General features: G+C 37.8%; 3 protein-coding genes across 3 annotated transcripts; all 3 read right to left on the bottom strand.

Moving 5' to 3' along the window:
• Window positions 1-28618: 28618 nt before the first annotated feature.
• On the bottom strand, window positions 28619-42121 carry LOC101440301 (olfactory receptor 51V1). Its single transcript, XM_012519296.3, has 2 exons — window positions 41959-42121; window positions 28619-29646 (listed from the first exon to the last, which is right to left on the bottom strand). The coding sequence occupies exons 1-2, from the start codon at window positions 42119-42121 to the stop codon at window positions 28619-28621; spliced, it is 1191 nt and encodes a 396-aa protein (XP_012374750.2).
• A 3072-nt stretch (window positions 42122-45193) lies between these two features.
• LOC101435598 (hemoglobin subunit beta) lies at window positions 45194-46571 on the bottom strand. The gene is made up of 3 exons (XM_004477617.5): window positions 46415-46571; window positions 46067-46289; window positions 45194-45454 (listed from the first exon to the last, which is right to left on the bottom strand). Exons 1-3 carry the CDS (start codon window positions 46504-46506, stop codon window positions 45326-45328), a joined length of 444 nt encoding a protein of 147 aa, XP_004477674.1. The 5' UTR covers window positions 46507-46571; the 3' UTR covers window positions 45194-45325.
• A 1758-nt stretch (window positions 46572-48329) lies between these two features.
• Window positions 48330-50581, bottom strand: LOC101435168 (hemoglobin subunit beta-like). Its single transcript, XM_012519297.2, has 3 exons — window positions 50361-50581; window positions 49959-50184; window positions 48330-49265 (listed from the first exon to the last, which is right to left on the bottom strand). Exons 1-3 carry the CDS (start codon window positions 50579-50581, stop codon window positions 49137-49139), a joined length of 576 nt encoding a protein of 191 aa, XP_012374751.2. The 3' UTR covers window positions 48330-49136.
• Window positions 50582-72089: the final 21508 nt, after the last annotated feature.

The following is a 72089-nucleotide window of genomic DNA, read 5'->3' as shown; positions in this document are numbered from 1 at the left end:
AATGCCATTGATTGTGCACTTTTATAAACTGAATGCTTAATTAATATATATCAGTAAAATTGATTTGTTTAAAATAACTGCATCATTTTGTCCCAAGTATAGACATACTGAGCAGTGGAACTGAATTGAGAGTTCTGATATAGCTCTTCACACATAAGATCAACTAATATTCAAAAAGGCCTCTGAGTTCATTCAACCAGGACAGAATGACCTCATTACCAAAGGGTACTTGGAGAACTGGAATCCATATCCAAAAGAATGAGAAATAATCACTATCTCAAGTCCTATTTTAAAAAAACCTCAAGATGCATCAAAGACCTAAATATAAGAGCCAAGAACATAAAGGTCCTAGAAGATAATGTAAGGAAGCATCTACAAGATCTTGTAGTAGGAAATGGTTTTGTAAACTTTAATCCAAAGTATGAGCAATGAAAGATAAAATAAATAGGTCCTCCTCAAAATTAAAAAAAAAAAAAAAAACGTTTGTGCTTCAAAGGAGTTTGCCCAGAAAGTGAAAAGGCAGTCTACTCAATGGGAGAAAATATTTAGTAACCATTTATCTGATAAGAGCCTAATACCCAGCATATATAAAGAAGTCCTACAATTCATAAATAAAAAAGGCAATCAACCCATTTAAAAAGTGGGCAAGAAATTTGAATAGACTATCCTCCAAATATGAAATACAGATGGCTAAAAAGCACATGAAAAGATGTTCAACATCACTAGCTTTTAGGGAAATAAAAATCAAAATTACAATGAGATATCACCTTATACCTAGTAGACTGGAAGCTATTAAAAAACAGAGCTACAAATGTTGTAGAGGATATGGAAGAAAGGGAACACTCATCCATTGCTGATGGAAATATAGAATGGTACGCCATTGTGGAGGACAGTTTGGCAGTTCTTCAGGAAGCTAACTATAGAAATGCCATGTGATCCAACAATCCCACTGCTGCATACATACCAAGAAGAACTGAAAACAGGGGCACAAATATAACATTGGTGTTATATTGCCAAAAGTTGGAAGCAACCTGAGTGTCCATCAACAGATGAATAGATAAACAAAATGTGGTATATACATGCTATGGAATATTACTCAGCTATAAGAAGGAATGCAGTATTAACACACAGGACAACATGGATGAGTCTTCAAGACCTTATGTTGAGTGAAGTCAGTCAGTCACTGAAATACAAAATTACATGACCTCTCTGATATGACTTAAGCAAATTGAGCAGATTCACAGAGCTGGAGTCTAGAAGATAGATTATCAGGAGACAGAAAGGGAGTAGAGGGTGGTGATCTGATGCTCAATATATGCAAAATCTATGAGAATGTGGAGAAGGGTAACTGGACAATGGGTGGTGGTGGTGGTAGTGCAATGATACGATTGTGTTCAACAGTGCTGGAATGTGAAGGGGAATAGGGTGGGAGGTTAGGTTGGAATATCAGTGGACCTGGGTGGAGGGCTGGATGAAAGAACAGGTGTGCTCTGGGGTTGTGTAGGCTGTAATTAAAACTACAATGGTGGGAATATTCTTTTGATGGATATGGCAGGGGAGGGTTACTGGTATAGGTTGTCAGTGGTGGAAGGAGATACAGGATAGGGCACACCTAGAGCATGCTTCTACGAATATTAAAGATTTCATCTTGTCATAGTGTATTACCTCAGTGGGTGGAGACCCACACAATAAAAAAGAAAATATTAAAATCCCATCCTGGGGAGTCCTGCTATATTCTCATAGAGGGGCAAGATTCTCTTGATAACATAGGTAGAGCTTAATGAAAGAAAACAGACCAATATGTCAAGCCCTCAGTATTATCACATGTAACTATAACCCTTGTTCTTCAAAAATGAAAGCTTTATTTGTTTTATTTAACTTTGTATTTTATTTATTTATTATTATTATGCTTATTATTTTATTTGCTAATTTTTTTGGCTTTGTTTTGAGGGAGATTTTGGGTCACAGAAGAGTCACAACCTTTGCAGGGGAGGATCACTGGTGCAGGGTGTCAGGGATGGGGGATTTGTGGGGAGGTGTGCACCTGGGCATGCCTCTATGACATATGAATATGTTCAAGTGGTCATGGGGCATTTTCTCAATGTGTGTAGACCCACACAATAGCTGAAAGAATATTAATTTACATCCTACAAAACCCTGCTATATGCTCTAATAGAGCAGCAAGAATCTCCTGCATACATGGGCAGTGACGAGAGAAGGACAGACCATGATACTAGGCCTTTGGTATTGATGGTTGTGTTTATGAGCCTTTCTTGTGAAATTGACACTTAGTCTAGTATTGTATTGAAGCCTCTGCGGGGCTTCGTGGGGTCGCAGGAGGTGAGGACGACGCGGCTCCGCTAGAGGAGACAGACCACGGAGACTGGCTGATGGCGCAGATCTGGTTTATTGTGGAACTGCAGGCACTGATATACTGGGCTGGTGCAGGGAGGGCCGTTGCTGGCCCCAGCTCCCTCTTGGTCCGGGCGGGCTACATGCCCTTATAAGGCTAGGCGGTCGGCTCGGCAAGCAGGGGGGGCATGAGATGACGTGCGGTGGGAGGGCCGAAGGGTGGGCCTAGGGCGGTGACGCCCATATCAGGCCGAGGGCGGAGCGCCCGTACCAGCCACCCTTACCCTAGTGGAAGCGGTACTACTTCGCACCAGAGCTGGCCAGAGAGGCAAGCCAGACTGTTGCCTGATGCTGTGCCTCATCTCCCCCTTCGATTTTACTAAGAACCAGAGAGGCAGTGGCAATAAGCCGTCGCTCTTGCTGCACATGCCGCAGGGCGCCACGGACACAACAGAGGAGGAGGAGGATGAGCAAGAGCCCGGCACCGATAATGCCATAGAATGCCAGGCTGGCAGGGATGAATAGGCTGGCGAATTTTTGCCCCAGCTCCCCGAGGACAGATGAGGCGAGCTGGGGAATAGCTAGGTCTGAATAACTCTCTATGTAGGCCTGAAGCACCAGGGTGTGGTTGTAGAAGGAGGCATTATAAGAAGATAGTATTAGGTTTCTGAGGGTGGACCGGTGGGCGGAGCGGTTGACAGGGACAGGGGTGATGCAGAGCTGGGAGAATGGGTAGCGCCCGTCACACAGGGTGTTGGCAAGGGAATAAAGGGTATCAACGTCCAGGGCAAGCAAGTCTATTTGTTGCTGGAGGTTTAAGATGGCATGGTGGTGGAGAAGGTTGATGTCCATTTGAGTGCCGAGGGCTGCTTGGGTTGTCGCTAAGATGTTGTTGACGACTCCGGCAGTGAGGGAGGTTTGCGTTAGGGCAACAGCGGCGGTAGTGGCAGCTGCTAAGGAAGCGATGACGGCGACGGTGATGGCGGCGGAGAGTCCGAAGTCGCGCTGAACCCTGCGGGGTGCAAGATCTAACGGGGACAGGGGGCGGGGGGAGAGTTGGGGAGGGACCCAATCAGAGGCGTTGATGGGGACCCATACAAGGGGTGGCTGGAGAACTAGGAAAGCGTATGGGAAGGAGTTATTCCAGAAGTTGGAGAGAAAGCAGGCTGCGGAGGGGAAGCTTAGAGTTCTGCAGAGGAGAAAGGCGAATGGGGGCTTAACGTAGGCAAAGGTGTGGATGGTTTGAGTGGAACGACTGGCAAAGGTTGACGTTGAGCCATTGACCGTTAGAGTGCCATTGGAGAGGGAGCAGTTGGAGAGACAGACGAAGGGTGGAAGGTTGAGGCAGGAAAAGGGCCCACAGAGGGACAAGGTAGAGAAGGAGTATGCGGGTGTGACACGGAGTGGGTCGGCGAAGATAGTGGTACTTGTTTCATTAGGAAGCAAGGCCATGGGGGTGAAGAGGCCTGTGGCGGTAGGGTTGGGGTGTGTGCAGTCACGCCAGTGAAAAGACTGTAAGGGCACAGCATGGGGGGAGCCTTTGGGACTGCAATTGAGGACCGGGGGGGGGGGGGCATTGCACATAAGCTGCAAACTGTTTGGATCGGGTGGCATTGGAGGTGGATGGCCAGAGGCCATCTAGTCAGTAGGCTATGCCGGAAGCGCATGTGGAGGCGGAGGTGCGATTGTACCAAACTTTGCAGATATTGTGAGGGAGGAAGTAGAGGGTGTCAGGGAAGGATGAGTCAGACTGATTACTGAGGGAGAGGAAAATGGCGTCCCGGGGGAGTGAAACAGAAATGTTGAGGTGGGAGGAGGAAGGTTGGAACATAGGGTTGCATGGGAGGCCAAGGTCACAGGAGGTGTGGTAGAAGGTGGGGAAGAGGGGGCTAGAGCGAGTCAGAAAGAGGAATCCAGGGGGTGCTTGTAAAGCAGCACAAAGCTCATACTGGCTGTGCAGCTTAGTGGCTTCTCCTATTGCAGCAAGGGAGAGAAGAAGGATGAGAAGGGGAACAAACGAGGTGCGGGTGTTATTTGGTGGTGGGTGGACAGCTCAGGCGCGGTGGTACAGGCGCAGGAGCTGGATAAGCTCAGTGTTGGGCTCGGTGGCCGGCTCGTCGAGGACGAGGCAGGTCATCTGGTAGGTGAGGCCTCACAGCTGGCGACATTATAGGGCAGTAAGCCGAGGAAGGCATTCAGGGGAAAAGTAATGCCGTTGGGGTGGTTGGCCCTCACCTGCTGCTCAGCCTGATCTTGAAAGTGGGCTCACCAATTAACAAACTGGCCAGGAGTAAGGATGGCTCAGGCAACGGCTTGCCAGTCATAGGGGAGGTTTAAGTTAAGCGAGATGTCGTTAAGGAGTTGTTGGGCATAAGGGCTGCCTAGTCCATCCTCCTGGATGGCCTCACGCAGGTGCTTCACCTCCGAAGGACTGTACGGGTACCAGGGGAGGGGGCGCTGAGGCATAGGCATTAGGTTGACCGGGTATAGCTGAGGGGGTTGTTGAGGTGGGGGCATGGCTTGATGGGAGGTAAGCGGCATGGGGGGAGGGGCCACCAGAGGAAGAGTAAGCGGGTGCAGGGTGCTTGGAGTAAAAGCGAGTGTTGGGTTTAAAGCAGGGGAGAAGGTGCTAGGGAGGGACAGGGTTAACATAGGGCTACCGCTAGGTGGTGCTGTGGTGTTGCTTAGAGAGGGGTTGTGTAACCCCGCCCTCATTTCCACCCCCGAGGCAACCGCTCCAGTTGGGGGCAAGTGAGGTATCAGGGTCCCATAGATTGGCGGTGGAAAGCCAGGGATTGAAGGGGATCAGTAAATCCCAATAAGTCTGGAGCTGCTTGGCCAAAACCTTACATTGGTGGCAGGCCAGTAGGCCAGCAAGCGCCCGAACCTGCGGGGCCTGCCGGCTGGAGAAAGAGGCTCCCATAGCAGAGGAGGAATTGGTCCTTACCTGCTCACGGGCAGTGGGTGCTTGTGCCCCACATTGGGCGCCAGTTGAAGCCTCTGCGGGGCTTCATGGGGTCGCAGGAGGCGAGGACGACGCGGCCTGGCTAGAGGAGACAGACCACGGAGACTGGCTGATGGCGCAGATCTGGTTTATTGCGGAACTGCAGGCACTGATATACTGGGCTGGTGCGGGGAGGGCCGTTGCTGGCCCCAGCTTCCTCTTGGTCCGGGCAGGCTATATGCCCTTATAAGGCTAGGTGGTCGGCTCGGCAAGCAGGGGGGGCATGAGATGACGTGCAGTGGGAGGGCCGAAGGGCGGGCCGAGGGCGGTGATGCCCGTACCAGACTGAGGGCAGAGCACCCGTACCAGCACCCTTACCCTAGCGGAAGCGGTACCTACTTCACGCCAGAGCTGGCCAGAGAGGCAAGCCAGACTGTCGCCTGACGCTGTGCCTCATTGTATATTGTCAAAAAGTTATCTCCTGAAAGCCTCCTTGTTGCTCAAATGTGGCCTCTTTCTAAGCCAATCAGTATATAAACACACTGCCTTGCCCCCAGCATGGGACATGATTCCCATGGATGAGCCTCCCTGGCACCAAAGGATTATTACCAAGCATCAGCTAGTGATGCATTTGGAAAAAGACCTTGAGCAAAAGGCTGAAGTATTAAATACAAATGAGTTTTTATTGCTGAGAGATTTCAAAGTGAGTTGGGAGATCATTTCAGAGGTTATGCTTATGCATGTCTCAGCAGGATCTCATTGACTGCCACAGTTAACAGTGCGTCAAACAGCAGATCTTATGAAGGCTCTAGAGACATCTAGACACTATAGGTAGGGCAGGAAATCTCAGGAATTTCTCACTTGTCAATGGACCTTACTTTGCAATATATGCCTCCCAGTGTGACAGAGTTTGACTCATTTATAATTTCACCACACATGGCACTTTTGCCCCTTTTATTTGAACCTATAATTAACATTATACACATTAAATATATGTCTCAGAGACTTAAATCTTTGTTCTGTTCATATGCTGGTTGAGTCCAAAATCTCAGCACAGTAGCAACATCTAAACTCCTGTTCATTGGACTCACCCAGTACAATGCCCATCCTCCCAAAACAGAGCATATCTACAACTGCAAGCAAGACAGATCCATCCATCTGCCCCATGGGATCTAAGCCCACTGTCAATCAGAAACAGAGTGTGTTGGGAAAATGGTAGGAACATGGTTTGAAGTTGAAATGTTTCCACAACATAGACAAAAAGTGCAGGCTTAGGCACTGGTCCTTGACTAGATGGAACACCATCTGGTCAGCATGAAAAATATTTGCATGAGGAGGCATTTGAACTTTGTATGACCTATTCCTTATTAATGTAAATGTTTTACCCATTCCTTATTATTGTAAATAGCAAATAGCTGCTGGTTAGTTCCTAAATAAATTTGATGGGGAAACTAGGAACTCTCAGTTCCAGAAGCTGTGAGTCCCTCTACATCACCTTCCCTTTAAGGTAACCTATAGCTGAGCTAGTGCAGCAACTGGTGCCCAATGTGGGGCTTGAAGGAAAGAAGGATCGCTTTGAGTGAAATTAAGCATTGTTGTAATGGTGCAGAGCCCCAAGTCTTTTGGAAGGCCTTAGAAGTCCTCAGTAAGTAAGGACACTCCCAGGTTTATTTGTAGGGTTACGATGGGAAACAGAGACAGTTCCACAAAATATCATCCATATGTCTGTCTCTTGAAACAACTCCTCAAAGCAGGAGGAGTCAAGGCCAGTGAGCCTTGTATTTTAGAACTCTTATAAATTATAGAAAAATATTGTCCATGGTTCCCAGCCATAAGAAGTTTAGAATTAGGAGACTGGGAAAGAGTGGAGAAAGAGTTTTTAAAAATTACATGTACAAGGTATTCTGTTCCCTGTTACTATTTGGTCTACTTGAACTATTATTAAATCTATTTTGGATCCCTAGCAAACAGAAGATGAGAAAGAGGAGAATGAGGATAGAGAATGTGATGAAGTTCCTCCCACTAAATCTTCTGATGATCCTAAATCTAAAGTTGTTTTGCTTTCAGGTCCTTCAATAACTGACTTTAGAAAGTCGTCTTCCCCTCAGCCTACATCTCCTCCCTCTCCCCTACCTGAAAATCCTCAGCCAAAGTTGTCAGATTTACAACAGGGCATTTTACATGCTAGAAGGGAGGGTGACTTGGAAGTGCTTCCAATGGTCTTTCTGGTTACCATACAAGAAAGAGTAGTTCCCAAAGTTGATTCTCAAAACCCAAATGAAATTATGAGTTCACCCATGAACCCTTCCCATTTAAAATTTTGAGAGTTAAAAGCAGTAGTGCAACAATGTGGTCCAAATTCTCCTTTTACCTATGGTATGGTGCAGGGGCTTATTGAAGGGTCTAGGCTGATTCTGGCTGACTGGTCCACATTGGCATATCACCCTAAGGTCTGGAGAGTTTTTACAATTCAAAACCTGGTGGACAGATCGTGCATAGACTCAGGCTGCTCAAAATAGAGTCCATAATATCCCCATTTCCTTGGATCAGTTAGTAGGGGTGGGGAATTGGGTGGGAGTAGAACAGCAATTAACAATGAATGATCAAGCCATCACATAGGATTGCTGCTGTTGTTTAAGGGCATGGGAAAATATTGAGGCTAAAGGCCAGCCTCTGGTGTCATTTCAAAAAACACTACAAGGACCTAAGGAACCCTACCCTGCCTTTATTGCTTGGTTACAAGAGGCTATCAAAAAACAGGTTAATAACTTAGAGGCTGCTGATACTATTTTGTAGCTAATGACTTATGAAAATGCTAATCAGGATCATCAGAAAGCTTTTGGGATTATGAAAGGTAAAGTGGATTTGACTGGATATATTAAATTGTGCCAGAATTTAGGAACAGGGGACCACTGTGCTACAGTGATGACTCAGGCTATGGAAGGGATGAAAATCAATAAGAGGTTCTCTGGAAAATGTTTTAATTGTGGAAAAATTGGTCACATGAGAAAAGATTGTCAGAAAAGGTCTGAGGGAAAAACAATGCTGCTTGGACAGAATATTTCTGCTCAAAAACACCCTGAGCTGTGTCCCTGCTGTAGTAAAGGAAATCTTTGGTCTAGTTTGTGTCAGTCTAATTATCATAAGAATGGCACCTCCTTTTTGGGAAACTTCCAATGGGATGCTCCCAGCTCCACTCAAAAAGGGGGCTTCCTGGTTCAGTAGAGCAATCCCAGCACTCCCCAATACTCCACAGTACCTTGGACTTATCCCCACCAGAGCAGAAAGCACAGCCGTAAATATCCCTATGGCAGAACTTGTTATTTTGTTTCCAGGAGACTCCCCTGTCCATGTAAAAACAGGAATAAAGGAACCTTTACCAAATGGCATTGTCAGATTTCTCGGGAGAAGCAGTTTTAGTTCACAGGGAGTTAGAGTGCACACAGGAGTAATTGATTGTGACTATCAAGGAGAGATTCAAGTTATCATGTCCACCTCAGTTCCTTGGAAAGCTGATATTGGAGATCATATAACTCAACTGTTGTTGCTCTCTTGTTTCTATAGAAGCTAGTAAGAAAGTCTGAAGAAAAAATGGGTTTGGAAGTATAGAAATGACAGGAGCATTTTTAAGTAAAAAAAAATTTAGAATCTCATCCTGGTTGTTGAATAAGTATATGGAACAAACTGTTTAAAGGACTTATTGATACTGGAGCTGATATTTCTATCATTAGTTCTAACCATTGACTCCTTGCTTGGCCATTACAAGATGCATCTATTTCAGTTGTGGGACTTGGCACTCCCAGAGGTTTGAAACAGAGTGTGCACATTCTTCATTGCCTGGAACCTGATGGGCAACCTGCCACCCTGCAGCCATATGTTGCAGACTTACCTATTAATCTTTGCAGACATGATCTATTAGAACAGTGGTAGGCTGAAATTTATATTCCCCAGGTTGGCCAATGTAGTAAACAAAGTTAACAATTAATGAGGAAACAAGGACATGTTCCAGGGTTCAGGCTGGGTAAGCACCACCAGGGAATTGTTAAACCAATAGACACCATAGCTCATGGTAATCATGAGGAATTTGGATATTCACCTTTTCCATAATGGCCACTGCTCAGTCTAGCCTCCTTGGACCACCCAAACCTACTCCTCTCAAGTCAACTACAACTTCTCCAGTTTGGGTTGAATGCTGGCCATTAACTCAAGACAAGTGGAGGCATTTGATAAATTAGTTAAGGAGCAATTAGGCAAGGGTCATATTGAAGAATCTTTTAGTCCTTGGTATTCTCCAGTGTTTCCTATTAAGAAAAAATCAGGCAAATGGAGGCTTTTAACAGACCTCTGAGCTGTTAATGCAATCATTTAACCTATGGGTGCACTGCAGCTAGGTTTGCCTACCCCAGCTATTATCCCTTGTAGCTGGCCACTTGTTGTTATGATTAAAGGATTGCTTCTTGACAATACCTTTGGATCCCCAAGACTGAGAAATTTGCATTCTCTGTGCATTCTTTCAATAACAAAGAACCTATGAAATGGTTTCAGTGGAAAATCTTCCTCAGGGAATGCTTAATAGCAACACCATATGTCAAAATTTTGTAGCTAAAGCCTTAAATCCAGTCAGATTGGTTTTTCCTTCCTGTTATACATTACATGGATGATATATATACTGTGTGCTGTCCCCTCTTCCCAGACTCTAGTTTTAGTATATCAGGCCTTAGAAAAAAGCTTAACTGCAGCAGAGTTAAAACTTGCCCCTGAGAAAATTCAAAATGTTACTCTCATTTCTTATCTTGGGACTATTGTTGACAAAATTACAATTAAGTCTTAAAAGGTTCAGAATCAAAGAGATTCTATTAAAAGATTGAATGATTTGCAAAAATTATTAGGAGATACAAACTGGCTGAGGCCCAAGGTGGGCATCTCCACATATGAATTGTCTAATCTTTTTCCATATTACAAGGAGATCCTCAATTAAATAGTCCCCAGGTTCTGATGAAAGAAGCAGAACAAGAATTAAAACTCACAGAGAAAAAAATTCAAAGTGCCCAAGTTGAGTGCATTAATCCAGAACAGCTGCTGCAACTGCTTGCTTTACCTTCCTTACACTCTCCCATGGGAGTTCTTTTGCAACATGATCATATTGTAGAATGGGTATTTTTACCTAATAGTGCTTGTTAAAACTTTATCGCCTTATATGGCTTTTATGGCCCAGATTATACTTAAAGGCCATGAACGCACTCATGCCCTTCATGGATAGGACCCTTCTCGTATTATTCTCCCACTTCTACACAAGGAAGTTGAGGCTTGCCTACAAAATTATTTACAGTGACAAATAGCATTTGCTGATTATATTGGACAAATAGATAATCACTATCCTAAAAACTATATACTACAATTCATTAAATGCACTCAATGGATTTTACCTAACATAACTAAGTCTCAACCAATTTTTAATGTCCCAACAATTTTTTCTGGTGGGTCTGGAAATGGTGCAGCTGGGTATAATACTGGGTATAAGACTAAGAAAATTCCTACTCCTGGATTTTCAGCTCAGCAGGCTGAATAATAGCAGTGCTTACTGCTTTTCAGGACATACCAGAGTCCATAAACATCCTTTTGGATTTGGTGTATATCATCCAGATTATTCAATAGATTGAAACAGCTCTTATCAAACCCATTTTAAACCAGTTTCTTTATAAACTTTTTCACAGGCTTAAATAGGTGATTAGGAATAAGAAAAGTCCATTCTTTATCACTCACATTTGATCACATTCAAATTTACCTGGACCAATGATGTGAGGCAATGATGCTGCTGATAAATTAGTCACTCTTGTTTTACAAGATGCTATTCACTTTCATAATTTAACTCATTAGAATGCAGCTGGGCTCAGAGCTCATGTTCCTTTAACATAGACGCAAGCTAAGGACATTGTTTGAACTTCTCCATCTTGTCAAATTCTTAATAACCCAAAGCAATTGGAACCTGGAGTAAATCCCCATGGTTTAGCTGCTAACTCACTGTGGCAAATAGAGGTAACTCATACCTCCTCTTTTGGAAAATTATTTTATGTTCATGTCTCTGTAGATACTTGTTCAGGATTCATTTGGACTACAGCTCGGACTGGAGAAACAGCTCGACATGTATGACAGCTTTTGTTTTGCTTGCTTTGCTGTAATGGGATTTCCTCAATCTCTAAAAACAGATAATGCTCCTACTTATAAGAATGTCTCCCTTAAAAGATTTCTTGACACTTGGGTATTTCACACATTACAGGGCTTCCTTATAACCCCCATGGACAAGCTATTGTCGAGCAAGCAAATCAAACACTTAAACTAATGTTACAAAAACAAAAAGGGGGAAACAAGGACACACCACAGGTGCAGTTACATAAAGCATCATTCACTCTCAATTTTCTTAACTGTAGAACCTCTCTGGGGCAGCAGCTGAAAGACATTTCCACACTCATGCTCAAACTCTATCTGAAAAACATTTAATTTGGTGGAATGATCCACTGACCAATGAATGGTCAACAGGGAAGCAGTTAATGTGGGGAAGAGGGTTTGCTTGTAATTCCCCAGGAGTTGGAGAATGTCCTGTGTGGGTGCCAGCTCATCAAATAAAACCATATTATGAATGCCAAAAAATGATGAAAGTTCCTGTGGAACCCAGAACCTCCAGTCATGCAGATGGAGAGACTGATCCTGGAAACTATGGCTGGGTTCCACTCTGAAGACTAGAGCAGCTTCACCCCCTACATGGGAGTAAATTAAAAATCTAAGTCAAGAAGCCAAACAACAGTTGGAAAAGGAAGAATTGCCAGTTACTGCTCCTGACTTCCTGGTAGTTATGTTAGCCATAATAACAACAACCATAAGTGCTTTGCCTGTGGCAACTGCTGAAACTAGTTATACTTATTGGGCATAAGTTCCTAACCCCCCCTTTACTTTGTCCTGTATTTTGGATGGAAACCCCCTCCTCAGATTTATGTTAGTGACTCTTCCTGGGACCCTGGGCCAGAAGACTCCTGCTTGCCATTACATCCACAAGAGGAGGGCACTAATTTCAATGAAACCCTAGGATTCATTGTGTTACCATTATGTGTTGGCCTTGCTGATAGGTGTTTAATTTTAACATACCAAACATGGTTGTCGGTCACCCCTAAACATAGGAATGTTTCAAGAGCTCAATTATACTTTATATCAGGACTGAATTTTAAATATGAACATTATAATAATACCAGCCTTGATTCTTCACACAAACCCATATGCAGATATCATTCCTAGTAGTGTATTGCTAATTAATGGGTCCTATGGAATAGCGACTGACTGGTCCCCTAAGGAGTACACAGTTCAGAATTGCAGTATGCATGAGACCTGTTATATTCATGAAGTACAGAGAAGGAAGGTGAATAAAACATCATTTTAATACATTATTACCACTGCAAAGCACATGTGATGGAGGTAGTCCCTTTTTTTCCAACATTATGGAAAGTTTCCTTCAGTTGAGGGTCCACTCACATATGGGAAAGCTGCTATCAATATTCCAATAATTATTCTTTTTCATTTTACACTTTTAACAATTTCTCTTTCCATATTCAGTTCTGTGTCCATAATCCATATATTTTTGTGACTGGAAGCTTTTACCTAAATCAGACAAGCTGAGAAGTTCAAGGTGAAAATAATTTATGTAAATTATATGCTTGCCATAACCCATCTTTATTCAATAGTAATCAATAGTTATATTACTTGCAATTGAAATTAAAATATGATTGCAATATTTCTAGCTTCACTGTAACCCTGCATAATTATAATATTAATCATATCTCATGGGAAAAGATAGAATGCCACTTACTCGGACATCAAGATAAATAGAGCATAGATACTAATCAATTGCAAGCTGATATAATGAGTAATTAAAATGCTGATATGAAATTATTACCTGTTTTTCAAACAATGGCAGGCATTGCCAATGGACTACAGTCACTAAACCTTATGGCAAAGGTGAAAAGTTGGAGAGGAGGTATTCTAGGAGGAATGTTGTTTATTTGTCTGTTTGGGATTTTTTGTGCTTAGTCCTCAGATACATGCAACAAACCCTCCAGGGTATGAAGCAACAAGAAATCATCAAATCTGTCATAACTGCTTTGCAAAACAAAAAGGGAGAAATGTTGTGAGAAAATAGTGGGAGCATTGTTTGAAGTTGAAACGTTTCCATATTGCAGACAAAAAGTGTGGGCTTAGGAACACTGGGCCTTGACTAGACAGAACACCATCTGGTCAGCAGGAAAAAAAGTTTAAGTGAGGAGGCATTTGAACTTTGTATGACCTGCTCCTTATTATTGTAAGTGTTGCACCCATTCCTTATTACTGTAAATAACAAACAGCTGCTTGTTAGTTCCTAAATAAATATGATGTGGAAACTAGGATTGAGGTTCTCAGTTCCAGAAGCTGTGAGTCCCCTGGTCCCATCTTTATTTCCTCTCTTGTGTGTTTTTTCTCTGTCCTTTATTTCTTTAAGTTCTGCATCACCTTCCCGTCAAGATAACCTATTGCTGAGCTAGCACAACAAGAGTGAGCATCATCATCCCAAATCCTCAAGCCTGAGAAATAAACCAACATAAGAGGGATGCAACTATGAGCTAAAGAAGACTTATTATTCTAGCAATGAAAGAACTTATAACTGATATAAAGGCAGTGGTTACCTGAGATTTTGAAGGGATGGAGAGAGAAAATGCCCCATGTTATCATGGGGCTTTCTTGGGATATTGGAATTGTCCTCGTGGCACTGCAATGACAGATACAGGGCATTATAAATTTGTCAAAACCTATAAAATTGTGTGCAGTGCAAAGTGTAAACCATAATGTAAACTATAGACCAAGGTTGCAACAGTGCTTCAATATATGTCCATCAATTGTAACATGTACAGCACTAATGAAAGATGTTAATGTGGGAATGTATGGAAAGGTGAGAGGTGGAGCTTCTGGGAATTTCCTATATAAATATTTAAATTCTTATGTCTTTTATTTAAAGATACATAAATCATACAAAATGTTACATTAAAAAATATAAGAGATTCCCATATATTCCACTCTCCACCTACCCACTTCTCCTACATCAACAACCTCTTTCATCAATGTGGCACACTGATTGCATTTGATGAATACATTTTGGAGCAGTGCTACACACCATGGATTATAGTTTACATTGTAGTTTATACTCTCCCCCAGTCCATTCATTGGGTTATGGCAGGATATATAATGTCCTGCATCTGTCCCTGCAATATCATTCAGGACAACTCCAAAACCCCAAAATTTCACCATATCACACCTCTTCTTCCCTCTCCCTGCCCTCAGCAACTCCTGTGGCCACTGTCACCACATCAATGATACAATTTCTTCTATTTCTAGAGTCACAATAGTTCTATAACAGAATACCAGTAAGTTCACTCTAGTTCACACTTTATTCCTTCTTCCTGTGGACCCTAGGATGGTGATGTCCACTAAACCTCTAAATCAAGAGGGGGCTTAGATCCCACATGACTGATGGGTGTGATTCTTCTAGTTGGATGTAACATTTATGAAATCTAAAAGTTCTCTAAAATAAAATAGAAAAGGGAAAAATTAGAAGATATGTTTTTATATCAAAGAGACAATTTTTATTTAAAGTAAGCTTCCAATTGCCAATTAATATAATCTGTTTATCTGCATTTTAGGAGCTGAGTGGGGAGAGTGGGCTGTGATCCTCAACACTCAATATGCTGTCATTTATATATATATATTTCTATATCACACCTCTCTTCTAATATTTTGAACCTAATATCTCCATGTCTGAATCATCTTTGATTCAGTTATTCCATAGATGTATCATTTTACTAGAATTAAAGAGTAGTGAATATCTGACTAATAGAATAATGAAATCTTATATATATGATATAATTTGATTCCATTTCATCCTTACCCTTCACTGATCATTTATAAGAAACATGGTACCTTCAATTCCTGTGTTTATCCAGAATTTTTCAGTGGACATAACTTTTCTTCTCAATGATATCCCCTTCAGCAGAAAACTAGATTTCAACTTTCTCCTTGTTTTATCTTTTACCGATATCTAAAGTTTTACATTGATAAAATATTTATATATATGCCCCTATTAGTCCCACTTAAAATGGTTCTCTGTACATTTGTAATTTATCCTTTTTTCCATTTTTACTCTAGTTTTAGTGGACTATAGAAAGTAGAAGAAACAAAAGGCTATGCTTACTTGTAAATTAACTTCTTCATTCATCTTTCTTAAATTTGTATTATTAAACTAAGTATCAAAAAGTGGATACATAAAGACACAGCTTGAAAAATTGTCACAACATAACAAAGCTTTGAAATCAATAGTAGAACTCTAAAAATGAATACTATCAGCATCCAAAAAGCTAAATACAGATTCCAGCTCAGCAGGACTAGAATGCATTTCTTACAAGCTCCCAGACAGTAATGATGCCATAAGTCTGGAAACCACACTTTTAGTAGACAAGCTTTAGGGTACGATTCTACATGCAGATGATTTCTTGGCTAAAATGATATATATAATTGTTTTTTGAAGACACATAGATTGCAAAAAAATGTTACATTAAAAAATATAAAAGGTTTCTATATACCCCACCCTCCACTCCCCACTCTTCCCACATCAACAACTTCTTTCATCATTGTGGCACACTCTTTGCATTTGGTGAATACATTTTGGAGCACTGCTGCACTGTGTGGATTGTAGTTTACATTGTACTTTACACTCTTCCCCAGTATTTTCAGTGGGTTATGGCAGGACATATAATATCCAGCATCTTTCCCTGCAATATCATTTATGATGACTCCAAGTCCCAAAAATGCCCCCATTCACAGCTCTTCTTCCCTCTCCTTGCCCTCAGCAACTACCATGGCCACTTTCTCCACATCAGTGCTACAGTTTCTTCCATTACTAGTCACAATAGTTCTATAGTAGAATATCAGTAAGTCTACTCTAACCCATATTTTATTACCCTATCCTGTGGACCCTGGGATGGTGCTGTCCACTCCACTGTTGTAAGAGAACCTGTATGAATGAAGAGGTGAAAGAAAAAAAAGCCACAACACAATGGGGTTCAGGGGACCACCATCTCAAAAGAAATGAGGCAATTTTAAAAAAATTAAACTGTCCTTTTGTATCTTTTGCTGACCTACTTAATAAATTCTCCTTATCCAGCTCTGGCAATAATTGTCACTCCCACTTCCTCTCCTTCATATCCTTGGACAAAGAGCAGGAATTAGGAGGATGCTCAGTTCCTCTAATCTCAAGCCACACCTGCTTTTATTTTCTGGATCATTATTCTTTGTGCCCTTTTCCCAGATAATAACTGTGCCTTAACCAAGGCCACAGCATCTCACAATTCCCCCTTTTATATTTAATCAAGTGACTGCACAGTCAGGTTGCTTTCCTCTGAAAGTCTTACCCATCATTGACTACCAGTCAAGCTATGATTATTTTAGGGGTACTTTTGTGTCAAACCAGTCTGAATCAGTTGTAAGGGCTGTATTTATGCTTGTTGTACAATGAGCTGCCTTTTTATGCAGTTGTACATATAATGAGACTCATAAATAATAGTAGGATTCCTTCAGTCATCACCAGAGAGGGAATTTGGAATATCTTATCACTCCACCAATGCAATTTATGTAGATTAGGGGTTAATTCATCCCAAAAGTCAGAAGAGTGAATGTTTAAAGTATTCTGAAACATGTCTAAAGCTTGGTTTTGTAATTGTAAAATATCTAAAATTAAATTATGTCTAAATCCTAAAATGTGATTCTGCACTTCAGTCTAATTATATTCACTGTTATTATAAGCCAAGGGAGTGATACAAAAGTTTGATTCATTCCAATCACATTTCAGCATTTGCCTCATTTGAATATTATATACAGTATCTCCTAAATATGTAATAACATTTTCTAAGTCATTAACATGATTACTCAATTCTAAATCTACTTTAGTTTGACTATGCCACATGTCAGTTGCATTTTTGTGCCAACTGTTTACATATTCTTTTGAGTAAATAGAATTATGCAAAGCTTCTCAGAATAGAAGCAGCAGTAATAATCCTGATCAATCCAGTAATTCCTGCAATTAACAATCCTACAAATCGTTTAGTCCTTTTTATATAATGATTTTTAAAGTTCCATAATATTTGTGATTCAGGATTAAGTTTTAACTGGTAACCATACTCCTTGTTGTTGGCATACTGACAGGATGATTTCATTTTGCAACATCCAGTTACTAGAAGACACACAAGTTCTGAGAGAACAGTTAAAACATTGAAAACTTTTATCTGATGCATTCATTGTACCAATCACAAAAACCAAAGGATCCCTAACACATGTCACCCAAAACGTTTCCTCTCCTTTTCCAAATTTTACTTGATTAGATTCATTATGATATCTTTTATGCACTAAAATAGGTTGTAAAGCCAAAAGCCATTTTCATAAGTTGTGCTGAGTGACATTAACAGAATCCTCCCAAGGTTGAGAGATATATTTTCCCAAATTATGCCATTTTATTTTATCACTGCTGGCTGATATATTTTCCATAGTTATCCAAGGATATATTTTTGAAGCAGTAGTAATGATGGTAGTATTATTGGTACCAGTGTTCCAAGAGATATTCAGTCCAGTTGGTATCAGAGCTCCCACAGGGGCCCAATCCCATACCATTCCATAGGAATCATTAAAAGACTGAACTGCATTAATACCATGACAATAAAACCAATCTTTGACTGCAGACGTTCGAGATTACTCACAAGAATGATTAAGCCAACTGCTTTTAGTAAACGGTATAGATAAGTAAGTAATGACAAATGATGCAGTACCTTCAATAGTAATTAAACTTCTTTTATGGGGCATGAGGTAAAGGGAAGGGCTGACACACAAAGGATGATGTATAAAAGGAAATGTAGCATTTTCTAAACTTCGCCCTTCCTCTTCAGGATGTAATGGTAAACGATGATCAATACGTCCTGGAAAACGTGAAGAATCATTGAGATATACAGGATGAGAAGTATCTGCTCATGTAAAAGCTTCCAATAAGGGAGGATTTGGAATGTAAGCCCAATAAGTATAATTTTCATTTGTACTTACTTAATGCAGAGCAGTCATGAGGCTTAATGGGATGAGAAGATATCCAACACTTTTCTCCATCCTCTGTAATAACAAGTACATTCCCTTGACCCTACACTTTTACCATAGCAGGGTACCATGTATTATGTAAAAGGTTTTTTTAAATATATTGGTTGTTGGAGATTTTTACAGTGTCCTGATTTTCCTTCCCAGAACTGTCCAGCTGCTGATGGATGAGAGAGAGTCTGAATGTTAAAAGAATGTTCAGCGCAAAGAGCTTTGCTTAATATAACTGCAGGCCGAAAATCATTAATTAAATCCATCTCTGTTATGTCTATGGGGGATGTCCCTTCACTTCCCCCTTTTTTATTTAAAAAATTATATAAATAGGTTTTTAAAATACCATTAGTTCTTTCTATGATAGCTTGTCCTTGGGGGTTATAGGGAATTCCAGTACTATGTTGGATATTCCATGCTTTACAAAAATTAGAAAACGATTTACTAGTATATGCAGGGCCATTGTCAGTTTTAATCTTATTAGGCACACCCATAATAGCCATAGTGGCAAGACAATGATGAATAAAATGCTTTGCAGTTTCTCCTGTCATAGCAGAAGCCCAAGTAAATCCAGTACATGTATCTACAGTTACATGGATGTATGCTAATCTGCCAAAAGGAGGAAAATGAGTGACATCCATTTGCCATAATCAACCACTTCTTAAACCTCATGGATTAACATGTTCATATAATGAGGATGATTATATTGATTATATTGAGAACATTAATGGATTGTGTATTTCGATTGTTCTGTAGTGAGTAAAGGAAAGTGTGACTTTCAGCCTTTATCATTTGTGTGTGTCATATGATGAAAATGAAGCACATCTTGTAAAATATTTCTAATTGAAGGATCTATAATATTATTTCTATGAACCAATGGTCCAGGGAGAGTAGAATGTGATCGAATATGTGTAATATAAATGGGTTGTGACCGAGTATGAATAAGATTTTGTAATTTAGCCAAAAGTAAATTAATCTCCATACTTTCAGAAAGATAAGTAGTCTCAATATGGTTAACAGTATAGCAAACATAGGCAGAATCATCTCCTATGTTAATGGGTTCAAGTACATCAGAAAGTAATTGAATAACAGCTGACAACTCTGCTTTTTGGGGTGAGGTTTGTTTAGTATCAATTTTTTTTAGTGGGCCCATAATATCCAGCTTTTCCTTTTCCATTTTCCATCTGTAAAATATATACTAGCATTTTTTATTGGCTGGTCCTGTGCTATTACATTGATGACAAAAGTTGTATTTTGAAAAAATGTTAGAAATTTATTTGATGGTAAATGTGTAACAAGCATCCCAATAAAATTAGAAAGAGCTGCCTGCTATAATAAATTGTTTTGCCATAATCCAGTAAATACTTTTGTTTCCAAGGGAATTGTAAATTTTTCCAGATCCTTAGTCAATCAAAACCATGATTAATCACATTGCAGTTTTGTTTAATATTATGCTGAAACATTGGTAAATTTTCAGGAATTTTATACTTTAAGTATTCACATGGACTTCTTACTCATACAACTTTAATTAACAGAGGGCTTAAGAATTCCATTTAATTTTATAATACCTTTAAACACTTTCCATTCAACTTATAACATATTAAAGGAACTTAACTATTTTATTACTTACTTTTTTCCAAGGTAAAAGAAGAAATCTTTTGCAAGAGTTTGAAATAAAAAGATACTTTTCAGGATTTGACCTTGAGAAAGCAGGTTTGAACATTTTGTTCCTTTGAAAATGATAAGACTTGCTTCTTCTTAGAAAATCAAGGAAATGATAAGGTTAAAACTACAAGAAGCTATTTTGATAAAACAGACTTTCTTTGTATACTGATTATTCAGGAGAAAAACTCTATAAACTTTTACTAAAGCAGACTAATGACTTGAGAAACACTGAGAAATAACAGAACTTGACTTTGTATTAGTATACTAATTGATACTAAAGCTTTTAAAACTTTATAGACAGACCCATCAAATCTTACTTAACTTTAACCATAAATAAACTTGTTAAAATAATGATTCAATTTGGATATATGCAAATATAACTTTTCTTTCTTTCAAATACCTAGTAGCATGCAATACTAGAAACAGTTTTTAGAAACAAGTTGGCAGGGGAGGCTGGCTGCCAACAAGCTTTCCTGTTATAAAATTACTTTTTGTTGTTATTATCAATTCAGTTTTCATTTAATAATGACTTCTTGGAATTAGGCATTTAAACACTTCAATTTAAACAATGCTTCCATAAACTTATTAATATTTATAACCATACAGACTATAATTATATTATCCTAAGACAAATTTCACCTTACAGAATATATTCCCTCACCCAAAATTACCACAATATCCTCTCTAACTTACCACATGCATTCAGGTCCCCTCCTGCATATGCTTTTTCTGATTTTATGAAAACCAGTTTTCTTGTTTTAGGACAAAACACACCTTTTCAAATATACTTATCAAATTTTAGTTACCTTTTAAAATATTTATTTAAGTTTTACATCCTTTATTTTATTTTTTGAAGAATAACAAACTATTCACTTCAATTTAGGCAAGAACCATATTTTTTAAGAGACATAGTAATTTCATTAATTAAGATAGAATTTCTGTCATTGTAGAGATCTCATTAACATTTAACTTAAGTATTAATATAAGTGCTTATTTAATTTTTGACCATTTGAATAGAGCTCTTTTAGAAATTTTATTTATCAAATTATATTACCATCCAGAGGTATCAAAATATACACTGACATTGAACAAATAGACAAACACAAAGCAATTACAACACATGGACAGAAACATAAAGTTTACAATTTGACTCATAATTCTTATTCTTTTGGTATAGTTGTTTTTAAGCTCTCCATCATTTTACATCTTAGATTTTACTGCTTTTAAAATTTCCTTTGGAATCCGTGTTGCCTGTAATATGTAAGCTTGTTCTTGGGAACATTTTTATTGCTTATCAGCAACCAGTTAAGATAACTTGGGCAGCATAAATGTAGTTAAGCTTTTTATTTAGCAGTTTAGACAGACCATTGACACATTTTTTGGATTACTACTCTTTAAGATTATACTGAAACTTAAAGTTTAGGAGTAAGCGATTGTCTCAAAAGTGAAAATTCCTTTTAACATCTTGATAAAAATTTTGTACTAATTTTATTAATTTGGCTAAATAGGCCCAATCAGGATCAGCATGGAAAGAAAAGAGAACACTGATGTTTTCATGTTTTCCTCCTCTTCCTGTGGCTTAATTTTATCAGCCCCCACCTGCGCACAACCACATTATCATGTCAGCAGTAGAGGGTTTGCACAGTTCCTGCCAGAATAGTTTCCTTATTAGTCAACACTTTAACAGAGAGCTTTCTTATAAGCATGATTTCACTAACAAGGGCTTTATTCAGCACTTTTGCCTGTAATCTATACAACAATTCCTGCTGTAAAGGTTCATAAGCTCCAGTTGCAGTAAACATATTTAAGGGGATAGGTTCATGATTAAATTGCACCCAACCCTGAGGGTTTTATGCATCAGGTGGTTGCTGGGTAACTATAATAGGAAATGCATTCATTAATTTAGCTGCATCAAGATCACCTTCTTGGGCCGCTTGAGAAATTCCCTTCATAAGCCCTGTTGTCCTTGAGCAAGATCTACTCTAATGAATAATCTGGAGGATATTCATATCCTATTGAAGTAATACAGTAAAATATTCTTTTGGAGGAGGAGTAGGTAATTTTTCCTCCTCCTTGTTATTATCTAATGCAAACATCCCATAATTATTAGTAGGTTTTGGTTCACACTATCTCTGTTTGTCTTTCCTCATATTTGCAAGATTTACGTCATGTCTGAGGGCATATCTGTAATGAAGAAAAAGAATAAGGAGGGTCAGCAGTATTAGCAGTTTATTTTCCTCATCAGATGAAGTATCTGAAGAAGAACTAGACTCAAAATCAGACGTAATATCAGAATCAGTATTTTCATTCTTACTTTGTAGTGGTTGCAAAGCTAATGTAATTGAGTTTGTTTATGACCAGACTTTTAAAGGAATAACATGTCCATCTTGATACACTCTTTGTAGAGTTTTTAAAACTAGTTTCTATTATTATACATCCAACAAATGTATATATTCTTTCCATTATGATTGAAAATTTCCCATACCCTGGTGCTACAGGGGACAGCCTGTCGTCTTACCAGTTTGTCTGTCTGGACTCTGTCACCATTCAGGTCCCTGTTCAGGTGCCACCAGTTGTAAGAGAAACTGTATGAATGCAGAGGTGAAAGAAAAAAAAGACACAACACAACGGATTTTAGGGGACCATCTCTAAAGAAATGAGGCAATTTTTCTTTATTAAACTGTCCTTTTATATCTTTTGCTAATCTACTTAATAAATTCTCCTTATTCAGCTCTGGCAACAATTGTCACTCCCACTTCCTCTCCTTCATATCCTTAGACATGAACAGGAATTAGGAGGATGCTGAGTTCCTCTTAACCTCAAGCACACCTGCTTTTATTTTCCAGATCATCATTCTTCATGCCCTCTTCCCAGAAAATAACTGTGCCTTAACCAAGGCCACAGCATCTCACACTCCACCTCTGTATCAAGAGGGGCTTAGATGCCACATGGTTGGTGGATGCAATTCTCCTGCTTGGAGTTATAGACACTCTTGTTTCCCTGGTGTGGTGGTTGGCCATCTTCACCTCCTTGTTGGCTGACTTGTGTAAGTCCAATGAATGGGAGAGTAGGAGTTGCAACTCTGCTGAGGCTCAGGACCCAGCTGGCACATGGCCAGTCCATAGATTCACTCTCTTGAGTATACACCAAACCCAGCACCAACCACAGTTTCAGTAAAGTGACAGAGGAGCCATGTGTAGAAAGGTCACATCTGAGTCCAACTCCACTGCACTCAGGAACACAAATTACAAAGTTGGGTGCATTGACAAGACACTGAACTCCAGAGCCATCTGACATGACTGTACAGTCTGTGTGTCTCTGTAGCCCTCAGAAGCACCAGTACCTTGAGTTGCATCTACTTTGGCTGTCTCTGGGATCCTGCTAAGACATGCATAAGCATGACCCCTCTGAGGACCTCCCAACTCTTTTTTGAAGACTCTTAACCATATAAACTCATTTATCTTTACCATTTTCCCCTTTTATTCAAGTTCTTATTCTAGGTGAATCACCAGTAAGTGATTGGTAGTAATCCCTTGGCTCCAGGGAAGGTCATCCCTGGAAGTCATGTCCCACACTGGGGGGAAGGTAATGCATTTACATGCTGAGTTTGACTTAGAGAGTGGCCACATTTGAGCAACATATAGGCTCTCAGGAGGTAACACTTACCCACTCTGCAGCTCTAGGCCTAGTTGAAATTTCATGCCTACTGGCTCATAAGCATAGTTATCAGTATCAATGGCCTATCTTTGGACCATCCTTCTTCACTGGTCTTTGCTCTTGCACTTGGGGGATTATTGCTGTCCCATTGGGGAATGTGACAGAGCTCCCCTGGCTAGAAACTCAGCACGCCTTCAGTTGTCATTTGTAACTGTAACTGCTGTGAAAATACACAACAAATAACTGAACATTTTTATATACCCTATAAACATGCCCCGGAGAACTCCCAATCATGTGTCCCCCATGAATAACACCCCACACCAGTGTTCCTTCCCTGCCATAGTTGAACCCCCCTGTGATCCAAAACTTCTTAAAAAATGAAGCCTATTATATTGCCAAATTAAATTAATAGGAAAATTAAATAGTAATGATAGATTTTATTATTTTTTAAGTTTTAACAACAGTACTCTTAGAAAATAGACATATTTCCATTTCTCTCATTTAGAAGACTCTATTCATTAGTCTAGCAGTGTGGTGGTTTGAAGCTGTGTGTACCAGAGAAAAACATGTTCTTAAATTTGATCCATTCCTGTAAACATAAATCCATTGTAAGTAGGGCCCTTTGACAAGGTTACTTTGGTTAAGGTGTTCCCACCTCAATCAAGACTTAATCAGGACTGGCATCCTTTATAGAGAATGATATTAAGAGATGGAGAGAAACCCATGGAAGCAAGAAGCTAGAATCAACAAAACACAGAATAGAGAATCCATCAGCTGCTCTTATGTGCTTTCCCATGTGACAGAGAAGCCAAGGATTCCCAGCAGTCAGTCTTTGGGGAGCAAGTATTGCCTTGATGATGACTTGTTTTGGACATTTTCCCAGCCTCAAACCTGTGAGCAAATATTTTTCCATTGTTTAACCTGACCCATTTCATGGTATTTGATTTGAGCAACTGAGGAGTCCGAAAGACACAGATTCTTCCTTTCCAAAGTATTGGGCCCAAATCCAATGGAGAAATGAGACCCAGCCTCAGGTAGAAAAAGCTCTTAAATCTGTTTAACAATAGGTTTCAGAGACCTAAGAAAATGGAGTAGTATAGTGTGGAATGAGCATCTGATTGTGGATTTATTATCAGCAGAGTTTTTTTTTACTAAAAACACATTTCCAACCTCCAGCCATGAGCCCTTCTTTCTGAAAATCACTGAACTCTCCCAGTGATTGGGCCTATGCTCTCTGTGCGAAAGCAAAATGAATTCCAACTGAGCCTAGACTTTCTGGTTTCCTCAACACTACTTCTATCACTTCACTCCTGATCAGTATCCCTTAACTTTCCCTTTATTAGCTATGATTTCCTTTAAGGGAACAATATGCAAGGAAATACCAGTGTACCTACAAAGAGAACTTGTTTCTCCCTAAGGTCAGGGTGGCTGGTTTTCTAATGTTCCCATCCAAAGCTGGATAGTAGGCTCTAGGCCTTATAATGAAGTCTGGTCAACTCCTATAAGGTAATTGTTTTTCACTGGCCCTGCATGCCATTTACAACAGTTCAAGGACGATTGTCTGATTCATGGGAAAACAGGTTTCCTTTCCCTTAGAAGTTGGCTGTCTGGAATCTATGGAAGAATGCCTCTATCTGGTCTCAAAAGCCTGCATTGTGCCAGACAGTACCTTTAAGAACTCTGATGAGTCCCATTTACTCTTGATTTCGGGAAATGGGTTGATGCCTCTGAAACCTCTTTTCCTTCCTAGGAAGAGATTTAACTCTCTAAGTTGTTACTTCAAGAGTGGGACTTTTTACAAATCTATAAACTTTCTAAACCTTTCCCTTTCTGACTTAAACTTAGTAATGGGAGGGGGTGATATGGTTCAAGCGACTGAGTGCCCTCCTCCCACATGGGTGAAAAAGATAGAGAAGTTTCCCTTTGGAAACTTTTCTAGTACCTCAAAAACAAAACAAAAAACAACAACAAGTATAACAAATGAAGACAACATCGCCTGGAAGCCAATATGGCTCAGTGATTGAACCCTGGCTTCCCTCCATTTAATCCCTGGCTCCCAGTATCCCAGTACTTCAGAAACAAAAATAAAAACAAAAGAAAAAATAAAACCCTTAGTAATCAGAGAAAATTTATTTTTAGCAACTGACTTCCTTCATTTTCCTTTTTTGCCAGACTTCCCTCTATGGGTCAAGGATTTTATTTTTATTTATTTATTTTTTTAAGATTTATCTATTTTATTTTGTTCCCCCCTGCCCCAGTTGTCTGTTCTCTGTGTCTATTTGCTGTGTGTTCTTCTTTGTCCGTTTCTGTTGTTGTCAGTGGCACAGAGATCTGAGTTTCTTTTTGTTGCATCGTCTTGTTGCATCAACTCTCCGTGGGTGCAGTGCCATTCCTGGGCAGGCTGCACTTTCTTTCGTGCTGGGCAGCTTTCCTTACAGGGCGCACTCCTTGTGCATGGGGCTCCCCTACCCGGGGACACCCCTGTGTGGCAGGGCACTCCTTGCATGCATCAGCACTGCGCATGGGCCAGCTCCACACAGGTCAAGGAGGCCCAGTGTTTGAACCGTGGACCTCCCATGTGGTAGGCGGACGCCCTATCCACTGGGCCAAGTCTGCTTCCCAAGGATTTTAAAACACTCTGAAGTTCTTCATAAATTTCATCATTATAGTTGAATTATTATTCCAACATATGCAGTGCTTTCTCAGAATACAACTGATTTTTCAGCACCTGGTCTCAAAATCCATTATTTCAAACTATTTTGGTTGATAGTCCATAAATTGTCACAATCTGAGGCAGAGACATTCATGGCATACAGTCCTGAAACAGGTTCCTCCTATTTCATTATATTAAACATGGCTCTCAGATCTAGAGCTCAGGTGTGTAAAACATATATAACTGTGTTCAAATAACAGCACTACTTCATTTTGGTAGTCCATCAAGCCTGACTAGTGAAAAACATATCCCCAGTTGTTGCAATATTCCCTGCTTCCTGGGGGTTATGCTAGTTCTCACAAACAGGTACTTATACACTATCAAAGCACTGAAGAGAGGCCTCTGTGGCTATTGTGCAGTACATGCCCAGGGATTATATGTGAGATACCTGCATGACCTCTGCAGATTCATCAGTTAACTGCTGTCTTCATTCTGTAACTGGGCCACAGCATTCTTGTCAAACTGATGATGTTCCAGTATTTTCTAAAGGTACCATACAGAATTTTATCATAATTAAGGTATCTAGTGAAATATTTGACATTCAGAGTAACTTAGTGAATGAAAGTTATTATTGCTATATGGCAAAAATAGTTACATTGAAATTAGCAATTAAAACATAATTATTTTTCATCTTCTTCTTTAGATCTTGCCTCATATTCTTCAGCTTTGGTAGCTCTGGCAGAATATAACTAGGTCCTTTCAAATAACAGGAAACTTTCTCTTTTTCATATTATTACACCCATACTCTAGCCCAAATAACTTAATTTATTATTTTAGAGAAACTTTCACATTCATCTTTCTTTTACAATCCAGAAATTAGTTCTCCACTTTGAGGCTTAGACTATTGAAAACCAAAGCCTAAATTTTTGCTTTCCAGACTCTGAGGCAATAAATACAAAGAAGACTGCTTAAATGAATGAAGCAGGAAAGAAAAAAGAGGGAAAGGCATAAATACGGGGAGAAAAACCTACATAGTTATAAGTTGATGATGCTTTAATCCTTTAAGAGTACTATCACTTTCTTCCTTTGTGATTACAGGGAAATTAAACCAATTATTTTATCTTTATTCCTTCACAGATACCTAACTGATTCCTTCCTTTTTTACCTTCTCTTGAAAACTGGACTAGCACATATAGAAGAAAACCTGTGCACATTCTTTTGCCTTTTTTCTCTTGAACCCAGAACCAGTCATAAGTATACAGCTTCACCTGGTCAGAACTTCTCCTCTTCAGAATTAAGAGCAAAGCATTAAGAGTAAAATCCACTTTCAGTCCACTGACAATGTAGTCCACATTATAGACACAGCAGGTGAAGCTTCCAATTTAAATTAAATGTGGCATGTGTTGAATCCAAAGTCATATTTCATGATGTGTCCTGCTTATACTCTATACATCTACTGTCCAATACAGTAGTTATTGCATTTTCCAATACAAAGGCCTTTGATAGCAAATTCAAGTAAATTAAAATGAAATAAAATAGAAAATTCAGTCGCTCAATTGTATTACCTACATTTCAAGTACTCAGCCATATGTGAGGTTACTGATTGATGTTGGGCTATAGTATTCTATATTATAGAAAATCTCTATCATTTTAGAAGGTTCTATTAAATAATGCCAATCTTTAAATATATCACAACATCCTATGAGTTGAATATTTTATATATTTTGAAGATTAATTAGCTGAATCTCAGGGTTTGAAACTTGAAGATATCTGATTTGAATTGAGCTCTGCAGAGAAAGTGCTTGAAACTTCATTCAAGAACTTTTAACTATTTATAGATTTCCTTGAATAAGGTCATACCATTAGAGCTACCTACACACATTCTGATACATATACACAAATGCCTGCTGTTCAGAGGTAATTTAAGCAATGTTCCAGATGGAGTCCACCTACATCTAGCTCCCAAAAACTTACTCCCAACACAAGTGAAAAAAAAAGAACTTGTTTTTTGGTGATTCCCTGACAACAGTTAGAATTTCATAATCTGGACTCATGGACTCAGGGTTAAAACTAATTTTTATAAAGTTTCTTTTTCTTTTATATTGACTTGTGTTTTTATATTATTGTTGTAGCTTTCTGATCAAAAATCTATTTTCTCAATGTCTTTTCAGAGAAAAGAGTCTGAGTATTCTGTTGTGAATCTGTTGGGTCTTGACACTGTAGATGATGGGGTTCATCAAAGGTGGGAAAAGGATATAGATGTTGCCCATAAGGACATGGACCACTGGGGAGAGGTGCTTGCCAAAACGGTGCACCATTGTTAGGCTAATGATAGGAATATAGAAGGCAAGGACAGCACAGGTATGAGAAATGCAAGTATGAAATGACTTTAGTTGCTCTTTCTGGGAGGCAATTGCCAGGACTGACTTAATAATCAGGACATAGGAGATGAGGATGATTAAAGCATCCAACAACAGTGTGCAGATGACCAACATCAGGGCATAGTAGCTATTGAATCGGATGTCTGAGCAGGCTAGGCGGAGAAGGTCCTGGTGGAGGCAGAAAGAGTGAGAGAGGATGTGGGGACGGCAGTAACGGAAGAGTTTCAGAAGGATAATAGGGGGTGTAATAAAGAAGAAACTCCTACCTAATATGGCAAGCCCTATTTTAGCAATCCTAGAATTAGTCAGGATGGAAGAATAGTGCAGTGGTTTGGAAATTGCAATATAACGGTCAAAGGACATAGGGAGGAGAACAGAGGATTCCATGAAGGACAGACCGTGGATAAAATAGGACTGGGTGATACAAGAATCCAAGCTGATCTCTTGAATGAGTCCCCACATAATCCCCAGCACAGTGTGCACTGTTGACAGCCCCATGCACAGGTCTGTGAGGGCCAGCATGGCCAGGAAGTAGAACATGGGCTGATGTAGGCTTGGCTCAGTCCATATCACATGTAGCACCATGAAATTGCCTAAAAGCACCATGGCATAGATGAAGGAGAAGGGGATAGAAACCCAGGGATATTGCTCCTCTAAGCCAGAAAATCCAGTGAGGAGGAAAGAAGAGGAATTCATGCTGGGGCTTACTGAAACAAACCTCCTGGATACAATACTTCTTCCAGGGAGCAAGAGAGTATTTCTCCAAAGAAATATTCCAATTTCAGATGAATTAGATAAAATTTCTAAGTAAACAAAATTAACCTAAAAGTTAACTAAATTTACAAAATACCTATAAGCAGCTCAGTTCTTTACTGGCATATTTTCTGCCTCCTGGAAAATAAAGGTCTCCTGATGTCATTTAAGAGCCATTATCCATCCACTGATAGTGTGTGGAGATATCCTCAGAAGCCATATATAAAGACAAGCTGTCTAGAGTAGGAAGCTTATTTTCATAACGGATGTGTTGCTGGGACATTTTTCCCAGGGATACTAGTGACAATGGTGTGCCAGTGAAGTTGAGAGTTGAGGTTCTCAAAGGCATTATCATTTTCTTCCCACCAGTTCATTAAGCATTTGAAGTGAAGAATAATCTTTGGGCTTTAAGCATCATATGTCCATTCAAATAGTCATTCTCTGCCCATCATTTTCCATTTTGTGCTTTCCTTCAAATAGTATTTAGTGAAAATATTATTTTTTCTCCTGCTCCAGATACCATAGCCAGCAATCACTTTTTCTTCCTGAATGATAGGCAGAGAGAAATATTTATGCATAAAAATTTTGGCAAATGATTTCCCACAGGAGCTCTAGACCTATGAGATGCTCAACACATCTGTGCCTTTGTAACATAGGGACTTAGGATGAAAATGCTCAGCATCTGGTATCAACCCAGTGTTCCCACTCACTTATGCTTTTAGTCAATAGTGAGTTAATTATTCCCTTAGCATGCATTTAGCAAATCTATTGATCAATTACTTTCTCTTCATCATGATCTGCCATTCTAAGGATAAGAAAACCAATAGTGAGTTACTAAACTTAGAATTTCAAAATGCCCATAATAAATTGGTCTCTTCTTCAGCTTCCCTGCTTTGAGATCCAGTCTTACAAGTGATTTACAGGCTCTTATATTATAGGAAGTTGTTTTAAAATCCAGACTGACATTTGTTTTTGATCTAATTATTTCAGTGTGTTAAAGTGGTTTCAGACTCTGGCTTCCTTTTGTTTCCTATTCTTCATCTTACCAGGCAGTTCTTCAGGTTAATCTTCTTTTCAAATATAATAGCTGGCCCAAATATTTGTAACTTCCACCTTTTTGATTCTCGCACTCACCTTGCAATAAGCACTCCTCCTCTCTCCCTCAAACTTCTTCTATGAGTCTTTCCAGAGGTATTTTATTGCCACTCTCAGGATTGTACAACCTAACTCATTGTTTTTAACAAATTCCCCCAATAAATGTTTGAAGCATCTTTGCTTCTTGTACAGGAGTTTTCCTAATGCAATCCCTCATCTAGATTGCCCCATTTCTTGGCTCCTTCATAAGTTTTTCTCACTGCAGTACTCTTTGTATGAACAGTACAATTAATACATTCTGATTTTCCATTAGAGGTATTGGAAGCTCTGAGTATCAGGAACCTTGTCTGCTTTCCCTCCCTGGTATGTAGAATGAGGCTTAGCATAAAAAGAGTACTAGTCAAATAATTGTTGAATTAATGAATTGATCCATGAATTATGCTACATAAACACAGAGATATAAAAATAAAAGAAATGCCAATATATTTTAAAATTCTGTGGTATCTGAACTATCTTCAAATACATGTAAAACATCTATGCATAACTGATCTTTCCTAGTCACACACTAAAATCTGGGGTCCTCTTAAATAGGTTTATATGATATATCGAATGAGAGGCTGCCCTCGGAATTCTTTTTTTTTTTCATTTTAACATTACTGTTTTAAACAAATCAATTTTATTGGTACATAATAAAGCATACAATTCATTCAAAGTGTACAGTCAATGGTATTTTTTAAATTTACTTTTTATTTATTTATTTATTTATTAGGTTTTTTTTTTGGTCTTTATTTGTTTTTTTAATGTTACAGTCAAAAAGTCCTCAGAATTCTTGCTGACTTTGACACAACAATCAGAGTTCAAACATGACTCCTCTCCAGAGGTTCTGAAAGCAGGGAGAGGGAAAAGGAGTTGTGATATGGGGTCATTTTCAGTACTTGGAGTTGTCCTGAATGGTATTGCAGGGACAGATGCAGGACATTATATGTCCTGCCATAACCCACTGAATGGACTGGGAGAGAGTGTAAACTACAACGTAAACTATAATCCATGCTGTGTAGCAGTGCTCCAAAATATACTCATCAACTGCAATGAATGTACCACACTAATGAAAGAAGTTGTTGATGTGGGAAAAGTGGAGGGTGTGGGGAGTGGGGCATATGGGAACTGCCTATATTTTTTTATGTAACATTTTGTGTGATCTATGCATCTTTTAAAAATAAATAAAAAATATATTTGAAAACAAAACAAAGCAATATGACTCCTTTCATTCCCAGCCTGACCCAGATATACAGACTAGGGTTTAGGATTGCTCATAATAGATTAAAATGTCCATTGAATATAGGCATGTGTTAAAATTTCTTCCTTTCATTAAGGTTTCTTCAGAAGATCTACAGAACATCCATGTTTTCCAAGATGATCCTGGTTTTCACTTGTTTCAACCAAATTATTTAAAGGCACCCACACACATTCTAGTTTGTAGAATAAATTATATGGTCACCCACTGATAGGGAATTCTTTTAATCATCAGTGTTCCATAGCAACCAGCAGGGGGCACACGCAGTCCATGAATGTCCCCTTTTCTTCGCAGATGTAGAACTGTATCTGGTAAGGTAAGGGCCTTACAGCTCTTAGCGAAGTTAAAGAGATAAGAATATTCAGAATGCTGTACCAAATAACTGGGAGTTCAGAGGTTCTGAATGTGGTACTATCAAAGAAAACTTAGTCACCATAACCAAAGTAGTCATAAAATATAGGTTTACATAAAAGTCTATGCAAATGACCTCTTTATTATATATTTTAAATGTATTCTTTATAATGTATATTAACTGACATATTTTAAAAGAAAGTCTATAAATAATATTCTCATCATTATTGAAATACTGAGAAATAAATATACATAACAGAAACAGACTAAAAATTATGCTACATGATAGTATATCTGCTTAACTGTGGCCATGTGGGTATTTGAGAAAATTTCATCAGGATTTTAATGCTTTGGTTAGACTCTGACATAAATAACCTCTCCAAAGAGAATTTATCAGTTTTTTTTTGGTTTACTTATATGTTTTAATATTTTACCTATATTTAAGAAAATATAAGTCAGCTTAAAAGAAAACAAACCACAATAAAATGACAAAGACTGAAATAAAGATGGAAACTAAGCAGAAAAGGGGGAAGAGGGTGTTGACTAAATTCATCTTTAATTATACAAAAATAAGCAATTGAATTTATGAATATAATTATTTGAAGTGTTACATATCTTTGAATATGTCCCCTGAAAATTCCAGAATATACCAAGATATTCTAACCCAGTCCCCTTGTTTACAAGATAAAGAAATTTGCAGGGACTTCCTAAGGAATTTAGAATAAAAACTCTGACTGCTAGACCAAAAATCCTGTTGCTCCCCAAGGTATCTCTATCACCTGAGTTGAACTTTATGTAATCACCATCTCCATCACTTCTGTTGTTTGAAGATTTTCGTAGAGTGGATGAGACTAATTTTGCTAGCAATAACAAAGTAATGTTATGTCAAATGATGAGGTCTTCAGAATGACAATTGTATTATGACCTATAAAAGACATGGTGATTATGTAACATATTACCTATGCCTAAAAACCAAGATTGGTAGAAATTCACATTACTGTAATCCTCTTACATGCCTGGCATATATTACATTAATAATTCATATACCAGCATTAATTTCCAATTCCATCCTCTTATATAAAGGATGGTCATAAGAAAAAGTAAAACATAAGAGCTGGCTTTGCTCAACTTTTCCCTGCTTCATCCCCATTAGAGAAGAACACTGCTTTCCTAAGAATGGAGCTGAGGCCCAGATAACTGGTAACTACAAAGATAATTGTGTCCCCATAGCATGGGAGAGAAGAAGTCCAGGATGGCTAGCAGCAGAGGATCTCCAAATGGCTAAACAAATACCCTACACAATCAGTAAGAACACTGATTCCCAAGGGTAAGAAAAGTTATGAATTAGCTTCCTGGCCATACCTGGATTACAGGACTTGGCTGCTACCCCACTGCTATCATAAAGATAAGAGATATTGGGTGCAATACCTTGTGCAGAGAGTAATGCTGGCCACGATCTTAGGATAGTAAGTTTGCTGATGGGCAAAATCATCTGACCCAGTGAAACTAATCTAAACCAAAGTGAGAGAAAGTTACAGGTTAGACACAGTATCTCTGGAAGAAAAGACAAAAGGAGAGTATGTATAGGCCAAAATATGGGTAAGGGTGTTGGAGAAAGCAAGGGTAACATGTCTAAGAGCAAAATGATATGCATATATTAGTGTACGCATGCATCTATGTGTATATTGTAGAGGAGCAGTAAAATGGTAGGAAAGATGAAACTGGAGAAAGTAACAGCTATTAGATCATACATAGGAGGGACAAGATCAGATTTATCTTTTAGAAAAGTCACTGTCAGTACAGATAGAGAAAATGGATTCTAGTATGTTATTATTATTGTCTTATATTACTAATATAGTTTTATTATTAATAGCATCAACATCAAGGGCTAATATTATTTGGAAACATTTTGTTTCTGTCATTTTTCCAATCATTTTATGTTAATTAACTCATTAGAAGAAATTAATGAAATAGTCACTAATATAGTTCTCAATTTATTGATGAGGAAACTGAAGCATAGAGTGATCCAATAACTTGCCTCCAGGACAGTTACTGAGAAATAGATCTGGGATTAGAACCCAAATATTCTCATTCCAGAATCTGCTATTCCATATAAAACTTACAAGTAGGGAAAAAGAGAGAACTGGTTAGAAGCTGTTGTATTACTCCAGGCAAGAAATGATTATGATTTGAAGTAGAGTATGATACAAATAATATAGGAGCTTGAAATAAACCATTGAAGCACTGTGTTAATTATAATTAAAAGAGTGGTCTTTGGCATCAGTGAGAACAGGGTTCAAATCTAGACTTTGCTGTTTATTCTGGATATAACTCTCAACTAAACATTCTGTTTAACAATCAATTTGTTTTCTCAGATGGTCAGGATGACAATAATACATGGAAAAAAGTTCACTCTCTGCTACACAATACCTATCAGTTTTTAATGATAATGATTCCAATGATCAGAAATTGGTGATTAAATCGTTATGAAAGGTGAACGAGAGAGTGGTTTCAACAATGACAGATGAAATTTTGGCTTGGAAAAGTGAGTGAGCCATGTACCAAGAATGGGAGTGTAAAAGGAGATTGAAAGATGTAGGAGGTGATTATTTAGTAAGGTTATTAAGTTTTCCACAAGTTGAGTACTTGTGAGTGGAGATGACCTATAAGCTTTTGTAGTATTTCTTCCACGTCATAAAACGCCCACTAACTTAGAGCACAGAGCAAAGAAACCATCTTCAGTAACTTGCTCCTATGAGATGTGCTTTTTTTCAGTGAGGATAGTGCTAATTTTGTATTAATAGTTAGAAGAATCTTGGTTCGACCACTTATTAGCTGTATAATCTCACCATCTCACTTGTCTTTCCTGAGACCATGTGTGTAAAACAGACATAACAACTCCTCAGAAAGTATGGGGTCAACATCTATTCACATTGCTCTTTTAGGCTTTGCCTTTCCCTCCTTTGGTGTTCTTGTTACTTTTTAGAAATTCCTTTCCTCTTCTTTATAGATTTAAAACTGTTTCTCTAGTTTTAAGTGCAAGATTGGTGTTGTGATGATATTTAAAGCCTACTTAATCAAAATTACTTAAGAATATGTTAATATGTCAGTCCTTGAAGTCTAAATAAATAGACTGGGCTTTTCCATAGTTCCATTTTTTAATTAAAAAAAAATTTAGTACAATGTTCCTATATAAAGGTACACAAAAGATAAGTTTACAGATCAATTGATTTTTGCAAAGAAAACATCTAAGTAACAATTCAGATCACAAAACAAAACATTAGAAGTACTCTAAGACCTCAAACACACCCTTCTTTTTCATTATACTCATTTTTGAAAAGTTAATCACTATATTGATTTGATTTATTTTATCTATCATCAATGATTCATTCTCCTACTTTTAAATGCATCTACATTGAATTACTCTGTACTCTTTATATCTGACGTTTTTTGGACTTGACGTTTGAGAAATATATTCATGTTATTGACTTAACTGTGGCTGATACTTTCTCTTCTCTGGAAAGTATTTTACTCTATGAACATACCACAATATATTTATTTACTGTACTGTTTGGGTTCTTTCTATCTTTGACTGTAATGAATTATGCTGCTATGAAGATTCTTGTGCATTTGTTTTTCTGCACATATACATTCATTTCTGGGAATTGCTGGATCAGGGTTTGTGCATGTGGTCACTTTTAGTATACACTGTCAATCAGTTTATCTTCCCGTTTGAATTTAATGTCATTGGATCAACCTTCAACAATATATTTGTTCTCTCTTAGGGCAGGCTGCAAATGCTCAGGGTCTGGAATGATCTATTTACATAAATATATTATCACCATCAGTTCTTATAAGAGATCCATTTAAAGGAAAATTAACTTCAACAAGTTTAAAATGTTCACAGCTACATCTTGAAATAACAGCAAGGATAAACATTTTTGCCCATACTTAACTAGGATTTGTTTGAGGAGAACAGTTAGCCCTCAAGTGGAAGGCAAGTTGGCCCAAGTAGAAACAAAATGACAAAATACCAGGGCTTCTAGGAATTCAGTGAGCCCCCTGTCCCCTTTCTCCAAGACATTCTTCCAGAGATCTCTGATAAAATTTTGGAGCAGGCCGTAGATCAACTCAGCAAGTTAGGAAATCATTTCCTTCAAGACAGTCAGAACACTCTTTTTCCACTGCTAAGTCTAATGTGTAAAGTGAAAAGAATATCTAGGGGCAGAAAGCTTATCTTAAATCTGGTATTTTAGTCTGTTTCTGGGAGGTGAAAACAATGTCCAGAAAACCTTCAGAATTGAAGCTGTTCTCTTCCTTGCCAACTGCATAAAAAAAAAAAAAAAAGATTCTTCCCTCTTCTCCATAGAGTCAAGGTTGTCTAACATTGGTTTAAAATGTTAGGTGCAAAAGCCGATATTGTGGTAAAATTCAAAACCTAGTCCTGCCATCCAGAATGAGCAGGCAGACAGGAAACAGAAAAGGAATAAAGGAGCACCTGCAGAGACCTAAGTCCTCTGACTTTGTTTACATTTTCTGCCCGCTGGCCTGGCTTCCCAGCTGAGGACTCATCAGATAAAATAGTCTCCTTTTAGGCATTTTACTCTCAACAGCAGAGTGAAAACCCAGTTTTACCTCCAATTTCTTCCTGCAAAGTTCCTCTATACATTCCTTCCTGATATTTCCTAATCCTTTTATGCCTTCTGATTTAGTTCCAGAGATAGTACTTAAATTACTCTCAGGACTAGAAATTAAATTAATGTTAATGATCCAGGTTGGCAAAGAGACCAAGGGGAAAATAATAGTCACATCAAAATCTCCTAACACAACATCCCTCTGAGAGAGAAAAAGATCGAAAGGTAATTGAATGTCTTTAAAGAAGAGAACCATCCCAGACTAAATTTCTCATACTTTTGGTGAAGACAAGGATATTATTATCATTAATTTTTTGCCCCCAGCACCTAGCACAGAGTTTCACATTTAACATATAGGGATTCTATAAATGCTTTTTGAATAAAAGTGCATCAAAAAGAAGTGAAGTGTAGTCACCAAATGACTTCCATGATGCATTTAAAGGTTAACATTTTCATACATCTAGAAATGAGCTGATTATAAGTCTACAAAAAGATGTGTGAAGGATAGGTGAAAAGAGGGACAAGGAAGAAGATAAAGGGAGAAAAGGACTGCTAACGATAGACAGTTAGTTGTGTTTCCCCCCAAATGATCTAATATAGGAAAAAGAAGAAGGAGAGTCTGGGGGTATGGGTGAGGAATATCTTACTAACCTTTTGACAGGCTAGATGAACATTTCAACAAATTCTGCCAATTATCTTTGTCACAGAAAATTATTCTAAGACCCTTTGGGATTGAATTCTATCAACTCCTGCCTTCCACCAATCCTGCTTTTTCCCCCCTCTTTGAATACTTCATTGTTTCCAAAGCCCATTTTGCTGACATCTCCTTTGGTTTATTTAGTACTAAATTATATCAGAACTGTGGCTCTGTGGGATTCCTCTGATATACAGTTCAACAGCCATTATGATTTGTCAGTCAGTCACCTTGCTTGCCATGGAATCAGACCTTTATATACTGCTCTCCCACATTCTGATTCTCTAATCTGTTATGGCCACTGTCTCCCACAGTGAACAACTCAGAGCATTCAGCACCTATGTGTCTCACGATCTAACTGTCTTGGTATTATATGTTCCTGTACTAGGTCTTTCTATTGTACACAGATTTGCAAGACATTCCTCTGTCATGCTCAATGTGTAAATCCTTTCTCTACCTCCGATGAGCCCTGTCATTTATAGCATCAAAACCCACCAGATCTGCAAAGCCATTATCAAGGTACTCTCTCTGACATGGGTGTAAATACAGTGTATTCTCAGCCAATACTCTAAAACTTGAGTATTTGCCTTGAGGCAAAATGTCAGACTTTATCCAGTCTCTAATGTCAGTGCCTCCACATGTGTCTGGGAACCTCCTTTCTCATTCAGTTGTGAGAACTTAATGATGGTTTTTGCTTTAATATCACCCACAGCCAATCGATCAAAATACAAATAAGTCATAGAAGAAAAATCAGTAAAAAATTCCATAAACAAATGAAGAAACATAAAAAAAAATTTCAGAAACAAAATGACTTTGTAATAACTCTGAGTCTTACCATTTTATTAATATGAATAATTGAGTGTTCTACACTTAGATGACTTTTACAGTAAGACTCCTTTCCACAAAAAAGAATACAAATCCTGCTTGCTTTTCAGATAAGAATAGTATTTTATTCATATGCCATATTCTTGTCTTTTTCCCTTTCTTTCATCCTTTTCTATATGCAGGTAGTGTTAGTAGAGGGATAGGCAATGCTTAGTTTTGCCAATATGGGCATTTATTACATAGAGACACTATACCTTTGGCCAAATAGCTACTAATGCTTAATTAGTTGATATTCGGTAATGTTTACTAAACTTTAAATTATTTTTATTTTCCTACTGATTAAAAGAGGCAAGCACTAGAAAAGAAAATTTAAGCATTTGGCTGGTAAAAGACAAACCAGGTGTTACAAGAGAAAACTGGTTTTAAGTATCTGATGTAGTTTGTTTCCATAATAAACTTACCCTTAATTTAAGTAATTTCTCCATATTCTGCCTAAAAAGAGTACTGTATAAAAAAACACTTACAAAATTATAGAACCTGGACCACTGAATAGTATCAGTTCTTCGTGTCCCTCCTCAGTCCTTTTTAAAATCCCCCTAGACATCAACATTTCTGCCTGCTCATCCCACTTTTGATGCTATTGTGTTTGTTGCATAGTCCCTTTCTCTTATACTATTTGCATGACTCTCCTTTCTACTTTACTCGTATATAATCTACCAGCTGTACCAGTCCTTATTTGATCTGGACTTAGAATGGCCTCTCCTATTTTATCCTATCATGCCCCATCCTGTGTGCAAGCTCCTTAATACTCAGATTGATATAAAATACAAGGATTCATCCAGAGGTTGAATTAATTTGCCACACTTTTATCTTCCTCTTAATTCTGGAGGTTGAGGTTCTCCTTCATATATTTGCGAGGAAATCTTGTATTCATCTCCATTCTGTATTTAGATAACATCTGTTTGTATATTAATTAACTAAAATAACTTTATTGTGATGATGATAATGATAAGTAGTTATAGTATTCCCTTGGTACTCTAGCTTTGTGAATTGGCAAGCTCTTCTGATCTGTTAATTCACAAGGGGAAAGGATAGAGCAGCGGTGGCTGCTGATCTCATGTCATCACCACATTGAAGCTTTGGAACTGCTGATAGAGAATTAGCCTTTGGTTTGAACTTATTGTGTATGTTTTGTTTTATTTTTAATCTGCATTGTCCAGGAGGGTCCGAATTCCTGGCCCCTGGAGGCTTGTACCTCATTTACTAGGACTTGCATATAGGATCAAAGTCTGTGACAGAGTAACAATCCCCAAAAAGCCTGAGAGAATTCCACCTGGTATAATATTTACTTGGTAATGTTCACAGTGGTCTGTGAGTTACGTGAAAACTATTCAATGCAGTATTCTGAGTAAAAGTGCAGTGCTTTAACACAGGAGGGTTAAGGGTCTCCCACTAAATGAGTTCAAGGACAGAGAAGAAGCAATTTCCAGAAATGACAGGTTATCTACACTGACTATACTGAAATCTATGTTTGTACATCATGGGTGCTATATACCATTTATCAGCAAGTTGGTGCCTACTATTAGTGTCAACCCAGGAGAGGCTGAAAATGAGCCTACCTCTGGGATCAGCGTTTCCTGTCCAATCTCCTCAAAGAGTTAGAAATTTCAATCATGTGCATATGTAGCTAGGTTCTTAAAAATCTTCAGTTATACTTGAAGCTGAAAATCCCTGGGATCATAGTAGAGTATAGAATAAGGGGTAATAGAACTTTCAAATTGTGGGTATGGCATAGACCTGGCAATACTTGTCTGAGACCATCACTATACAAAGCTAACTACATCCTATAACATGCTCTTCTCCCACCTTCAACTGTTCCTTATCCTCCCAGTCTATTCATGTGTTTAAGCCATGAAGGCAACTGCTATTTCTAGGTTTTGTGCCACATGCTAAGTAGCACAGAGACTTCTCCTATTGTTGTCATATTTAAGGTCATTTCTCCATTCAGTGTTCCCAAGAAAGCCACTTACATCTTATCCAAGCATGTGATATTTTTCCATGTCAGTTATTGTATAATGCTCTAGGCTTCAGTTTCATCATGCATGTGCTGACTTTCTCCCTTTTAATAGAGCAGACGAAGATCTGAATTGGCCAGCTATGCCAGTAGAGGCATGTACATTTCATGATCATCAACCAAGATAGCTATTAGCCACAAAATTACTTAAGTGGGGTTGCCTATTTTAGCTTTTCTCACAAATTCTCATTCCTCTTCATATAAATTTTCACCTGCATTTTAAAACCTCATAGATAGGCCATATTTGGTAGAAATATTCCAAGAACATAAATTATTTTTTATTCAACTCTACTTTAGCAATTCTGATTTGCTTTTAGATTCCCTGAATTTTAATTTCAGATTCTATCGTATTACTCCATCCTATGGTATAGGCACAAATTGGAAACTAATGTACAAATTTTAATTTTATTTGACCTCAACTGTATCTGACTCATGCTGACGATATTGCCTTATTCAAATACTTTCTTCCTTTTTGTTCCATGGAAATGAGTCAAAATGCTCAAAGTTCGCATTAATTATGGACATTATTTTTAAAGTACAGAACATTTTATTGAATATTAATACAGGGTAGAAACACAGGGTGCCTTGAGATCTTATAACAAGGGGCCCTCACCCAGTCAGAAAAATTGCAAAATAGTAGAAATATTCATATATCTCTATATATAACATGATTAGCGAAGAGGGCAAAGCAGGCACACACCAGCGATATCCGTGTTATATAATTAGGGATTTAACAGATCTCTGGCCATAGGTAGAAAGAACATTAAATAGTAGAGCAAAATACTGGCTTGAATTTTACCAGTGACCTTGTTAAGGAATATCTTGGGAAGGGGAAAAGTAAACCTGTAAATATCATAGGAAAACAAAGGTAGCCACTTTGAAAATCAGTGTAGTGGAAAGATTGTTATTAAAATAAAAAATAAAGCAGCAAGTTTGTGAAAAAAGACTCCACGGTGAAACTCAAAAAGTTCCAATCTTCCCTTCCTCAACTCATGCAAGCACCAGACTACAACATTTTGACAGCATACAAATTATTCTATATTGTTATTTTAAGTCAGTAAACTCGATTTTTAATTTGGGAAGAGTTTCAACTCTGTTTTAATAAGTTTGTGGCCTATATAATAACCACATTTAAAATGTTAATATCTTATATAATTATATCCGGCCTCTATTATTGACAAACTTTTTTTTTAAAGTGATCTCTAAGTGGTCTCCAGAAAGCTTTGTGATATATTTCCAAGCCTTCAGTTACCGCATCTATACTAATGACTTCCATGTTCTTTCTTCTTTGTGAGAGAATCCCACAGGCTTCTCAGAAACAACACATCCAAAGTCGATCTCATGTTTTCCCCACCAAACACTTTCTTTTTCCTGCTGCCGGGATTTATATGGAACCTGCCACCCACAAGTAAGAAACCTGAAACAGCCCCTCTGTTTCTTCCACTTTTCCATCCATCATTCCCAATCCATGACCAAGCCTCGTGAGCTCCCCTCTGAAACCTGTGGTTATTATATCATTCCTCTTCTTCTTCACTGCAAAGGCTAATTTCTGGTTCATGTCATCTCTTGTCTACATTACCTAACAGCCCAGTTTTTTTGCTAAAAAGAGAAAAAGGTTATACAATAGCAATAGGGTATACATCATTTCTGGTTGTGTGCAGTTTGGAAAATGTATAAATTATTAAGTAAATAAGAAACCTACAATTCTATTATGGCAGGTATTATTCTTGTTCAAAACATTGCATTCCCTCCCGCCCCCCCTTCTTTCTCACTGTTTAATATGGGAGAAATACACATCTGCACCTCATGGACTTGGACTCAGCCACGTAACTTGCTTTGGCCAAAGAAATGCAACTGCATGTTAACTATGCAACATCCTAGCATACACTTGTATGATATTATGTAATTTTGTTTTGTAAGCTTGCAACTATTAGTAAAAACTTTCTGTTTATGTGTGATATACTTCAATACATTTTAAAGAATTCAAAAAGTTACTTTAGTATTTGACTTGCCTGCCTCAAACATGAATAGTATTGTTTCAGTGAAAGAAATGAATACATTTTCAGATAATCCAAAATTAACAGAACTTATTTCCATAAAAAAATAATTAAGGGTGTTCTTCAGGAGGAAGAAGAATGATCATTTTTACAGAAGGCTAAAGATGCAGAAAAGTATGGAAAGCAATATGTAAATAAGTATTTAATCTTCTCCACTGCTTAAAGTAATTAGTAGTAGGATATTTAGAACAGTGATAGATCAAGGATAAATATGTAGATAGTGTTCAAAGTTTATTGTATTGACTTGGAAAATGGTAAAATGGAAAATACATATTTATGTTTGATAAGTCCAGGATGCAAATGTAATCACTGAGATACACATTTTTAAAAATTTGTGTGATATATTTTATAAAAATAATAAAAATCTCCAGCAAATGGCATAAAAGAAAATCTGATAAATGGAGATGCATGCTATCTTTATGCATCCACTGTGTAAAGCAAATATTTTTGTTCTCCCCAAATGCTAAACACAAGAAAATACCATTCAGTTCAATAGCTGAACTCTTTAAGGAAACCAACAGATTGTTTCTGAACTGTACATGAAAAGAATAATTTAGAAAGCCAAATGCATTAGATATTTAAAGAAAATGGAGATTTTTAAAATTTTTAAAAAATGTTTACAAGATATTCTGGTAACTTAATAACTAAAAGGAAATGCTGAGAAGTGTCTGAGAAACTTTCGCCTAGTGAAAAAAATTAAGACCTCACCTCTTCCTAATTCTCATTGTTTCTTTCTTGGTTTAATTTTATTTCCTGAGGCTTCTCCAGATGATAGAGGCATAACTGACAATATGTATAGGCTCAGATCCTTCCATCTCCATGATCACTGAAATAAGGAATTTTCTTCAATAGTTACCCTCAAAAAAAAAAAAAATCAAGAAAGACTGTAATGGAATCAGTTTAGGGGAGAAGACTTTACCTCCTTCCACCAGTCACTTTGGCCAGTGCGTTGGGATTCCAAGATTGGCTTGACATGGGTCTTTCTATGTAGGGAAGGGGATATTGTAATTATAAACTTCACCAGAATCAATTTATTGGCTCGGGGTAGAAGTAGTGTCCCCAAAATATGAAAATGTGTCCTAACCAGAAGAAAATGGGAGCTAGTTAGACAAAAATAAGAAACAATACACAAACAAAAAAAAACATCATATGCCAAGTATAGCGTATTATGGTAAAGGCCTCCATTTGGGATTTTCTGCTCATGGGAAAGACCCCTGCTACATTGTCAATCACAAGTCTGTGGTGACCATCGTGTGAGGGGGTTTTACACAATTTTGTACTGTATTGATCATTTCCATGTATGGAGGAATATATTTTTTCTGAGGTCACATTGCCAGTTTGCAGCCTATTAATGAGTCCTACTTCCAATCTCTCAGCTCTGTAAAGTCATCTCCTACACTGCCCCACAATTAAGTTTCTAAAATAAGAATTCAATCATGTACTTTATATGGCTAAAATCCCTTAATGATTCATCATTATCCCAAGTATAAAATGCATTCACATTAATTAATGGATTGTAGAAGGCTCTTCAAAGCCTGATCTTCTCTTCTTCAGTCGTGTCCTTCCCTATTCCTTTGCAGGTGTTTCTGTGTCAATTGCCTTTATAACTACTTGAAAGTCTCAGAATATCAAATACCTTATTCATCAGTGACTGCGTATGCTGTTTTCTCTGTCTAGTTTTCTTGTCCTTTTCCCCTTCTCCTTCTTTAATCTTTATATTTTATCTTTAGAGCTTCAGCCTCTGGTGTCATAAAATATGTACACTCTCTTCTGTGATCACTTAGTTACTACATGCTTTACTTCCCAACCAGACACAAAATTGGTGAGGGGTGTGATGAAGAAGAGATTAGGGGCCATTTGAAATCTTGCCCCCCTTTTATTCTCCCAGAATCAGCACTCACATAAGTAACTTTTGAATGAGGAAATGAAATTAGGCTGTGTTGCTTATGGTAAGGCTAGCTAATAACTCCAGAGGCAGAAAGCTATCAGAAGTAGGATAAGGAAGGAACCAGATCTTCAATAACTTCCTGAGTAGTTATGCTAAAGCATTTTAAGAGAGAATGGGACTTCCATTTGGCATGGGTGCATGAAAAGATTACAAGGCTGAGGTGTTGTACAAAGCAAAACATCCCCATTTCATACTTATCACACAATTAGCAATCTATTCCTTCCATGTAGACTATGAAAGAGCAAAGGACCCAGGAAGACCAGAACTGCAAAACCTCTGGTCACTGTTAGTGGTGGTGGTAAGGAACAGGGGTTCAAAGAGAAAGGAGAAACAAACCACCTCTCTGAGTTTTCCCTCCTTCAAGCAGATGTTTATAAGATGAATTAAGCCTAAAGTGGGTCAGATGAGAAGCAATGGGGTAATAGACCATGGGGGAAAAAAAAAAAACTCAGAGAAAATGGGGTATTTTAGGCTGGTCAGAGAATGGATACAGTGTTCCAAGGTCTGGACTAACCCATAATTTACCATTTTAATTCACTGACTTGTTTCTTTATGTCCTCAATGCTGTCTTGCCTCCCATATGCCCATCTGAGTGAGAGATGCAGAAATAATTTAAATACACAAATGCAGTGGAAATAAATGTTCTTTATTAGGCACAACCAGATTCCCAAGGCTCTATATAATTTTCCCACATTCAGTAGTTGGACTCTGAGGACAAAAGCACCTTTTGTAGGAACTGGAAAGTTGGGAGAGGAGCTCAATGGTACTTGTGAGCCAGGGCATTAGCCACACCAGCCACCACCCTCTGAAAACAAGCGTGCATGTGCCAGTCGAATTCCTTGCCAAAGTGGCGAGCCATCACAACCACCAGCATATTGCCCAGGAGCTGAAGAGGAAGAGACAACAGGCATGAACATAGTTAACACAGGTCCCCAGTTTGCATTCAGAATATTCTAGCCTTGTTCCAAGATATGTCCTGTGTTGTGCCCACAAATTATGAGCAAGATGGTAACTGGATGTAACCTCTACTACTAATGCAAATCCTCCAATATCAGCCTCAACTTATATGAGAAATTGTCCTCCCTATTCACATTATGCCAGAATTTAAGCTATTGCTGTTATTCTTTACACCCAAGCAAAGTAGTAGTGAACCACTCCTTCTCTTGAAAGGAGAAGATTAGATAGAAAGTATAGAAATGAAAGGAAACGAGTAGTAATTAAAAGAAGAAAGCTTAAAAATAATTTAAAGGCACAAAATTAAAAGATTGTGTTAAAAAAATACAGAGAGAAAAACTTATGAAGAAGAAGAGAAAAAGGAAAAAGAGGAAACAATAACTATAAGCAAAGCAGGTGAAAGAAATGAATGGTCTCAAGGAGTCCACAGTGATGCAAACAGAATTTTTTTTTTCTATTGAGAACTGGAAACTGACTCTTATGTCCTTTTCCCATGACATGAGCTTGACCATAGAAAGAAGGAAGAAGAAGAATATTGACTCACCCTGAAATTCTCAGGATCCACGTGCAGCTTGTCACAGTGCAGCTCACTCAGTTTAGCAAAGGTGCCCTTGAGGTTGTCCAGGTGATTCATACCTTCACCAAAGGAAGTTAGCACCTTCTTGCCATGGGCTTTTACCTTAGCATTTGCGAACACAGCAGCAGGAGTGGACAAGTCCCCAAAGCTTTCAAAGAACCTCTGGGTCCAGGGATACACGACCAGCAGCCTGAGGGGTGAAAGCAGCACAGGAGACAGCAATCAGTTCCTGTCATAAATCCAGGAGGTGGTCTGTCTCCACATGCCCAGCTTCCATCCTCCCTCCTTAAGCAGCCTTGTAACCTCCATACAAACCTGCCCAGGGCCTCACCACCACAGTCTTCCACGTCCACCTTGTTCCACAGGGCAAGGACGGCAGTCTTCTCGTCAGAGGTCAGGTTCACCATGGTGTCTCTTTATATGGTTGCTAGTGAGCACAAATGTGTCAGAAGCAATTGTAAGCAGCAGCTGGCCTTACTCTTACTTTTATGCCCAGCCCTGGTCCCTGCCCTCTCTGCTCCTCTGAGCAGATTGGTCACAACCTGGGTGTGGTTCCATAGGGTGAGGTCTGAATGATGACAGCCATATGTGTCCTTGAAAGTTCTGTTTGTGTCCTTTGAGTTTGACTTTAGATCCTCAAACCTCCCTTTCATGATCTCTTGCCCCTTTTTCTTTCAGGAATTGCTGCTGAAAATATCTTCCTTGGCAATTTATTTGCACACTTTTTAGAATAACAACCTGGTAAGTTTCTTGGAGATTCCCTCACCCAATTCTCTTATTTATAAAAAGTGAGGAAGCTGAGTTCCAGAAATTGGAAGATTTGGCCACAGCAGTTAAATTTAAGAGTATGTGGATGGATCTCTTCCTATGTCTTAAAGATATGCCAAAACAATTTCTTCTGTAGTCTCCATTAAGCAATCCAATGAAGAGAGCAAAAGCAACAAGCATTGCTGAGCTCAGTTTAGAAACGCAGCGTTCCCTGAGGACCTTGCTAATCATTTTCTCCACTTTATATCATACATATTTTTCTCTAAATTCCCATTTCCTTTCTTTTACTTAACCAAGTTTTTCTTACCTTTTAAGCATCTATTAATTCAAGCAACCCCACATCTAGTTAGCTTTTTTCTCCTTTGTCATCATTAGCAACAGATCATTAATAGAACTCTCTCATCCTCTCAGCTCTAAACTCCAAATGCAATTTTTTTTTTTTTGGTTAGCCAGAAGATAAAGACTACTCTTTTTCTAGTTATTTCAAATAAATTTGCAAAATCCCATTTCTAGTCTCCATTCTCCCAAATATTTTCTTCATCACTGACTAGAAAAATAAAATTTCTCCTCCTTTTTATGTGCCCAGCTCCTATCAAGAACTTGTGAAAAAAAACTCACTTTAATTATGCTCAGATATATAAGGAAAGGTTTAGTTCCCATCTGGATACTTGGGAATTAGGTCAGAATTATAAGTCACTGAATTATTAGAGGAGTGAAAGGGATAAAATTTAAATATTTTCTAATTATACTGATTCTTCTCTAAAGCCAGAAGCAATGAGAACCTAAATATCAGTAGATCCTGGGAAAAGGTTTCACATTGCAAACTCTAAAAAGAGCTAATTCAACTATTTTAAATGTTAAAAAAGGTTTGATTTGACTTTGATAATTTGGGGGTTTTCATTTTATTAAATTTAAACGTACATTTGCCTTATCATTGCTTTCCAATGTTTTCATTGTTTTCAATTCCCAGTTCCACAACCTTGGTATCTGATGTCTAGCATGTATAAGTGAATAAAGGGAGCTTTCTTTTTTAAAGGAACACTATGTTATAAAACATTTACAAACCTTACAAAATATTAATAGAGAATAAGTTCATATTCTCCTCTAAAGACACAAATTAATAGGGGTGTGACATAGACTACAAAAATACATACACATTAGAAGTTTCTGGAAATCTAATTTTACAAATAAAAAATAATAATGCTCAAAAATATCTGTGATCAGAAGTCCATTGGCTGACTGATTTGAAGTATGATTTTCCTAATCCTCAGATTAGTGCCCTTTACTTTCTCACCTACTGTCTCATTGTATACTGTACCATTAACAACAAAGGAACTCTATGTAAATATTTTATTGTTCAGATTGCCCTTTATTCCTAAGACTATCAACAAAGACTAATATATCATTCATTCATTCACTAACTTATTGATTCATTCATTATTTCATTTAACAAATACTCATTTACTCCCTCTGGAGGAACTCAATATAAGCCAGGGACTTCGTGGAGGATTGCACAGAATAAGCAAACACGTTTATGTAGAATGGAATATGTACATGATGAATAAGAATCAAGTTGAAAAATGGGCAAAGGAAGAGGGTTAGAAAACACTTCCTTAGGCAGTAAATTTCACTGAAGCTGGGACCAAGAGAGGTCATAAGCACTGAACTCTGCCAGAAATTAGAAAACAAAAACAAGGGAATATTTTGGAGATATTGTGGGGCCAGTGAAAGAGATAATATTTCCTTAAAGCAGGAACACATGGTGGGGTTTCATTTGGGGTCTACAATGTGTAGGCTAGAGAAGAAGAAAGGAAACACAGCAGTGTGTTGAACTCCTATAATTGAGCTCATTATTTTGTTGGAAGTCATTGAAAATTGTAGGAAACCATACCTTAGGCTTGAGATATCTTGTAGAGCTCCCAAAGTGCCAGTATCCTCTCTATATGCCAAACCTTCTTCCCAATCCCTACACTGAGATGGAAGTGTCATCCGCTAGTGTTCGAATATCTCCCCCTTCATATTCCCATTTGCCTTGACATCATCTTATAAGACACATGAGCCCCCTATCTGTAGACCTTCAGAGATTTTCCCAAACCCCAGAGTGAGGAAGAATGAAAGCAAATGAGTGAATGAATCATAAAGTTGAGCTGAAAATTCTTCATTAGGCAGAAATAATGTTCTTCATGGTGGACATTATTTTCCCAAGTTCAAAAGATAGAATATAGGGAAGCAGGGACTTCCAATCGATACCAGCAAACAGACCAGAATCTCAATAGTAGTTGTGAGCCAGGGCATTCGCCACTCCAACTACGACCTTCTGAAAGGCAGCGTGCAACTCCAGGGTGAAGTCCTTGCCAAAGTGACAGGCCAGCACAATCACCAGCATGTTGCTGAGGAGCTGAAGGGAAGAGGTAGGTTGACACAGAGACATAGTAAAGAAAGGACTCCAGCTTGACTCCTGAGACACTGGGGTGTTCCCCATTTATTCTAACTATCCCTTAGCCACAACAGATTCTCAGGCTATTCCGACCAAAATAAAAATTAAAAATCTATAAATAAACATTAATTAACTGATACATTGATTATTTAATGTGATATGGGCTGTCTCCTATTAACTTTTGCTATCCCACCTCCTATATGATCTTCTGATGTTTCATGCTCAGATATTAATTTTCCTCCCTGACTTTAAACAATTCAAATCTTAAAATGATGCACAATTTCTAGAAAAACATTGTCTGCCTCTTTTCTTTAATTCAAACTTTACCAACCTACATTTGAAGGAAAATAAGTATTTTCTTAAAGGCAGAAGTAGCAGATGAGATCTAAGCTGGTAGGCATAATTTGAGTACTGGTTAATGGAAAGAAAATTAAGAAAAAGGGAGAGAGGGGCAAAAGCTAGGAAATTAATTAAAGAGCTTGATTAAATATAAGCTCATGAGAATATTGAAAGGAAAGATTGACATAAAGTTTAGAAAGCATTAAGTTGTAAGATATAGAAAAAGTAAAATGGAATGTGGAGGTAAAGCCAACAGGTTAAAGAGGCACAGTCAAAAATTAGAAATGAAAAAATTGGAATATTTCCTAGACTCACTTTGAAGTTCTCAGGATCCACGTGCAGCTTGTCACAGTGCAGTTCACTCAGATGAGCATAGGTACCCTTGAGGTTGTCCAGGTGCTTCATCACACCATCACTAAAGGAAGTCAGAACCTTCTTGAAATGAGCCTTCACTTTACTATTGCCAAATATGGCAGAAGGAGAGGACAAGTTCCCCAAGGTTTCAAAGAAACTTTCGGCCCAAGGGTTCACAACCAGCAGCCTGCGGGGTGAAAACAGCAAAGGGGACAGCTGTCAGTACCTGTCATAAACCCAGGAGACTGCTATGTCTCCACATGCCCAGCTTGCATCTTCCCACCCTAAGCTGCCTTGTAACCTCCACACAAACCTGCCCAGAGCCACCACCACATTATCTCACGTTCACCTTTCTCCACAGACCTGTGACCGCAGACTTCTCCACAGAAGTCAGATTCACCATGGTGTCTCTTTGTATGGTTGCTAGAGAGCACAGTTTTGTCCAAAGCAAGTATAAGCAACAGCTGGCTTTGCTCTTTTATGCCCAGCCTTGGTCCCTTCCCCCTCTGCTCCTTGAAGCAGATTGTCCTAAGGCATAGCATATATCCATGTTCATTGATTTGTAAGAATATAATATGCACCATTCTTCCCCAGTTTTCTTCAACTGGCTCTGAGATTGGCTGTTTTAGGTCTGGTGTTTCTTGACTAAAATAATCTGCATTCCCTCTACTTATCTATAAACCTTCTCTCTTCAGTATTTCCTTCTATCAATATTCTCCCAGTCTCATTTGTGCATTAATGCTTTGGTCTGATATACTGGGAGGCATCTTGGAATTTAACTCCTCCAATTCTTTCAGTGTATAGATAAGAAATTTGAGAGTTAGAAAGAAGAAATAAATTTGATCATTTGATTGTAAATGAAGCTCTTTTTTGTCTATGAGGAATATAAAAATTTTTAAGTGATTGGATTAGATATTTTACCATAATTTTGTCTTAGTTTCTCATTCTGTGTTTGGGTATTATTCCAGGCACAAAACTCCTTTCTCTTTGTTCTTTGAAATAATTATTCATTAAAGAAAGAAAAAAAAATGAAGTGGATATTGCCTCTCTATCAGCCAACGAATTAGGTTTTGGGAACATAGATTATAATGGGAACATTTTATTGAGAGAGAAGGACAAATATCAAGAAACTATAATATAATTGTTTAAAACCATGATGTGACTAAAGAAAGAATACAGAGGAATGCAAAGTAAATTTGTCTTATGTAGTCAACTTAAGTCTGACAAAGTTTCTGGGAAAATGTAAGCATAGACATTTCCATGCCAGTGTCCTAAAAAACAAAGAGGAGTTGTACCCAGAAGTGAAGATTCAAAGGACATTTCATTCTTCTCAAAACAAAATCATTTCACAATATCTGACTTTTGAACTTTATTCTAACATTACCTTCACCAGATCTGGAAATCTTTTTCATACTACAAACCTCATTCAATTGAAATACAAATTACATTTTTCTTAGAGTTATTACACCACTCTTCCAGTTAGACATAGAAAGGAGAGAAAAAGAATATTTTTCATGTTATGTTCCCTTGGCCCTCATTTACATATTAAACTCTAAGAGTACTAGCAATATATGATTCAAATAATTCCTCCATTTCCTCTCAAATCTTCTGTTTTACCTTTTTCTCTGTTGCACCAGCCATAGTCTCCTTTCCCTTCTGTTGTGGTTTGAGGCTGTATGTTCCCAGAAACACACATTCTTAAATTTAATCCATTCTTCTTGGTGTGAATTGGTAAATAGGCCTTTTGATGAGCTTATTTCAGTTAAGGTATGGCTCTCCTCAATCAGGATGGGTATTAATCCTATTACTGGAGTCCTTTATAAGTGGAGTGAAATTCAAACAGAAAGGGAAAGAAAGGCACAAAGGTAGTAGCCAGAAGCTGAAACCAATGGAACCTGGAAGAGAATGGAGAGACCAGAACTGAGATACCTATGTAATTCTTGGAGATCAGAGAATCCATTACCAAGAAAGCTCTCCATGAAAGAGTCACAAGAACACCAGGACTGGCCGAGTGGTGACACAATCCTGCCAGAGCGGGATGCTTCAGGAAACTACAAAGCAAGAGGTGTCTAGATATTAATCTGGAGAGACTGCGACAAAATTAGTGCTTCCTGAAGGGAACTTAACCAACAACAAAGAAATAGAATAAGAAGAACAAAGTGACAAAGGGAAGACTTAACACAAATGCAAAAGCAACAACTAATTAAACCCTGACATGAAAAGACTAATCAACTGAATAAACCCATCAAGACAAAATGATGACCAAACAGCAACAAAAAACCACAAACCACACCAATAATCAGGAAAACATGACCCAATCCAATGAATAAACTAAAAACCAGGAAGAGGAGTGGAACACTGAAAAACTAATTAAAGCTCTCAAAACATATATTATGGACCAATTTAATGAAGTGAAGGAAGAGATTAAGGATATTAAGAAAACACTTGGGTAGCATACAGAAGAAATTGTAATCATGCACAAAAAGGTAATGGATATGATGGGGATGAACAGCACAATCCAAGAAATCAAAAATACACTCTCAACAAATAACAGCAGATTTGAGGAGGCAGAGGACAGAATTAGTGATGTGGAAGACAGTACATCTGAAACCAAACAGATAGTAGAATTGATAGATAAAAAGATAGAAAAAATCCAACAGGGATTTAGGGACCTGAATGACAATGCAGAACGTGCAAATATCTGCATTATAGGCATCCCAGAAGGTGAAGAGAAAGGAAAGGGGACAGAAGGGGTGTTGGAGGAAATAATGGCTGAAAACTTCCCAAACCTATTGAGGGATATGGATGTACATGTCCAGGAAGCACAATGCACCCCGAACAGCATAAATCCCAACAGGACTACCCCAAGACATATGTTTCTCAAATTATCCAATGCTCAAGACAAAGAAAATATACTAAATGCAGCAAGAGTAAAGAGAATTATCACTTACAAAGGAGGCTCCATGAGATTAAGTGTTGATTTCTCATTTGAAATTATGGAGGGAAGAAGGCAGTGGTATGACATAGTAAGGGTATAAAAGAAAAGAATTTTCAAACAAAAATATTCTATCCAGCAAAGCTGGCATTCAAAAGTGATGGAGAGTTCAAAATATTCACAGATAAACAGAAACTAAGAAAGCATGCCAGTAAGAAACCTGCCCTTCAAGAAATACTAAAGGGAGTTCTGCGGGAGGAAAGAATAAAACAGGAGAGACAGAGTTGGAGGAGAGTGCAAGAACAACTAAAATGACAAAAAGAGATTAAAAAATCAAACAACATATGACAAACACAAATCCAAAGAAAATAAGGCTGATATAAGTAATTCCTTGAAATAATGACACTGAATTTCAGTGGATTAAACTCACCTGTTAAGATATTCAGGTTGGAATATTGGAAAAAGAAGTATAACCAGTCTATATGCTGTCTACAAGAAACACATCTTAGACCTAGGGATTCAAGAGGATTGAAAGTGAATGGATGACCGCAAAGACCAAAAATGAAGAAAGGTCCAACAATGAGCCCTTGATAATAATGACTATGCTTGTAAGCCTGGGCACCTGAAATAAGAACAAGGCCTAGAGTTGCAAGGTGCCTAAGAGTTACCTCCTGGGAGCCTCCGTGTTGCTCCCAGTCTTGTGGCCAGTCTTGAAGCCAAACGCAGCATGTAAATGCGTTGCCTTCCCCCCAGCATGGGACATGATTCCCAGGTATGAGCCTCTCTGGTGCCGAGGGATTACTACCAAGTACCACCTGATGATGTAACTAGAAAATGACCTTGAATAAAGGGTCAACTCAGACCAGCAGAATATCTCAGTCTGCATATAATATCAGGAATTAAAAATGCTTTTTGACCTGAAGAAAAGGGGGAAATGGAAAGGACAAATGAGTTTATATGGCTATGCATCTCCAAAAAGAGCTGGGAGGTTATCAGAGGGGTTGCCCTTATGCACACCTGAGCAGAGTCCCAGAGACAGATAAAGTAGATACAACCCCAGGTATTGGTTCTCCTGAGGGCTAAAGAGACCCACAGGTTCTATGGTCACGGCAAATGGAGTTCAGTGCCATGTCAGTTGGCCCTACTTTGGAGTTTGTTTCTGTGTGATGGAGCTGGACTCAGATGTGATCTTTGTCCACAAGCCTCTCCTGTTACTTTTACTGGAACTGTAGTTGGTGCTGGGGTTTAGTGTATACCCAGGGCACCTGAATCTCTGGACTGACCATGTGATAGCCAGGCCCTGAGGCTCAACAGACTTGCAACTCCTACACTCTGGTTGATTGGACTTACCCCACTCAGCTAACATGGAGGAGAAGAAGGTCAACCACCACACCAGGGAGCCAAGAGTGCCTACAACTGAAAGCAGGAGAATTGCATCCAGCATCCATGTGGAATCTAAGTCCCCTCTTGATATAGATGTGGAGTGGACACAACCATTCTAAGGTCCACAGGATGGAAGAATAGAGTATGGATTAGCGTGGACTTACTGATAATCTATTCATGAACTATTGTGATTAGTAATGGAAGAAAATGTGGCATTGGTGTAGAAAAAGTGGCAATGGTGGCTGCTGGGGGTAGGGAGTGGGAGGAAGAGATGTGATGTGGGGGCATTTTGGGGGCTTGGAGTTGTCCTTGGTGATGCTGCAGGGACAGTTACTGGACTTTGTAGGTCCTCCCATGGCCCACTGAGTAGACTGTGGGAGAGTGTGGGCTATGGTGTGGACTATTGACCATGAGTTGCAGCGGTGCTCAGAGATGTATTCACCAAGTGCAGTGATGGAGGAGGTTGTTGTTATAGGGGGAGGAGTGGGGTGAGGGGGATGGGAGGTATATGGGGACCTCATATTTTTTTAATGTAACATTAAAAAAATAAAGACAAAAAAAGAGAATGTGAATGGCTGGAAAACAATCTTACAGGCAAATAGTAACCTTAAAAGGCAGGAGTAGCTATATTAATATCAGACAAAATAGACTTTAAATGTAAAACTATTGTGAGAGACAAAGATGGACACTGCATATTAGTGAAAGGGATAATCTTTCAAGAAGAAAGAACAATCATAAATATTTATGCCCCTAACAGGGATATCTCAAATATGTGGGGCAAACATTGCAAAAACTAAGAGAAAGAATAGATACCTCACCAATTATAGTGGGGGACTTTAACATACCACTGTAATCATTGGACAGAATATCTCAAAAGCAAATCAATAAAGAAATAAAGACTTAGAACAATATGATAGAGGATCTGGACATCATAAATATATATAGAACATTACACTAAAATATAGTAGGATATATATTCTTTTCAAGTGTACATGGATCATTCTCCAAGATAAACGACATGCTAGGCCACAAAGAAACTCTCAATGAATTCAGAAAGATTGAAATCACACAAAACAATTTCTCTGACCACAGTGGAATGAGCTGGAAATCTGCAAGGGCCAGAGACCCAGATTTGGAACCAACATATGGAAGTTAAACAGCATACTCTTAGAAAAACAGTGGGTCAAGGAAGAAATCTCAACAGAAATCAATAACTACCATGAAACTAATGAAAATGAGAACATAACATATCCAAACTTACAGGATGAGCAAAAGCTGTACTGTGAGGGAAATTCATAGCTGTAAATTCATACATCATAAAAAAAAAGCTAAAATTGAAAAACTAAGTCATAATTGGAGGAATTAGTAAAAGAAATAACAGATCAAAGCAGAACTAAATGAAATAGGAAATAAGAAAGTGCTTGAGAAAATAAAACAATGAGCTGGTTTTTTGAGAAGATCAATAAAATAGACAAATCCTTAGCTAGACTAACAAAGAAAAATAGATGATGCAAATACACAAAATAAGAAATGAGACAGGGGTTATCACCACTGACCCACTGAAATAAAGACTATCATAAAAGGATACTTTGAAAAACTATATACCAACAAGGACAATTTAGAGGAAATGGACAAATTCCCAGAAACACATAAGCAGCCTACACTGATTAAAGAAGAACTTGATGATCTCAACAAACCAATCACAAGTAAAGAGATAGAATCAGTCATTAAAAACCTCCAACCAAGAAGAGCTCTGGGCCAGATGGTTTCACAGGTGAATTCTACCAAACATTCCAGAAAGAACTAACACCAATCTTGCTTAAACTCTTCCCAAAAATCAAAATAGAAGGAACATTGCCTAACTTATTTTATGAAGCCATCATTACCTTAATACCCAAACCAAACAAAGACACCACAAGAAAGGAAAGATATAGACCAATCTCTCTAATGAACCTGGATGCAAAAATCCTCAACAAAATACATGCTAATCACAATAAACAACCAATTAAACAAATTATACACCATGACCAAGTGAGTTTCATTCCTGGTATGCAAGGATGGTTCATCATAAGAAAATCAATAAATGTAATACACCACATAAACAGATTGAAGGAAAAAAAAACACATGACCATATCTATAGATGCAGAAAAAGCATTTGATAAAATACAGCACCCTTTCTTGATAAAAACACTGCAGAAGATAAGAATAGAAGGAAACTTTCTGAGCATGATAAAGGGTATATATGAAAAACCCACAGCTAACATCATTTACAATGGTGAAATCCTAAAATCTTTCCCTCTAAGATAGGCAAAGATTCCCACTATCATCCCTTCTATTTAACATTGGGTTGAAAGTACTTGCTCAAGCACTGAGGCAAGAATCAGATATAAAAGGGATTCAAACAGGAAAGGAACATGTTAAAATTTTACTATTTGCAAATGATGTGATCCTATACATAGAAAGCCTTGAGAAATCTACAAAAAAGCTTCTAGAACTTATAAATGTGTTCAGTAAAATTGCAAGTTATAAGATCTATGCACAAAATTCGATTTCATTTCTGTGCACTCATGATAAGTAATCTGAGGAGGAAATCAAGAAACAAATACCATTTGCTATAGTAAATTAAAAAAAATCAAATACCAAGGAAAAAATTTAAAGATGTAAAAGACTTATACACAGAAAATTACACAACTCTGTTCAAGGCAATCAAAGACCTAAATAAATGGAAGAATATTCCCTGTTCATGGATAGGAAGACTAAATATTATTAATGTCTGTCCTACCAAAACCAATCTACAGATTCAGTGCAATTCCAATAAAAATCAACACAGCATTTTAAATATGAACTAGATAAACTAACTATGAAATTTATTTGGAAAGGAAAGAGACCCCAAATAGTCAAAGACATATTGAAAAAGAAAAATGAAATTGGAGGAATCACACTACTTCACTTCAAAATATACTCAAAGCTACTTTAGTGAAAATGGCATGGTATTGGCACAAGAATAGACACACTGATCAATGGAACCGAATTGAGAGTTCTGATATAGATCTTCATATATACAGTCATCTGATATTCCACAAGGCCACCAAGCCCACTGAACTGGGAGAGAATGGCCTCTTCAACAAATGGTGCCTAGAGGATTGGATATCCATATGCAAAAAAAGGAAAGAGGATTACCATCTCACACCTTATACAAAAATCAACTCAAGGTGGCTGAAAGACATAAATATAAGAGCCAAGATCATAAAGACCTGGAAAATAATGTAGGGAAGCATCTACAGGACCTTGTGATGAGGAAATGGCTCCATTAACTTCACACCAAAAGCACTAGCAGCAAAAGAACAAATAGATAAACGGGACTTCCTCAAAAATTAAAGCCTTTTGCACCTCAAAGGAATTTGTCAACAAAGTGAAAAGAGAGCCTACCCAATGGAAGAAAATATTTGGTAACCAGATATCTGATAGGAGACTTCGCTTCTGCATATATAAAGAACTCCTATATCTCAAAAATAAAAAGACAATAAATAAATAAATAAAAATAAAATCCTCTAGGCACTCATTTAAAAAATAGGCAAAAGACCTGAACAGACACTTCTCCAAAAAAGAAATAGAAATGGCTAAAAAGCACATGAAAAGATGCTCAACATCACTAGTTATTAGGAAAATGTAAATCAAAACTACAATGAGATATCATCTTACTACCATAAGACTGGCAGCTATCAAAAAAACAGAAGACTGCAAGTGCTGGAGAGGATGTGGAGGAATGGTACCACTCATTCACTGCTGGTGGGAATGCAGAAGGATCCAGCCATTCTGGAGGACAGTTTGGTAGTTTCTCAAGAAACTAGCTATAAATTTTCCATATGACCCAGCAATTCCACTGCTGAGCATATACCCAGAAGAACTGAAAACAAGGACACAAACAGATATATGCACACCAATGTTCATAGCAGCACTGTACACTATTGCCAAAAGTTGGAATCAACCCAAATGTCCATTAATAGATGAATGGATAAATAAAATGTGGTATATACATACAATGGAATACTACTCAGCTATAAGAAGGAATACAGTATAAACACATGTGATAACATGGATGAATGTTGAGAACCTTACGTTGAGCGAAGCAAGCCAGGCATTGAAGGACAAATACTACATTACCTCTCTGATATGAAACAAGCAAACCAAGCTGTTTTAGAGAACTAGAAATGGGAAGATAGGCTTACAGAAATTTGGGGGGGTGGGAAGAGGAAGACTGCAAGCTGACGCCTACTTGGGTGAAGTCTATGATAAGCTGGAGTAGTTACAGTTACAAACGACAACCGAGCAAGTGCTGAATTCCTACTCAGGGAAGCTCGGTCACATTCCCCAGTGGAACAGCAATAAACTTCATAGTGCAACAGCAAAGACCAACAAGGAAGGATGGTCCAGCAATGAGCCCTTGATACTGATGACTATGCTTATGAGGCTGTATGCCTGAAATATGAACTATGCCTAGAGCTGCAGGATGCCTGAGAATTACCTTCTAAGAGCCTCCATGTTGCTCAAACGTGGCCATTTTGGAAGCCAAACTCAGCATGTAAATGCAATACCTTCCCCCCAGCATGGGACATGACTCCCAGAGATGAGCCTCCTGGTGCCAAGGGATTACTACTAATCACTAACTGGTGATGCAGCTAGAAAGAGACCTTGAATAAAAGGGTCAACTCAGACCAGCAGAATATCTCAGCCTACATGTACAGTCATGTTTTAAAAATGGCTTTTTGACCTTGAATAAAAGGGGAAATGGCAAAAAGAAAGAAAGAAGGAAAGAAAGAAAGAAGGAAAGAAAGAAAGAAGGAAAGAAAGAAAGAAAGAAGGAAGGAAGGAAGGAAGGAAGGAAGGAAGGAAGGAAGGAAGGAAGGAAGGAGGGAGGGAGGGAGGGAGGGAGGGAGGGAAGGAAGGAGGGAGGGAGGGAGGGAGGGAGGGAGGAAGGAAGGAAGGAAGGAAGGAAGGAAGGAAGGAAGGAAGGAAGGAAGGAAGGGACAATGGAGAGGTCAGAAGAGACCACTCTGTACTTGTCATGTGACAGTGTAGCCAAGGATCACTGTGAGCCTGCCCTAGAATGCCAGTCTTCAGAAAGAAAGCATCATTTTGGTGACACTTGATTTGAACTTTCTAATAAATTCAACTAATAAATTTAAACAAACCCATTGCATGGTATTTGCTTGTGGAACCTAGAAAACTAAAACATCTTCATATATAAAAATAGCCATATTTCAATTATGCTTCTCCCATTTTTACCTCTAAACTACTCCAAACTGGTATAATTATCTTAAATATTTAAAGAATGAAACTGTTAAGTCATATTTTCAATTACATTAGTTATCTATAACAAATAAAAAAACACTCAGATTTTCATATTTCTTCTTCTTCTTTTTTTTTTTTTTTTTTTTAAGTCCTGCACACTTTCCTTCAAAGACCTGGAAGTAAAGGAGAATGTGTGTTCTGAACATTTAATACCAGAGTCATAGTTATGAAGTGTGACAAGTAAAATAGCTGTTGGACAGGAAACAAAAAAATAAAACTATCACTATTCATAGAGGTCATTATGTAAGTAGAATACCTCAAAGAATATACAGAGAGTATATAAGAAATAATAAGTGAAGTTAGGAAGGTTGTTGTATTAAAATATGATATATGAATATTAATTATAAAATTTACAATAGCTTGAAAAGAATTGAATCCCTAGGAAATAGCCTGACAAATGATACATAAGACCTATACATTATAAACTATGAAATATTGTGGATAAAAGCTAAAGAACACTAAATAATGGAGTTCATAGATTGAAACCCTCAATATTTTAAAATGTCTATTATTCCCATTTCAATTATAAATACAATAAAATCCCAATAAAATTATAACACAGTTCTGTGGACAATTGTAAAGGTTAATTTATAATTTATAGGAAAATTGGAATACCCCAAAAGAACCAACTCAAACTTGAAGTAAAAGAGAGTTGGAATAATTATGCTATCAGTTCTTAAGAAGTAATGCAAATATGGATTAAATAAGATAGTTTAATATTTGTAAAATTATAGACAAGTAGGCTATTATTATAGGCAAGTAGAAAACAAGAAAGATAGTCCTCAGATATATATGTACTTGATTTATGAAATAAATGTTATTGCAGTGCAATGAAGAGGAATGGCATTTTCAAAACAAGTATCAATGAAAAAGCCATTTGGAAAAGAAAAATATACCTTGACTCCAACTTCATCCTATATAGAAATCTTAGAATGAAATTTGAAAGATAAAATAATAAAGCTCCAAGAAGATAGGATAATATTCTAATCACATTAGAGTACATAGACACAAGATGTACTAACCAAAAGTAAACATTGGTCACTAGGACTTCATGAAAATTAAGAACTTTTATATAACAAAATATAAGATTAAGAGAGTGAAAGAATATATTTAAAAAGCAAACACCTGGCAAATATTGAAATAATTTAAAAAACTACTATAAATAGGTATTAAAAAGTCAGACAACTCAATTTACAATGAACAAAGAGGAGATAATGTCCATTTGACAATTAAAAATAAGTGCTAACATTGTTAATCAGGGGTTGGGGGGTATAGGGGGACCTCATATTTTTTGAATGTAATATTAAAAAAATGAATAAAGACAAAAAAAATAAAAATAATTATTTGAATTATCAAAAAAATTGTTAATCAAGTAAAAGTAATACTAAAATAGTAATATTAATTATACTAAGTAATATCAAATATACTTAGTAGTGATACTAAATACTAAAATATAGCATATTAATACTAAAGTAAAATAATACTTTTAGTAAAATACTACAATTTAGTATTGTACTAAAATACTAAAATTTACATTTTAGTAAAATTAGTAAAATAGTAATACTAAAGTAGTAATACAAAGTATACTAAGTAATACCAAAAAGCCAAACAAATACACATACACAAGTAAAGCTAGAAAAAAATGGGGAGAAAGGGAGGAAGGGAAGGGAAGGAAGGGAGGAAGGGAAGGGAGGAAGGGAAGGGAGAAAGGGAAGGAAGAGAAGGAAGGAAAGGGAGGAAGGAAGGAAGGAGGCTTGTAGCTATGTACCCCAGAAAAACATGTTCTTAATCTTAAACCATTCTTCTGGATGTACACGCATTGTAAATAGGACCTTTTGATGAGGTTACTTCAGTTAAGGTGGGGCTCAACTGAATGGGGATAGGCCTTAATCCTATTTCTAGAGACCTTTATAAGCAGAATGAAATTCAGACTCAGAGAAAAATCCAGAGGGAGCAGCCAGAAGCTGAATGTCAACAGAACCCAGAAGAAAAGGGAGAAGTCTGGAGCGGCTGCCTCGTACATTGCTATATAACTACAGACCAAGGATCACAGTCTTCTGGAAGAAAGCATCACCTTGATGACACCTTAATTTTGGATTTCTCCTTGACTCAAAAGCATTAGCCAATAAATCCCCATTGTTTTAAGTCAACCCATTGCATAGTGTTTGATTTAGCAGCAGCCAGGAAACTAAAATAAGACTGGGAGAGAGAGGATGGAAAGGGAAGAGAGGGGAGGAGAAGGAAAAAGAAATTTCATATTTGGTAAAGATATGGAACAAGAACTTTCATATTCTGATGATGAGAGTGTAAAATAGTATCACCACTTTGGAAAACATTTGGTAGTATCTACTAAAGCTAAATATATGCAAAACTTATGACTTAGAAATTTCACTTCTAGATATACAGGAATGCATGCATGTGTGCATCAAAAGGCATGTACAAGATTGGTTGCAGCAGCAGAATTTGTAAGAACTCCAGACAAGTAGAAACTTAAATGTTCATCAAGAGTGGAATGGATCAATGTTGTTATCATTAAACAACAGAACACTATGCAAAAATGAAAAGAATTAACTATTGCTTCATATGAACAAACAAAAGAATATCACAAATGTAAGGTTGACTGAAGTAACCAGAGACAAAAAATGTCAAACTATTTGATTAAATTTATATTAAGAAAGATATATTGTGTGCCTCTGATTCAAATCACAATGGGGATTCTGATATAAGAAGAGAGGGACTTAACCATGAGTTATTTTTAAACCATAGTATATATTTTTTCTTTAACCTGGAAGCAAAGATATCATATTGAAGAAATCAAAGAAAAGGGGTGGCATGTTTTTATTTGTATTTTTAAAAAAATCATTATGGCTTCAGTGCATAAATAGATTTTAGAAATCTAGAGTAAATGAGAGACAAAAAGCTAAGATATGATTGTAATAGAGAGAAGGTGAGGAAAGAAGGCTGTCCCTGTTTTCTGATGTTAGTCACTGAGATGGAGAACACAGGAAAGGAACTAATTTTTAGAATAAAATTAAGAAAAGATCAATGATTCGGTCTTGAACATATTGCATTTTTTGAACTCTTGAACAATCCAACAGTGGATGTTAAGCAGATAGTTGGATATGTGAATCTGAAGTTCAGAAAGAATACAACCAGGTCAAGAATACAGAACGAACAAGGGTATAGGGGAACATATCATGGTATGTTATAGAAATGAGTACCATTAGCTGTTCAAAAATGATAAAGAATGATGTAATAAGAGTTGAGGCTGGAGATAAAAGCAGGCATAAACAATGAAATGTAATGCTGCTCTTAATAATATAATATTCATTTGTAGTGCTCTTACTATTGGCCAGCAACTATGAAAACTTTACAAATATATTCTTAGAATCATTTTTCTGTTTTAAAAATGAAGAAAATGATTTAAAAATACTAAGGAAACTTTACAAGACTGTAGGGCTGTAATTTGATCTTTGTTAATTCCAAAATCATGGCTCTTAACCTTGATAATGTCCTGCACAATGGAGATACATGGTCACATTATTGTTATCTATATATTACACTGTGAACATTTATATAATGGGTTGAAATCTGGAAGTAGAAAAAATTGCCATTACTCTTGTTCAGGAAATAATGATGAATTTGAGCAGTGGGTATGTGATAAACAGAGATAAATTAAAGCAAAATTGGATAATCTATTAGAGGTGAGATTTCAGGAGAAATCATGAAGAATTCAAGTCTCTGGTTTTATTGAATGGTTATATAATTTTCCAATCAACTTAAATAGAAAACATTGGAGTATAAGCAGTGTAGGTAGGAAAAGTGAAATGGTCATGCTAATTTGGAGATGTCTATAGGACATGTGTGAGAGTTTCCAGTGGACTTTTTGATCTGTGGATTGGCACTCAGGTTACTTGTCAGAGCTGGAGATTCTGACGTGGGAATCATGATTGTACAGGCTATACTTAAGGGTATATTTGTAATTGTGATCACCCAGAAAGAGTGTGATGAATGCAAAGCTAAGTGGATCAAGGAAGGAACTTTATTGAGCACCCAACATTTCATGTGAAATCACAAAGATGAATGAGATAATGTAAGATACAAAAATTACTCATTGGTTTTGAAATTCAGTTTGATTTCAGTTAATAATGCCAATGTGGTTGAGGTGGAAGCCAGATGGGCCACATGGTATAAGAAAAATAGCAAAGGCTCTAGCATCACACCAATGTGGGTTGAGATCCTTCTACCATAATTAACATCTGGCTATCTTGAACAAATTGCTTAATTATTTGCACTTCAGTAAGCTCAGCAATTAATCCTAGTTCTATTGCTTACTTACTGCCTGAACAGATAAATTAACTATACCAATACTTCATTATTGACTTCAAAATGATAATCATACCTAATTCATAATATGCAGATATTGAATTTTGAGATAATAGCCATAGTACATAGCATAGCATGCATAATATAGGTATGAGTATCTGGGTAAGAATAATTTTTAGTGTTATTTCTATTTCTTAAATGACAGGGTCCCTCAGGATTCTCTCAGCCCCCTCAGCCCACTTCTCTTAGAATACTGTACTTCCATAATACCTTACCAATACAGTAATCATTGTGACTATCATTCCACACTATAATTATTTATTTATTCTACATGTGTAGCTCATGCACTGTCAATTGCCAGTCTGCTGTCTGATTTATTCCTTATACTTTTGATTTTCTCTATCCTTGAGCAGTTTATATTTCCTAGGCTCTCTTGCCTTTTGACTTCTGTGTAGTTTCTATAATATGAATCACTGGCTGAAGGAGAACACAAACAAGGTTATTTCTGACTCTTTCTATCTCTCTCTGTTGGGGTCTCCTACAACTGTGAAGTCTCTGTAAAGGCTGGGATCACAATGCACCCACTAGATTGTTCCAGCTGTTTACAGAGGAGCCTCCACCCCCCCACCCCCCCCACTATCTTGTTCACTCTAAAATACCTCCAGTTCTGAATTCTGGTATAAAGATCTCCTCCCTTTGTCCTTCTAGGTCTAGGTGTGGAAGAAGCTTCTTTGATGTTGGTAACATCTGGGTTGATGCACCATCTGCTGTTTGGTATCTCAGCTCTTCGAACATACCTGTTGAAATAACTGACAATGATGATTTCTGAGGTTATATCATATTAAGTCATAGAATTCCTAATGTGAACTGACCAGAAAGAATAGGGCAGAAGATTGAAGAAAGGGTCAACAAATGCATAGTATCAGAGGAAGTAATCATATGGCCTATAAATGTTAAGATATCACTAAGTCATTTTGGAACCAAAGTTTCCCCACATTAAAGCCCAACCACATTTCTTTTGAAGCACTGAAATACTCATCAGGTAGGAAAGAGAAGCTTGATTTTGGAATAATTAATTCCTCCACATATCAAATATGTAATCAGTGCAAACTTTGTATGAGGTTCTGTGCTTGGTGCTAGGGAAAGAAGAATCTTCAAGACAAAGTCTCTGCCTTAAAAGAGGTTACTATTGACTGATGGAAGTACAAATGAGCAGGATAAGTGCACTAATCTGTAAAGTGCTGAGTGCTATGATAAGAAGAAAATCATAAAAGTAGCAGAGTCTATAAAATGGTTTCTAACCCAATTATAATGCTTGCAGAGAGAATGGTTTCTTTTCTTTTCTTTTTTTTTTTTTAGATCTGGGATGCAACTTTAATGTTAGAAGTTTAGTTAAAGAAGTAAAACAGACTCTGTGTTCCCAAACTGCATGATAATTTAAGAACAAACACCTAATAATTTTCACAAAAAATAAAGAATAAGTATATTTAACAAGCTGTCTTAAAATGAATATACAAATTTCAATTAGATTTTTGTAGAATGATGCAAAATGATTTCTCAATTAAGATGGTACATACATGGAAACTGGGAGCATGTATAAAGGTAGACAGGGCAAATGAGAGGAAGAAGTTACCAGACTAATTGAAGAGCAGGGATAAAAAAATCATTTGCAGAAATCCAAATAGTCTACAGTGACTGGGACAATTTTGTCAGTGCCCTTAAATACACATATGCCAGTATTTGTGCATGTGATATATGAAATTTTAAAGTTATCATCTATCTACTTATCTATGTACTTGCCTATCTATTAATACATCAGAGAGCATTTATATTCCTATATAATTGTATGTGTCAATATGTGCCAAAATCCATTATCTGTTTGTTTTGTATATTTGCCTATGGACCAAGGTGTGTATTTGCCAGTAAAGGTGTGTGTGGGAATTGCTTTGTGATAAATGAGTAATTAACATAGGAAATGGTGTCATCCTACTGTAATTTAGAAAATAAACTGACATCTAAAAGAACAGGTGGCTGCTGAGGGTAGGGAGAGGGAAGAAGAGATGTGATGTGGGGGCACTTTCAGGAGTTGGAGTTGTCGTGGGTGGTACTGCAGGGACAGTTACTGGACATTTTATGTCCTGCCATGGCCCACTGGGTGGACGGGGGGAGAGTGTAAACTATAATGTGGACCATTGTCCACGTGGTTCAGCAGTGCTCAGAGATGTATTCACCAAGTGCAATGAATGTCCCATGATGATGGAGGAGGTTGGTGGTATGGGAGGAGTGAGATGAGGGTGGTGGGTGTTATATGGGGACCTCGTATTTTATTAATGTAACATTAAAAATAAATAAAGAAAAAATAAAAGAACAGGGAATGGAACAAATAAGGGGTTTCAAAAGTGTAGTTCTGAGACATTCTAATTGCTCAGGGGAAGTGCTTAATTAAGAAATGTTGCAGAGTGAGTGAGTAAATGATAATTGTGCATGAATTACTCCTGCCGATTCCAATTAGGGAGCTATCAGTGACAGGAGGCCCAAGACAATGTTAAAGAAATTCCAGAAACTATTACATGGTAGCAGCCAACTTCTCATATGCTCCCCCAGAAGAGATAGCGTGAGGGGAGCTCATTCAGATAGATAATATGGGAAATATTACAAGGAAGGGTTTTTTTGGAGTGAAGATTAATGAAAAAGGGGAAGAAAGGAGATGAGTCTTCTAAAACCTATTAAATATTTCTTGGGTCATTTTGAGAGTACTGCAAACAAACTTCAAGAGGAGTTATAAGTGATTGCTAATTGCCAGCTCCAAACAGAGGGACATGTAGGCATTTCCCATTCAGTCAACAGATTCTCCTTCTTTACGTTCACAAACTACGAACCTGGTGATTATCTGTGACTTCCCTGTTCTCTGTTTTCTCAGTGAAGCTCCAAGATCTGCTGTAATTGTGTCTTACTTGATTTTTTCTTAGTTGCATTGTTCCTATCAAGCCCAGTCCTTAGCCTCATCACTTCTGTATAATCATAAGCTTCTTTGGCCACACCCAAATTTAGATCCTTTCTTTTCTAAGCTGCTCTATTCCCACATATTAATCAGTTTCCCTAAAACTCTATGTTCCTATTGCTTACAATATTAGTTTCTTTGCCTGCATCATCTAGTCTCTCTAGTAGCTTCACTAATTTGTTAACATCTCTATTTTAAAGAACCAGTGATTCCTCTGGCTCCTAGCTGAGATACCTGGCTTGCTGATTTCTGACTCTCAGCCTTCGAATTTACCATTTTCCCACGTAATTGGCCTTTTATCTCCACCTAACAGTAGTTTCAATATTGCCTATTCCTATTAAAAACATAAAAGAAAATCACTACCATAGAAGTATTATATATTGATATGTATACATGTATGTATTACAGACAAAAAGAGAATAAATGCATCATCATTAAAAACAATTAAAAATCATAAATCTCAGTGAATAGGTAGATGAAGTTATTATGTTCCAGGTAGTGTGATAAAAACTTTGCAATATCAATTCTTTTAATTCATACAAAAATGATTGAGAAAGATTAATATGATGAGAAAATATGGGCTTAAATGAATTAGGAATATGTCCCAGGTTATAATGCTAGCAGGTAAAACTCAGATTCAAACCAAGGCAATCAGTTCATATCTCTTAAGGATGATTCCCCATTAATACCATTGAAAATACTGGGGAAAAGTATTTGGCCCTTTACATGATCTCTGGGAAGCCCTATTTTTAACCAATAGAGCTGATCAACAATACTTTCCTTGTATTAAGTAGAAATGAACTATGGACCCAAACTGAGTTCTATCCTGAGTTCTGACAGCTAATAGCCTACATAGGACCTCTATCTATACAAACTTCTCTTCTTCAGGCCAAAATTGATTCCTAATTTGCTCCTACCTTATCACCAAGAATTCTATTACATCTCTCAAGATTGCCTCCATTCTCTGCCTTTCTGTAAATACATGGTTGCACTCTAGAGTTTATTTTCCTTTTCTAGGCATCTGAGATCCCAGTGAAGTCACCCTAAAGTTTTGCTTTATCTTTCAGAAACTCACGAAGATCTCTTCCTTTTTCCTCCCAAACACCCATATCATAGTTCTCTTTCCCACAGATAAAGGCAGGGAAAACTGTTTGATATTCCAGATACTTTTATTTTGTTATTATCATACAGGAGCAGTGCCTAGAGGTAGGGCACTGACTTCTTCCTGATTAGGAAATAGACATTGAGGACAAAGTTCCCCAAGTAAATACCAACATAGCTGGGCAGGGTTTTCAGTGGTAATTGTGGGCTAGAATATTAGCCACAGCAGTTGCCATCTTCTGCCAGGAAGCCTGCATCTGTGGGGTAAATTTCTTTTTGAAGTGGGTCACCAAGACAATATCATGTTGCCTAGGAGCTGGGCAGGGAATAGAGATGAAAAAAATAATGGTACATAGTGAACAAAAGATGTTGGGCAGAGCAAGCAGCAAATTGGTATAACACATTAAACTATTGAACTGCATTTGACCTACTTTCAAGGTTGTGCTTCCACAAAATGTACATTATGCTGGGCATCAACTACAATGTGACTTTCAGCCTTGTATCTCCCATTGTGTCCCATACTGCTTTCAATTGCCCCACCAATTCACTATCACAGAATGTTGCTATTAATTGCTTAATTACTCAAAATATCCTTTGCCTTTTTTAAAAAGTAGAGCGATAGCACAATACAGGACCTCAAAGGTATAGTCTAAGTCCCCTGTCAATACATACTTAAAATTTGCTTGGTAGACACTTATGTGATAAAGGATTGTGTGCCATGCACATGCATCCAGGGGCATTTTGTTATTGCTCAGAGAGAGAAAAAATAAACTTTTTTGAAAAGACCATCCCTGCCCTTCTTTTGCCCTGCTTGGAATTGTTCTAGTCCTGATAAATGTACAGAAAAGTGTTTACCAATTTTCATTAAAAAATTCATTTACCAAAGGCTATATGGAATTTTATCTGCACAGACTTTTCTTCAGGCCAAAAGCACTTAGTGCACCTTAAAATATACATATTTTTAGAAATAATAGATATTCAGTGGCCTCCACTGGCCATAGTAACTAATCTACTTGGTCTTATTTATGATCTTTGAAATATCTTAATTCATGAAGTTGTGGGACCTAGTCTGAGACAAGGGCTCAAGGTACTTTTCTCATGACCCTAATGCTATCGCTAAGAGAGTGTGTGGTCTTTTCAATCCTGATGACTGAGGGACATCTAAAGCTCTGCATGTCTTTGAATAGATTCTTCATCTTTTTAATAAACTAGTGAATCGTGAACTCTGTTCTGTCTTAATCACTTTCCAAGACTCTTTCTTTCTTGCTCATGGCTGTTCCATTCTTCCCATTCCCCTCCTCCATGGTCACTATTTTTCCTTTGGTCTATTCCTTATTATATCAATGCCAGACCCTAATCACAGTCTGCTAAAATATTCCCTATCATTCTTCATATATTAATTTAACAAGTATTTGTTGAACCCCTACATGACATTCATTGTTCTTGACCCTAGAAATATTGGTAGAAAAGGACAGAAAGCATCTTTGCTTTTATGGTGTTCACATTCTAGTGGGCAAAGGAAATCAACATGAATAAATAAACAAATAAATTAAGAGAAGTTCAGATGGCATTATATGACAGTATGAAAATGCAAATGGTAATATGGTAGATGTGTCTACAGAAAAATAATATCTGCCTAGATGTTATAGAGGTTATATCTGAAGTGAAACCTTAATCAGAAATTTGGAGATTGCAGTTTCTAGAAAAAGGAATGACAAGTGCAAAACTCTGAAGCTGAATAAACAAACAAGGAAAAAAACAACAAACATAATGTTATACTATAGAGAAAACAATTGCAAGACCAAGAGTGGGAGATAGGGAGTCTGGAGAGATGGACCCAGGCATTACAATTTGGGTCTTATAGGTGAGAGAAAGAGTGGGTATTTATTCCAAATTATCAGGACACAAGTGAAAACTTATAACCCAGAGATTATCTTGATCTCTAATTCATTTGACACAGCCAGAGTAATATTCCTATTTTCTCTATCAATGACATCACAGTCTTGCCTATAAATATATATTAATACCTAGTCATTCAATAATCCCCAAGTATGTGGCGTCTGCTGCCAGTCGATGCAACTTATGTCTACTCATTTCCCATCTCACAATCTCATGGAGCCTTTCCTTTCTAATCCATCCAATCTGCATCTTTTGTTTTTCCTGGCAGTACTCCCAAGTGCATGGTGCATTATTGCCTTGTTATCTTTTCTTGTTAAAATCTCCACCTCATGCAAAAAGTGAATGAGAGTGTGCACTTATTACATATCTCAACATAAATTCTCTGGGGTATGGTAATTTGAAGCTATATGTACCCCAGAAAACAGGTCCTTAAATTTAATCCATTCCTGTGTATGTGAACCTCTTATATGTAGAACATGTTAATGACATTACTTCAGTTAAGAAGATGTGCCCACCTCAATCAGGATAGACCTTAATCCTATTACTGGTGTCCTTCATAAGAGACGTGAAATTCATACAGAGATAGAAAGAAAGCCACTGGAAGCAAGAGGCCGGAGAAGCAAGAAGAGAAGGGAGAGACCAGAAGATGCCACCATGTGCCTTGCCATGTGACAGAGGAGCCAAGGATTGCCAGCTGTAGCCTAAGAATGCCAGTCTTTGGGGAGAGAACATTTCCTTGCTGATGCCCTGAGTTGGACTTTCTTTTAGTTTCAGTGCAGGAAACTGATAAATTCTTAATGTTTAAGCTAGCCCATTTCCTGGTATTTGCTTGAGCAGCTTAGATAACTAAAGTTGAGTGAGGTGGGGGGTTCACTTACTTGAAACTACATTTTAAAAAAAGCATGACAGAAGTCAATTATATTTGAGTTTTTAGCAGAACATTGTTATTATTTTTATTATTATTTGAGAAATAAAACTACTTTCTGGAGACTGGTACTTGTGGGCCAGGGCATTGGCTGCTCCAGTCAATATCTTCTGCCAGGCAGCCTGTACTTGGGGGGTGAAATCCTTGCCAAAATGGGTTGCCAAGAAAATCATCAGCACATTTCCCAGGAGCTGCATAGGTGGAAAAAGACAATAGATATGCATGTTCAGAGAGCAGAGGGTTTCAGCCTGGCCTCTAGCTATCTGGCTGCCCAACTGCCATGTAAACTCAAGCCTATGTCAGCTTCATCCAAAGCCTGGGGTCTTGCCTTGTCCTGAAAGAGATAAATCACTGCACTCCCTGGATGGTCCCTAATCATGATTTTGCACTTTCATTTTGTAATCTAAGCACCACCATTCCCACATTTTGTGAGTGAACAATGAAGGTAAAACAAAAACTCTAGGCTTTATTTCTATACACACCCCAGGTCACATATTCTATCTGTGTCCCTCCCTCAGAGATACTTTATCCCACTTCTGGAATATAGGATATAAGTTTGAAGTGAGGCATTAGGAGTGTTTTATACAAATGTCCAGTCAATGTAGCATTAACCTTGTTTATATATATTTATTTACATATATATATATATATATATATATGCTTGACCATGTAGTTTCCTTCCTTATACTGAACCAAAATGTGCCTGCATGTTATCTTTCCCCTTGACCTTTCTTTTTCTACTTCTGGGAAGGGGGAAAAAAGAAGGAAAGGCAAATCTCCTTACCCAGGGTTACAGTCCTCCTCACCTCCATACAACTCTCTTCTAAAAGCCAACAGAGTTCAGACAAGTCCCCCTAGACTTCTAGAAGCATATCTTAGGCCCTAATACTTGGTCTTAGTTCACCCTTCTGGAGCTGCTTTACTCCCAGCCCCAAGACCTTCAAATATTTCACAGCCCATAGTTGTGCTAAGTCAGTGCTCAGCTCTCCAAGTTGCCCCAAGGCTAAATTCAGAAGAACATGAGCAGATCCTGGACTTACCCTGAAGTTCTCAGTGCAGCTCACTCAGATAAGCAAAGGTGCTCTTGAAGTCGTCTAGGTGTTTCAGGCCCTCACTAAAGGAGGTCAGCACCTTCTTGCCATGGACCTTGGCATTGGGGTTACCCATAA

The sequence above is a fragment of the Dasypus novemcinctus genome, chromosome 10 (genome assembly GCF_030445035.2).
Source record: "Dasypus novemcinctus isolate mDasNov1 chromosome 10, mDasNov1.1.hap2, whole genome shotgun sequence".
Classification (NCBI taxonomy): Eukaryota; Metazoa; Chordata; class Mammalia; order Cingulata; family Dasypodidae; genus Dasypus; species Dasypus novemcinctus.
The sequence above is the reverse complement of the archived record's forward strand: the minus strand, read 5'-3'. Positions and strand labels throughout refer to the sequence as shown.

Bases quoted from the DNA above. Each gene is read 5' to 3' on its own strand.
- LOC101435598 (XM_004477617.5), bottom strand. From the start codon at position 46,506: ATGGTGAACCTGACCTCTGACGAGAAGACTGCCGTCCTTGCCCTGTGG. The intron at 46,290-46,414 runs GTTTGTATGGAG...TTCACCCCTCAG, and splicing joins GGTGGTGAGGCCCTGGGCAG to GCTGCTGGTCGTGTATCCCT. The intron at 45,455-46,066 runs GTGAGTCAATAT...CTTCCTCTTCAG, and splicing joins TGGATCCTGAGAATTTCAGG to CTCCTGGGCAATATGCTGGT.
- LOC101435168 (XM_012519297.2), bottom strand. From the start codon at position 50,581: ATGGTGCATATTATATTCTTACAAATCAATGAACATGGATATATGCTA. The intron at 50,185-50,360 runs GTCTGTGGAGAA...TTCACCCCGCAG, and splicing joins GGAGAAGTCTGCGGTCACAG to GCTGCTGGTTGTGAACCCTT. The intron at 49,266-49,958 runs GTGAGTCTAGGA...TCTTCCCTTCAG, and splicing joins TGGATCCTGAGAACTTCAAA to CTCCTCAGCAACATGCTGGT.
- LOC101440301 (XM_012519296.3), bottom strand. From the start codon at position 42,121: ATGAACCAGAAATTAGCCTTTGCAGTGAAGAAGAAGAGGAATGATATA. The intron at 29,647-41,958 runs GTTCCATATAAA...TTGTTTACTTAG, and splicing joins TTCTTACTTGTGGGTGGCAG to AAATTTTATCTAATTCATCT.